We start from the raw sequence: 72089 nt of genomic DNA on the forward strand, positions 1-72089 counted from the left end.
ACAGCATCAGGATAAGGATTACTAGCATTAAATCAGCAAGCAAAGGAAGCATTCAAATCAGCAAGCAAAGGAAGCATTCAAATCAGCATCGATGCTGTAACAAAATTAGTTTCCTGCACTGTATCTTCTCGTTTGCCAAAGAAAAAGTACAAACAAATTGATTTCTCCATCAACTAAATCAAAATGAGGGCAGCATCTCCAAAAAATTATATCAACCCCTTCGTCTTACAAGTTATTAGACTGTTTAGTTGAGGGTCATGTTTTTTAAATTGTATGTTTATATCCATTCCAAAGAAATCTGTAATACTGCATTTGGATGTGCGTTTGCTGATGTGAATCTTGAGAAAAAGCTTTTCAAACATTTAAAGTAATGTGATGATTTTGCATGGTAGCGGACATGTAGGTGTAAAGGTATTGCTAAAGAGATATCACTTAAAATAAATAAATTTGACCGTTTTCAATGAATTACCATTGTCAAAAAGAAAATAATCCTTACTTGTAGAAATTTATTTCAACAAAATAGAAACCAAAATTCTTTAAGATTGGAACACTAGAAAAAATCTTTTTTTCTCACACATATTAAAAAGTGGTTGTGCTTCTCTTCTCATTTTTATTTTCATTCATCAGAATTTGGAGAATATGCATGTCTGTACATGTGAAAGGAATGAGGTGGGGGGGGGGTGAATTGGTTGGCTCTCACTTTCTGAGAAGGGAAATGGAACCTTGGTGGGAAATTCAGACAATTATTACTGAACAATGTGTCGGCGCAGTGGTTAGAGCGTTTGCTCTAGAGGTGCGGAGTAAGGAGCTGACCCCTACATGTACGTCGTGGGTTCCAATCCACTGCGGGGCGTGGAGACGGGTCCCTCGGATGAAACCGTTTAAACCGAGGCCCCGTGTTGCAGTAGATATTGGCACGAAAAAGATCCCTCACTGCTCAATGGCCCTAAGTGCCGATTATAGGTGTATAATTTCCAGCTCTCCACCGGCAAGTGGTGGCGTCTCTATATGAGTAAAAAATTCTCGAGAGGAAACGAATGAACAAAAAAATTGAACAATGTGTTAAATTTCTCTTTATTTAAACCTTTTAACTTGATAAAGTACAATGCTGAAACATGAAAAAAGGTATGGAGCATATACATGTATAATATATACATAACAAAACGCACATAATAAAACTATTTGAAATTAAAAATTACAGGATCAAATAATCATTTAAAATTCTTTAATTCAAGTTACAGGTAGGGTTTGCACAGATTAGAATCGATAAACACAACATATATTACGATGAATTACTCTAAATACTCATCGTAAACTAAACATTCTAAATCACGTTTTTTTCTGCACGTAATCGCAAGTGCGCTTTGGTGAAAAAGATAACGTCATCAAACAGTAATAAATGTAATGCTACTAATTAACGTCTAACAATACAAAGTCTTGATTTCATAAAACCTCGAACATCAAAAAGCCTCCACAGGTATATGAAGGGGTTTGTCAATGAATTTAAAACACATAAACAACTCGATACACCATTGTACGCGTAATTTGCGGACGTACTGTCATCCCATAAAGTTGAAATGAAAGGTCCCGTCAAAAATACGAGGAGTATAATAAGTATACCAACCAGCTTCAAAGTACTGACTACTTTTTTCTGTCTCAGTGAAAGTATTTGGCGATGACTCCGGGACTGTGATTTTTCTTTATGGTTGTCGTAACTAGTCATCCTGTTAGTGGCACCGACGGTGGCAGATAACTGATTCATTTGTACATTAACTGTCTTTACATTTGTGGAATCGGAATTACCCACAGGACTTACTTTCTTGTAAGTTTTCAGAACATGGCAGACGGTTAGGAAGTAGAAGATGAGCGTTAATGAGAACAGTGACAGTGAAAGAATCCTCATGTAAATTGAGTGTGCCAGGTAATGTCCATGATAGACATAAGACAGAAAACGGTCATTATTCAAATCAAAATCCCTGTGAGGTGGTGAAATAAGAGCAAAGTTGGTGAAAACAACAGCAATTGAACTGCCGATACAAACATAATACTTCCGGTTTTGCTTGAAAATGTGCAAGTTCCAGTTTCCTTTACACACAACCAGATATCTCTGCAAACTGATTAAAAATGTCTGTAAAAGAGATAGACATAAGCCATTCGACATCAAAACTATTTGCAAGACAGTTAAGATCTTGTTTCCGTTTAAAGAAGGTTTGAAAAAAATTGTCCCGAAACAAATGATTCCAAGACCGATTGTAAAATCGCTTACTGATAACATGAGAACCAAAAACTTGTAGGGGTTCTCTCGTACATCCTTATCTTTTTTTAAAATAACGAAAACTCCTCCATTAACCGATAGGACCAAGATTCCAACAATAAGCCCCAGAATAAACACCAATGGTATTGAAGAAGAATCTTGTTCAATATGAATGAAACAGTTTAAGCTGTCATTGGATGAACAATTTCTTAGATTTATCTTATTCATACCGCCTTTTGTTTTGGTAGTGGGATCTAAACCAGCGGCTTCGTATTCGATATCTGCTTCCAATATAAGGTCCCCAGAGAAGATCCGATAATCAAGGAGACTGTAGATGTATATGGTTTAAACTGAAATTACAGAAAAAGCATACAATTGAAAAATAATTCTGTTAGTAAATGTAAAAAAAAAAACAATCATATAAGGTACTTAAAGTTACCCATTCCTCACTCTAACTCATATTAGTTAAGTAACTTTTCAACTTGCCGAATGCCAAGCAAGAATAGTACATGTAGTTTGGAACAGGAAAACAAACAAGAGGTCCAAGGGCCTTAATGGTAACAAAAACAAAATAATTAGTCTAATACTCACTGTCAAATCTTAAAATTGATCTAGCTACTTGCCCCCATTTGTCGCTATCACCAAGCAAACTATAGACGTGTGACTTGATAAAATTGTTTGCAAAAGTCTGTTGTTGCACAAGTGAAAAGCAGTGTATGTAGGGTGAAAGCAAGAATTGTAAAGATAGACAGATTGAGTCTCCTAATGATATGGAAGAAAGAGCAAATTCACAGAAAGTTGTTCCAAAATGGTTGAACAAAACAGAAGAGCGGAAAATAGAAAAACCAAATAGATAAGTCCAAGACATCAATGTCCAGGTAACTGTTAAGGAAAAAGAAATACATTGCATCAGTTACTGCAGGAAACTAACAGCCCGTTGAAAGGAAAGTTTTGTAGACATGTATTTAACGTAAGTCATCAATACACAGTAGTCAAAGAAATGAAATCAGTATTATCTGACACGGAATGCATGGTTCAAGTTTGATTTTTCTGAAAATTATGCCTGTAAGTTGACAGAGGAGGTACAAGGCATGCACTTTGGAGCATCAAGACAGCACGTTTGTCTGCATACAGGCATGGTTTATACAAAAATAGAAGCAAAGCCATTCTCTACATTATCAACATGCACACGCCATGACGCTGCAGCGACTTGGGCACATCTAGACCCAGTTCTTCATCACTTGAAACAGAACTATCCAGCAATGGCTACAATTCACTTTTTAAGCGATGGTCCAACAACGCAGTATAGATCCAAGAAGATTTTTTTCCTATTTAACGCTGAACACGACTCGTAAATAGGCATACGCCATTTTCAATATTACTATCTTAGATATCAGCACCAGGGTATACTCTTCGCATTCGTTACACCTGACTGCTTTATTGTCACGGGTATAGGCGTGGAATGGCGACCCGTGTTCGTGCTGGTTATCTTGCATTCCCTTTGCTTACATTTTATTGCAGTTACGTATATTTGTGTTTGTTTGTATACTGCACTGACCGGTGCAACTGTTGTAAGTGTCTTTGGTATCTTACTCTCCAGCATTAGAAGAAGCACACAGTTATTTTTGTCGCTACCAAGTGCTGTATAGCACGTCTACCCCGGTGACGATTGATTACACTGAAAATTGACCAAGTGAGCGGCTCTATATATAGGGGCCCTCAGATACAGCTCGAGTCCAATTGAATATGGCGGACACATTTTTTTTACGAAGCGTGTTCAGCTTTAAGAAGTTAATCCATTCAAAATATGGCTTTTAGCATGCTACATGGAATTTTACAGAGGCTGGGCACGGCAAAGGGGCTCCGGATGGTGTTGGGGCTACAGTAAAAAGAACCGCTGATAGAATAGTTAGTTATGGGAGGGACATTTCCACCTACGATGATCTGTATCGAGAAATTGCTCCCAGGGAGCTCAATGTTCTTTCGTATCTTGTAAAACCAAACGCTATTCACGACATGGACTTGATATTACCAGCCCAGATTATAACTGTCCCTAGGACAATGACACTACACCAGGCGTTGTCAAATTGTCAAACGTTAATGAGAATTGGATCAGAACAAGATGTTTTTCATTTTTTTGTCAAGCAAAATGTGTTTGCATTATTCCTTTCAAACACAAATTTCATGAGATAAGAGATGAAGATAATAATCTGAGCAGTCTAACGATGCAAGCATGAAAAGTAATGTTAAGGTAACAGTAGAGCCAGATTCTCAGAACAAGATCATGAAGGTCATAGATGGAGATGCCGAATTGATAGGGAAATGGTGTGTCGTGGAATATGATGGAAACCCATATCCAGGTATAATTCTGGATGTAGATCATGATTCTGTCGAAGTTAAAACAATGCACAGCGTTGGTAAAAATAGGTATTTGTGAAGATGTTATTTGGTACAAGTTCGAGAGTGTTATTTCTTTAACAAGTGAACCAAAAATTGTACCAAACAGCATGTAGAAATTGATTGTGCACTCTGGAAAGAAATTGTTAAATTATTGGATCTTGATTGATTACGAGTGTGTGTGTTTGCTAGCTGATCAAATATGAAACCGTTTGGATGCATAAATTGGAGATATTGTTAGTTTTAATTAATGATTGAATTATTAGCATACGTATTGTTCGTTAAATTGTTCGGTAGAAAATTATGTTTTGTATTTTGATGTTGTATTCAGTGACAGTTCTTTTTATAGTAAATGTATAATAAATTCTCTATTGCCATTCTATAGACCCTTTTCCTATGACACATTTTGCTAAGGAGTTATTCCCCTTAGCCGCTATCTTGTATGGCAAAGCAGTGAATTTACCTCTTTGAGCAACCAATTTTAAACATGCATTCAAGAAAAATATGGGGGAAAATATTTACAATCTTATTATCATGAATTAATAGAGGATATAAGAAATGTGTATTCATAAGAAAAATAGTGTTATCTTTACCTCAGTCACCAGTATAAGAAATTGAACTTGGTTGAATAATGAAGGGATCTGGGAATGTTGCCCTACAATATGGCGGCTAAGGGAAATAACTCCTAGGCAAAATATGTCATAGGAAAAGGGTCTATTATCATTCCGTACCGTACTATGGATGCCTTACCCTCACGACGCATATTTTAACCACCAGTCAGTAAAAAAGAAGGATATTGTTTGTTGAAATGCATCTATACTTATAAATTAATAAATTTTGCAAATAAACTCCGAAACGGATGCAGCAGAGCTTTTACTTACTCCTCTAAGAATATACTAGATACAATATGATGTCCGTAAACTATATTTAGATTTCACTCGCATTGTAAGTATCGTACATTAAAATAAAAGTCTACTTTTATTTTCTATAAACAGCCATGAAATAGCAAAAACGTGAGTACGGTGGCGTTTCCGGTTGGCGGATCTAAGTTTCTGGCAATTTTCAATGAAACTGACAACAAGCAATCGTTTATTTATTTCATAAAACGTCATCACTGAATTATTCAATCAAAACTTGATTTAAATGACATAAAAGAAATAAGTTGTGATAACCGATTAAAAAGGGAAATGTGCAAATTATTTTTGTCATCCACCGATCTTAATATTGACGGAAGCTTCTAGAACATCATATAGCATCGAGCCCGATGTTAAAAAGAATAACGAGACGATTATAGCTGCAGGAACATAAAAAAAGCTTTTGTGTGAATGGTCATTGAAATAACGGTAAATCATTGATAACACTATAAGTTGTGAACATATTTATACATCGAAAGACTATTACATGTATGTGGTAGGTTTTCCTAATAAATTTATCGGTAAAATGTGTATATATTTCTCACTGAGAGCATCGTGGCAACGAACCCGAAGTACAATTTCTACTTCGTAATAAACTTGCTTACTTGAAAAGAAAGAATTAATGAATAAGATATTGTTCAAATACAATTAAAGCTGTAAAATTTTGTGCTTTGATCAATACATTTCAGTTTCAATTTCTAAATACAGTCTTTTGTATCAAATACTCGGCCTATTCATAGGGCGTTAAAAGCTAATTTTTACACAGATACTTGCGTCTTGGTTTATATATATGTATATACCTTACTGATATGTAAAAAAAGGTAAAGTACATTTTGTACGTATCAATAAGATACATACATATTTATAACCCAAGATCCAAGCACCTGTGAATTTTTAACCCCCCCCCCCCCAAACAATCAATTTAATTATCAGTAAAATGTGCATATTCGTTGCTTTTATCCTTGACGGAAATGAAATAAGAGCATCTGAAGTACAATATCCATAACATAGTATAAAAGGTTTCACAATAAACATAAATTACTGAAATTGCTAATTTTTCAAGTTTTTACAAAAGGGGTGGGGATATGGGGGGGGGGGGTGGAGACACACATGCGGGATATTGAACAAAGTATTTCTTCCTGCTATAACCCTGTAGGCTGTCAGTAGAAACTACAATATATTTTCTCTCGGTAGTGGTATAAATTCAATTCCCCGCGCTTGCGCGGGATTTCACCTAGTGTTAAGAAATATTCATCACTTGGATTTTTTTGTATAATATACACATTTTTACTGTCTTGAGTAACTTGAACTTTATTTCATATTTTGAAGTTATCAAACGCGGAAACTATTGATTTTCCATACCGTCACTAGAGTTTTTGATAAAAATATTTAGCTGATTGCTTTTTTTCATTCAAGAATTAATATTGTTATGTATTTCAACCATCTGGATGAATTTAAGTACACAAATTCTAGTAAATGAAAACAAAATCAATTCAACATTGAATGTTACGGTATGGAGTAAAATTTTTCCACGTCACGTTGAAAATGACGTCATTACGTGAAAACCATTACTCCCACTGTGTAGCTAAGGAACATTTTACATCTTTAAATTTAAATTAATAGATTTTTAATTTTGTTTTGAAGAAAGAATAACCTGAATTTGAGATCAAAATCCATTTTTAAATGTTAATGTTAACGAGAGAATCGCCCATAATTGAACATTTTTTATTAGAGGTTGGGGTCTATGTAAAATATAGAAAAACAGCTAAAATTTTTGGCCATTCTGAAGAATTTTTCAGGATTTGAGAATAATGACGGAATTCATGACTTCATTATACATGGGCAAACGAGAAAATTACTCCATATTTAATAGGTATGAAGTCACTGAGGATCCAAATGAAATTTAATGTATTTTCAACTAAAACTGAGCAGTTTTGATTTTTCAGAAATTCACAGAGCCAAAAAAAGAGCAGTAAATGAAAGTTGTTCTTTATTGATGTTTTCACTATACACTTGACAGCTAAACAGATTTAATATTTATTAGTGTAAAACGTTCAATCGTAAAATCATCTGAAGAAATAATACATCTTAACTTTACGAATTAATTTATATTTCTTTGAATACCCAGGGAGAAATTTACGTATTTCTGTGCTCGTCAATAAATGGGCTTAATCTTGAAAACTCTGGTTTTATAATATAGACATAAATCCCAGCAAAGGACAGACATAAGAAAATATATATGATTGCGCCCATGAGAAAAGGATGCTTATGGCAATTTTCACACATTTTGAGTTTTTCATGGATTTAGATAGAGCAAGATCAGGAGTTGTCAAATCGGAATTTTTATGCTCCTACTCCAACCCTAAGTGTGTTTTTTTCTTCTTTTATATCAATGCTACTTCAACGGTGAAATCATGATGTCATGTTACTTTTGCACCAACGTCAAACGTAAAACATTTTCGGAGTGAACTTGACTATGATTTTTTTATTGTAACTTTACTAATATATGTATGTATAGAATCATATTTTTTTTAAATTCATTGTCCTGTTAAGGACATACGCAACGTAGTTTGAACTTTATTGTCTTTTTCCCTGGAGTTGAAGAGTTCCAATACTTAAAGGAACGGTGTGCTACATTTTTATGTCCATATATGTTGTTGTACACTTCTTCCAAAACAAGTTTGGATAAACAAAACATCTATAGAGTGTTTGTTTAGTAATTTTTGTATATTTTTCTTTGAATTATACAAGAATTTTCATCAATTGATATTTTTTCAAAACCCCTGGTAATGCATGCTGATTTTTTGTCTATGAACATCTGATGATACTATAATCTTAAATTAAGAATATCTTGAAAAATTATCAGTAGGTAAGGTACCTTGCGTATGTCCTTAATTTACAAATAGTTGTTATTAGTAGTTCCTCAACGGTGTATAATTATAAGTGTTTGAGATGTTCGTTGTACACTTCGCTTATGTTGGGACAACATGAAATTTAGACCTCAGAAGCATGCGACTTCCGAGCAAGAATTTTTTGGAAATATATATAAAATATATAGGATTAACTCGAAAGTCATTTCATTTTAAATATGGCTCTCGATGGACCAAGATGTCAATTTTTGTTGTTTGAAATAAGTATTTCTCAAATGTGAAAATAAAAAAAAAACTTGTCCCTGTGAACAATAGTAATTTTAGCTACTGGGTTGTGTAAAATATATTTGTTTTTTTTTTGTTTTTTGTTTTCCTACATATAAACATGATAAAGAAATAAAGTGTGAAATGTAATTATTGACTAATATTCAACATTTTAAGAACATTAAGTTGATACACTGTAGATACTTGCATGTTAAAGGAATATTCTACAAAATCTTTCAAACAAAAACTCGGAAGGACTTTTTGTTTTGTATATGGTAATAAAATAACAATTATTTTAATTGACACAATGCACCTTTTTTCAATCCCAGGATCGAACATTTTTTATTATTTACTTACAAAACAGGCTGATTAAATGAGTTATAGTTCACACGCATGAATTCTAACTTAAGGTCTGTTCCAAGATTCCCGGTGGTGATTATTTGGGGATGGGTTGGGTTGGGTGGGGTTGGAGTTAAAAAGCTAAATGACATACGTATGGTTAATATGAGCTTAATAGCATATTTTAAAAGCTTTCTTAAGGTGCGCAAGCCTAATGCTCCCCCCCTCCGAACACAACGATACACACCACTTAGTTACTTTAAAATAATAAAGGGAAATTATTCTTCAATCTACTTATGCACCTTGATCTCTTTTCATATAATTAAATGCCATTTTCATAAACAATCAACGATCCTTGGATCATTGACCGGGCTCCACATGCCCGAAAGTAGGAACTTAACTGCTATCAATGAGTGTTTGTTTGTTTATTGTTTAACATCCCTCTCGAGAATTTTTCACTCATATGGAGACGCCACCACATCCCGGTGGAGAGCTGCAAATTTTGAACCTATACTCGGCACTGAAGGCCATTGAGCAGTGAGGGATCTTTTTTGTGCCAGCACCAACTGCGACACGGGACCTCGGTTTATACGGTGTCATCCGAAAGACCGGTGTCCACGACCCACAGTGGGATTCGAACCCGCGACGTAAGGATCAACTCCTTACTCCGCGACTCTAGAACGAATGCTCTAACCACTGCGCCACGCGGGCGACCTCAATGAGTGAAATGGCACCGACGAATAACAACAATTGAATTTCTTTTTAGAAAATGAAAATTGATTTAGAAGTAGACATGTAATAGATTCCGGGCATTTTCTTTGTCATTTAAAATGAAGTAATCCGTATTTCATTAAATTGTGATACCGATTTGTCGATCTATTCATTTACTTAAATCAAATAAATTTTCAAATAGATAAATCAGATATAATTATATATATATGTTGTTTTAATGAATCACGCTGTTTAATTTTTGGTAAAGGTTTACGTTTATTCATTTGGAAATCAGACAGTTAAGTGTGTCTGTTACATGTACGTAATATTTCCTGACTGGCCGAGGTTTGAAATGACGTATTTTTGCAAAGTGGTACATGGAGGTATATTGTTACTAATTAATGGTTTCAAAAAGAATTTCAAAATTTCAGCACTCCCTCCCGCTTCAGTTTCTTTCTCATATGAAATTCTAATGTAAGTTATGTCGAAGTGTTGTAAAGTTTACATCTGTCAGAGTTAGGTCCCGGTAATACAAAAATGCCCTCATCCCCCATGTCTGCCCACGGGCACTTGATTCAGTAAAAAAAAAATAAACCCATAGTTTAATAACGTTATTATACTATGGGCTTAAAAAAATATTGCCGAAACAAGTGCCTGCATGTGTGTCTACAGCCAAAATAAAAACCTTGCAACCATAATGTTCATGTGTTGTGCAATGTATTTGTACGTAATTTTATTACGTACATGCACAAATAAAACCTGATTAAAACTACATGTAATTCTAAAGCATTATTTTACAAATAAGGACTAAAAAAATACATTTACATAATTCAAAGGCAAGTTAAGCAATATTATTCCAAATCGATAACTAAGCTTATATACACTTATCATTAATAAAAATATGACTGTAAAGACTTATACTGCGTAGATATTATGAATGACAAAGATCAAATTGACTACAGTGAAAACTGCAGATGATACATGTATTTAAACCTTTGACCTTCATATAAACGCATTAAACGAGTACCATAGAATTTAAAATTTTGAGTTCCAGAAAATTTATAGGCATAATTTAGAAAAGAAGGATTTTATTTAATTTTTTAATAATTAAATTGTTTTGAAAATTCATCTTCATACTTAAGTTTCACATTTCTTTATACACATATTACAAGTAATAAATTGAATTCAATGTAACCCCTTCTCTCTCTCTCGTATCAATTTTAAAACAATAACTTGTTCATTCTGTTTTTTAAGTAATATTTTATTTCATATGGTAGTTTCTGTTAATCATTTAAATGTTTAAAAAAATATCGAGAGTGTATGTGAGAAACAAAAGTACTTGGCAAAACAAAATAAAAAGGAAAAAAGACCAAACTAACAAACAAACAAATAAAGTAAAAATTTTAAATGCGCTGAAATTAATGATTATAATTTTTTTTTTGAATTCAAGCCATTTTTTTTCCTTACTTTTTTGGTCAAATTAAATATGTTATTCAAGATAATGGAGAAGATGAGTTCAATTTTGTTTTTTCTTTCTAGAGGCTTGCTCATGAACAGTACAAAAATATTTATTCTAAAAAATCTAATAATAACTAAAATGTGATTTTAGCTGTTGTTAAATAATTTTTTTTTATAATCCGGGATCAAACCCATTCGAGTTGAGAAATGTGTAAACTTGCAACGAAATTCCCTCTCTGGTACCTCTGTAGTACCTCAGGTTATCTCTCTTGTTTTTATTTATAGAAAATAATATCTCGTCTACTATCGTCATTCCTGTGTATTTTTCTAGATTTGTGAAGCATTCATCAGAACTATGCTTTTGTAAGAAGAAGTTAGTCGAGGTTCAATTTTTGACCAATTACATCGCATAAAAACACAAATTACAACAAAAGTTTATGCAGCATGCACCGATGGTTAAATGTTTACGTGTTGTGAATGGTGGAGCGGATCAATATCCTTTGCAATGTTATAATTATGTCCGTGTTTAACACTTATCCTCAAACTTGTCCTCATATATAAAATTCATTCATTCGTCCATATATTCAACACGCCAGTCAATCACCTTGTTTGAAACTTCTGACAGAAATTAATTATAGGCCTCGATCAGAGACTAATTAAGTTACATAGCTCGATCTTCACTAGTAAAGAAACCGATCTCGAACAAAATATTCTGTCATATCTTTATAAAATCCAGTGGACATAGAGATTCAGACGCAAATTAAACATACGAATGAAAATAAATTTTATTATCAATATTCACATATAATTTTACGGCAAAAGTAAGTTTCAAAACGTAATTAACACGTGGTAAAAAAAAAAAAATCTGCGTTGACGTTCATCGTCACTCTGCAACGTCACATCTTTATGACGCTATTTCTCTGTTTTAGTGAAAATGCCATAAGCACCCTTTTCTCATCTCATGGGCGCAATCATATGTCAACGTTTATTTTTCTGTTGTTGCCTCTCAGCAGTATATACTTCGAAGTGCAAAATACTGAAGTTTATGAAAATGTACCTGTACACGAATATGTCTATAAATAAGAAATCTAAAGAGTCAACTTTAATACACAAAATAAAATTGAAACCTGTTAATAAACCATATATAATCATTGTTTTGCGTGAATTATTATGAATATGTGTGCTTTTTAAGGCTAACTATCAAAATGTAGCACGAAAAAATATGCTTCATTGGTCTATCTGGGACATTTTAAAATATTTTTATGGACTCAGTCTTCCAAAACTATCTACTGTTCATTAAATTTATCTTGTTTTATGTTTCAAAATTCCACTTGTAAGTAAAATTAGAGACAATGAATCGGATTGTGATTGATTAGTTCATCTGGTTACAGAGAGTAAGTGTGCTGCCAGTGAATCCACAATTTTCATCTTCTAGTATTCTGAAAATAGCTTTGCAGTTTGCGGGGCCGTGGGAGGGGGGGGGGTATTATGAGTCATATAATTATTCAGACTAAATATTTTTATGTTTATGATTATAAAGGACGAGGTACGGTAAAGGCCGAATCTGGCCCCTTATTTGATATAAAAACCAGAACACAGTTAAAATTGTGATAGTTTGTAGTTAAGAACTTAAAATGATGCTTGTTTTAAAACCAGCACCAATTTTGATTCAGAACTTACACGGTGCAGAGGGTGCAGAAGTAGAACATTTTCACGAATGTCCTTTCATCAAATTTGAGATACTTTTCACTTCGGGAAACATAGAGCACAAGCTTGCCTATCTGAGATTTTTATACATAACATGCATCTGATATTCGTGTATGAAATATATAAATTTGGTAGATAGGCAAGCTATATTTTAAATGGTAGAGCCGCGCTATAATATCGATATTCTGATACATTGCGATTCGTTAACAAAAAATATCGTATTGCGGTACGTTTTTCCAGTACCGGTATATCGGTAAAATGCTTGGGCTTGGGATTTCTAGAATAAAATGTGAAATTTAGGATATCAGAAATGCTTTCAATCGCCAAACAAGAAGGTTGCTGTTGTATGGTTGTATTTTGTTGCAAAACATAAGTGAAATCGACAAGATCTTTTTTTTTTTTTTTGCTTCAACGTATTTATAAAACACATGTAGTTTTATTCACTCTGATTATAAATGGGGGTTAATAAAATAAGAAAGAGCATTTTAACTTATTAAAAATATTGCAATGCATATCGCAATACAGTTTTAAATATCGCAATATATCGCAATACGAAATTCCCAGCCGATGCCCAGCCCTTATAAATAGGGTTCAACCTAACACAAGAACCCCTAATCCAGGGGCCAAGAAATTCACAATATCATAAGATATCACTAGTTCTAAAGCACTGAGATCAAGGTATAATATTTTTCTGGTTTATATACCATATGTCCAATGCATGGAGAATATTGTCCGATCCATGGTAAATTCTGACTTATTTCGAAAAAAATCGGTTTTTTGATATATTTTCTCAATAAATAGCACTCGATTGTGTCAAAAATTTATATTTCAACCACATACCACATATTAAGTTCCATTTTGATAATATTCAGTCGGTAACGATATCGCAAGAACTTGTTGAAGTGCGAGGGTGTCCGATGCATGGTGAATTCACCCCTATGCATTATTTTCATTTATTTGTCTAATTTATGTAGCCTATAATTTTTACGCATATTTCAAAAAACAAATTTAAAAAGTCGATCATGAATGCTTTACTTCCGTAGCGCTATAAAAACTAACACCAACAATGTGCCTAATGTTCAAAACGATCTTATTACTACTACTTTGACTAACAAGTATTGAAGTATTAACTCGTTGATGAAACTTCTCATATCAAGGTTAAAGTTAAGAAGGTCGAAAACAAGACAAAGAATGAGTGATTTGTAAAATTAATATTACTCAATTTATCATATACACTTATTTTTCACCCTAACATTAATTATGTTGATTTGGTGTAAAGATCTTGGTTATTTTTTTTTTAAGTTAAGACATGTATTTCAATCTGCATGTTTTTTATCACCTTTCCTCAGTTTAATATTTTTGGTATTGGTAAAGATTTATACTACAAAAAAGAAATATATATTTGGTTAATGTTAAAAGATGTTTTCTAATCTTACCTCTATGCTTTTATCAACATCAGGTCTTTTATTTCTTTTATGTTCTAAGGATAGTGGCCAGAGGAAAAGACTGCGTCGAAGTGGGAACATGGAACTCAATGGTCAATAATTATACAATGTATGTATATAACAAAATCGATATATTCTCTACATGTCAGAAACAAATAGCATCTAACTATGTTACATTTTATTTCTATTTTCTACAAAAAGTCAATATCAAGGAGACCACACCAATATCCTTATTTGTGTTAGTAGTATTCCCCTGTTACATGCACATGGTGTTTATATCTCCCAACTTTTCCTTCTTTGATTAAAATCACAGAATAACATAGTGTCAATGTTAACATCATATCAGTATTAATTAGCAATCTACAAAAATGTAATCAATATCATTCTAATGTTTTTACAGAAAATCACCTAAATCATGGGAAATATTACTTCTAATCTGAGCAATCTTCTTGAAAACATCATATTGAATATAAAGCATAGATTTCAGTCTATGTAAGAGATTTCTCCCAGACAATTTCTCATTTTGTAATCTACTATTCATCTTATATTTATACATAGTGAAGCTAATAAAGGCCAAAAAAATATTAAAAGGTAAAGTTTTTTCACTGTTTTCGTTATAAAATCCAATTACAATTAATTTCCAAGTAATACCAAATAGGAAAAGGACAACTTTTTCCCATATGGGTTTAATACTTTTACAATCAAACAAGAAATGATTTGTATCATCTTCAATTTCAAAATTTTCACACAAAGGAGAAATATCTTTGTTCCACTTGCTGACAGAGACGTTGTTTAAAATACCATGTAATAATTCATAATTAAATTCTGATATTCTCTTCTCGTACATATTAATAATCTTGTTTTTATAAATATTTTTCCATATACATCCAGAACTTTTAATATGTTTTTAAACAAAGTTGTTTTGTTTTTTTCGAAATTCCATATCAATAAAAATTGAGTAATGAAAATTGCTTCTTATATCTCGTAATACATACATTTTTCAACATTATTTTTTAATAAAAAAATGTACATTTGGATTTACCTCCACGTACTTAGCATATGAACAGTCAAATTTTTGTATACAGTCCCTGAAACGTTCTACTTTCCCACCTGAACGTGAGCGAACGCTGAATGAACGCAGAGCGAAGGTGAGTGAACGCTGAACGCAACTTGGTGAACGATGTGTGAACGGCGAACGGAGCGCAAACGCGAACGCAAAGTGAACGCTGAACGAACGGTTAACGCAAGATGAACGATTTATTCGGAATGCTTCTGATCTTTTCCTTGCATTGAAACCATTCTATTGCATTCTAACGTCAGGTGCCAATAAATAAATAAATAATAAATAAATAAACAAATCAACGATTAAATAAATAAATGTTATAAAATATTCTTAAGAAAGACGATACATGCACATTAAGTATCTTTCTTGTATGATGTTTAAATTCATTTTTTTTTATCACACGATTTTTATCGCTGTAAAACATTGTAATTGTTAGCGATCGCTGTAGTATAAAAGATAAAACTGTTTTAATTGAAAAATAAATATGTCTATTCAGTTGTTGTTTAGAGACTCCAATTTTTGTGCTACAAAACACAATAACTTCTTTTTAAATGTTAATTGAATCTACTGGAAATACTGTCTAAGTAACCGATTTAGGGGAAAAAAGGGGGGGGGGGTCTTAATCATATCGAATGGCAAACATATAAAGTTACGATGAATTTATATTCTCTATAACTATAGACTTTATATATTATAGTAGAGAAGATCCTGTAGTGTATTACATTTTAAATAAATGTTTATCAATTCAATTCGCTCCAAAGATATTTAAATAACAGGATATCCACAGTACTATGTATAATTCTCATAACTAGTTCTATCATGTATTTCTGTAGTAATTGAAAAATAAAACGTGTTAGAAATAAATATTTTCGTAATTTTGCTGCAGTTTGTACATTAATTGACTTGGATAATTATCTGTTCATTAACGATTTGTCGTCTTTAACAAACATGTAACAACAAAATGTTGCAGTGCTTGAAGTATCTAAATATTGCCCGTATTTCAATTGAATTTTTCAGCATCGTTCTACATAAGTACATACTAATAACAACATTTATTTTCCAGCGTAAATTACCTCACAGCTAAGTTAGAATAATAAAATAATAATAAGTTAGAATATTGTTTTTTTTCCATGACATAATGATTCTTTACACACGATATGTTTATTACTAAATAAAAAAAAAAAAGCTGTAAATCCTCACTAACAAAAAGATAAGTCTTTTCACTTCGGAGTTCCGAATGACACTGAAGACTGAACGATAAGTGAACGCTGAACGCAAGGTGAACGCAAAGTGAACGAACGGAGAGCAAACGCTGAACGCTTTGTGAACGGTGAACTCGAGCGCACGGTGAACAGTGAACGCAAAACTATGAACGGAGAGCGAACGGTGAACGCACGGTGAACGAACGGGAAAATTGGAAAGTAGAACGTTTCAGGGACTGTATAAGCTTAACATATACTGTAAACCAACTATTATTCGCGTCATCTTTTATTCCGCGATTCTTCAGTCTAAAATCAATCCGCAACGATTAATTTCCGCGACTGAGGACATATTCTCTACAAATATAAAGGAAAATAAATGGCTCGCGGCGATTAATATTCGCGAGTTAAAGTGGGTTGCGAAACTCGCGTATATTTCTCGCACGCGAACAAAGGTTGGTTTACAGTAGTATTCAAATAATATATTATTCTTTTATATAATTTATATAATTGATATGAGATATTTCCCCTGATTCGTCAAATATATCTTTAATGTATACAAGTGAAATATCACTTTGTATCCAATTTTTAAAACACAGAGGTTTTGAATGAAATTGTAAAAGTTTATTTTTCGATTGAAATTGACATAAAATTTGTCTCTCTTTAAAATATTGGTATTTCTTTGAATTTTACATCTGTTAAATGCTGTTAACACATTGTCGTAAAACTTCGGCAGATTTAACATTTTGAAAAAATCGGATTCGATAAAGTTTAACTCACTGGTTTTTATCCCAATTCATGCCCATAATTGTTCCCATATATTTTTATCAGAGTACTGTGTAACTAATATTTATTGCCCAGTATGTTCATTTGTAAGTTAGATTCAAAGTAGTATTAACTCATGTAATGTATATATATATATATATATATATATATATATATATATATATATATATATATATATATATATATATATATATATATATAAGTAAAAGTTTATGTATAATGTAGATATGGTTTATGTACAAAGGAAGACGTATAGTATTCGTCCCGAAGTAAAGTTAATGTCTACAAGTAGTACACTTAGTCTATGTGTGAACGTAATATTCTTAAAAGTAAAATGAAGTATACGTACAGTGCAGTAAAATGCAACTTAGTATACGAGTATGTATAGTGCAGTAAAATGCATCTAAGTGAATGTGCAGGAAAATGTACAAGTATGAGCAAAGTATATTATACATGTAGAAAACGCGTTTGTTTGTAAATATTGTAAATAAAAACTATTTTATTAAAATTGTATTGTGATTTTGGGAAGCCGCCAGCCACTCTGTGACAGTTTTGATAATATAAATAATGAAATAATGTATCGTTGCAAAATATTACTGAGAACTCGATGTGTAACACTTCCTACATCAACTATTTTGCTAATCCACGATGCCATAAGTTTGCAGCATGGAATTTGCTTTCAACATCGACTATTCCAATCCCACTGTGCTCAACATTACCAATAAGAGTATTTCTTTTAATCCTATCTCTTTTTTCCATATAAAATTAAAATTGAGCTTCGAAACATATTTGAAAAAATCGACATTTGGATTTTGTAATATAAAGGCATTATACAATATCTTAGAAATACATGTAGCTAATATATATGTTTATGATGGTACATTTTCCGAATATTGTTAGATTTAGTCTTCTCCAGACGTATTTTTTTCAAGTTTACTTGCCCATTTTTTTTTTATAACATTCAATTTCATCATGCCTGTTTCACTTAGTGGGTAAATGATGCAATGTCCATATAAAATCCCCAGGCACGTTGACAAGATCTACAGCCATGAACGATTATCAAAACTACAATTTAATTAGACAAAACGAATACATAATTACATAATCGAACAAATACGATCCATACAACAAAACGAATAAACATAACATGTTACAATGCCCTCAATAAATACCAAAAGATTTTAAATAAGTTTTCTCGACTTTAACTCGGTCAACATATGTCTCATCGGCGTACTCATTTATCAATGTATTAGCTGCAAAACTGTAGCTCTCTGGTTCAGAAAACCAGAGAGCTACAAATCCAAGCGTTGTAAAAACCTTCGATTTATATTACGCCGCCGCTTTTTTGTCGCTCGCTTTGGGTATCATTTCTTGTATTTTGTGCTTTAACCCGATTTCAGAAAAGTATCCAATAATTATTATTTATTTTACTCCTATTCATGATAGTCTATTTACCTTTCAACGGTCCGAAAGAGTCCTTAATGGTTGTGGAATGTCAGATTTAAAAACTTCCATTCCGACCTCCATGTTGGGGTCGTGCGAAAAAAAAGGACTTTCAAAGAACATACACTTGCCGACAAAATGTAAATAAAAAATATTAATAATTCAGGAGGTTCAAATAGCATGTATATTGTCTACAAAGACAATATGTATGTAAGAAAGAAATGAAATTGATAAAACTCGGGTGTGTTATTTCAGGACGACACCGTAATGCATTTTTTTTTATTTTTTAAAACTGATACGCCAAAACCACACACGGTTGTTTGGAACCCTTGACAGGTACATAAAGTATCAGGAATAGGAGTAAAATATACGCTTAATTATCGAATATCATTCTCAAAGCGGGGGAAAGCACATCGTCTCAAACCACGGTCCGGAGTCCGCATATAGCTCTCGGGGAGGATCGTACATTTTTACCGTGGTTTGCAACGATCGGGAAAGCATAAAATAAGAAATAAAACCCGAAATGAGCGACAAAAAATTAAAGCAGAGGCGTAAATCGAAGGTTTTTACAACGCTTGGATCTGTAGCTCTCTGGTTTATCTGTCCGAATTTTCTCAACCAGAGAGCTGCAGTTCTGCAGCTATCAATGTACCAGTTAATAGACATTTCGTTTTTACTAAATTAAAAAAGTCATGCATGTTGCTGTAATGAAAACTCATACTGGCTCAGTTATAACTAAAATTTGAATTAAGAAGATATATAAAACAAGAGTAGAATAACAGGGAAATGTCATTCTTATCAATTTCATGAGGAAAATTGTGAAAAGATCTTTCAATTGATTATTGTTCAATTACGGAAATCTTGAAGCGAGATTAGTTATAAATCTGACGTCGTAGTTCTATACTACATTCATGTACTTACATATAAATTTGTGTGTGTAAATGTATAATTCTAGTTGTTTACAGAGATTTTTAAATTCACCCACGCGTAATTACATTAAAGGGAGATAATTCTGTTATGCTGAATTTCCTTCAAAGATTAAATACACTTTTATGTCATATAAAAATGACTCAATATTTCTCTCAGTATTACTCAACTGCCTGAACTCTACATTAATATCATTTTCTACTATTGGCCAAGTATCTGTCGATCGTGGATAGCTTTGTTCAAATATTTGACCAGAACACCTAGAGGAAAATTGGGATGATTACCTGAAACCGATAAACCCGATTCTAAAAAAGCTAAAGAAGTAGTTTATGACGAAATTATCGTGAGCGGTGGAAAAAAGAGAAAACGGAGAAACTACAATAATTACAGTCCCGAGATTCGAGCAAAAATGGCCAAGTTTGCTGTAGCAATGCCGTCCGGAAATCCTCTTAACAAGAGCACCATTCGAAGCATAAATGTTTATTTTCTAAAGAAGTACTGATGGGGGATGGGTTACCTAAAGATGACAGAGGACGTCCCCTTTTATTGGGAAAATATGACGAGAATTTAACAGACTATATAAAGCAATTACGATTCGAAGATGACGTTGTTTCGAAACAAGTTGTAATTTTTCCAGCAACTGCAATTCTCAAACACCAGTATAAACCGAGGTCCCGTGTCGCAGTAGGTGCTGGCACGAAAATTTCCCCCCACTGCTCAATGGCCCTGAGTGCCGAGTATAGTAAAAATTTGTAGCTCTGCACCGGCAAGTGGTGGCACCTCCATATGAGTGAAAAATTCTCGAGAGGGACGTTAAACAATAACAAACAAACACCATGACAAAAGCCTTTTGCAGCGTATTGACAACAAAAACTTGGACTGAATCAGTTCTCAACCGCATGGCTTTTGTTTGGCGTAAGGGCACAGAAAATGCTGGAACAATTCCAGCTGAATTTCCAAAATTGAAAAATGATTTCCTTGAACGTATTCAAAGGACGATTACCGAACATGACATCCCAGACGAAATTATTTCTAACTTGGATCAGACAGGAGTTACTATTCTTCGCGGGGGTCAGTGGAAAATGGACGAACCAGGTTCGAAGCAAATCAACATTCCTTTATTGGATTAAATGACAAGCGTCAAATCACTGCACTGCTAACAGTAACACGAACTGGCTTATTGCTCCCACCTAAGGTAATCAATATATCGTTTTAAGATGGTATGTTAACTTTATTTCATTGCTAAACAACCAACATTTTCTTATTGACTAGAGAATCATATTCTAATGGAACAATATACAATTAGAGTTAATTTGAGTGAAGCGATGCGGTATTGCTTTTGAAAGTTATTTTTTATGTTTTTGCTTTGTTTTTAAAATATCCAGGACATATTATTATTATTATTAAGAGATTAAATTTCGTATTTTAGTTATAAACAAAACTATCGCAAAAATAAGAAGTCAGTTTTATTGGCCAGGCCTAAACAAAGATGTTCGTAGATACATTAATGGTTGTGACATCTGTGCTAGAAGAAAGCCATCTTTTACTAGCCAGAGAGCGCCAATGCAAATTGTCCAGAATGGATTTCCCATGGATAGATTGGCAACAGATATTATGGGGAAACTGCCTTTGACAGAATCTGGAAACAAATACATACTGGTAGTTTCAGATTATTTCACTCGCTGAACTGAATGCTTTCCGATGCCAAATATGGAATGGAAAACTGTGGCCAAGATTTTGGTTGAACAGGTCATCACTAGATTCGGGGTGCCGTATACAATACACTCAGATCAAGGACGTCAATACGAGAGTGATTTGTTCAATAGACTCACACCACACCCTACCATCCACAGTCAGATGGTATGGTGGAAAGGTTTAATCGGACCCTTGAGGCCATGCTGAGTTCCTGTGTTAACCAAAATTAGACTGGGACGAACAATTGCCATATGTCATGATGGCTTACAGATCTGTTGAACACGACACAACTGGTTATTCTCGAACTACCTTATGCTCGGAAGGGTAGCAACAACTCTCAACCTCGTGTACGAAATGGATGTACAAAGAACGCCCATACCACAGAATAGATCGGCCTGGTTGCTCCAAGAGAGACTGGAAGAAGCACACCGTCTTGTGAGAGAAAAAACTAAAGGGGAAATGATGCGCCAAAAGCGGTACCATGACAAGAAATTACGCTGGCAGAGATTCTCCCTAAAAGATCATGTTTATGTTTTCTTTCCTCGCAGGCGTATGGGTACTTCGCCAAAGCTAACAAACTTTTGGCAAGGGCTTTTCGAGGTACTAGAAAAATGTTAAGAGTTTACATACAAGGTGTCTTGTGGTGCCAAAGGGTCGCCACAGGTAATACATGTAGATAGAATGAGGTTGGTTAAACCACAGATTCTGTCTGGTGAGGTAGAATTAAGTGATTCTGGTAAGGTCGATAAGAATGACGATCATACTTTACGGGAAGATGAAATTGAAGAGTTGGACGTTGATATGGAGGATTTTGATGATCCAGTAGTCGATCAGAAGCCCCAAAGATCAGTTAGAAGCAGGCGGACTCCTGCTTATCTATCAGATTACGTAGTTGATCTGTACTAGACATGTTTTTCTCTTGTTTTGTCTTCTGGAATCAAAGATAACATTCAAATAAGAACTTTGACATGAATGAGACAATTTTTAGACTCAGAGATTTTAAAGTGCTTCCGAGAAGACCCTCAGTTCGTAAATCCCCGAGATCCCAGGTATGCCGAATGGGCTGATCATGTGATATACCCAGATTATATATATAGAGAGAGACTCAATTAAGTCAGTTACGGATAGAGTGCCAGTGTTGTAGTGCTGATAAGCAGAAGAAGACGGCAAACGAAATATTGGTAAGTCTGTTCATAAGTCAACATTGCTATGCGATATGTGGAACAGTATTTTACCTGTGCAACTGTCTAAGTGAGCGTTGCATGCAGTCTTTTCTTAAATAGAAGTAACCGGTCGCTTCTGATAAAGGTGACATGCCGGCGCTTTGGTTGCTTCTGTGGGCGCTTTGGGAAGTCGCTCCAGAGTTAGAAGCTCCATTGATTAGGAGGCAGTTGTTTAAATTACTTTGTTTATTTGCGTGCTAGGGAAGCACCCGATATATGTATATATTGTACATGTAAATAAGTTCTTATGAAACAATCAAATTCCTCAGCAAGTTATCTGAGGAAAATCATATACGTGTTAGGCAAACACGTTACAGTACTCACCAACATCATTTTATGGTTCGATTACAAAATATACAATCCGATGAAAGCATTTTATCTGACTGTCGAGATTTGTTTTCATTTCGTGCATTTTAAAATCTTGCAAGTCCTGTATCGAAATGTAGAGTGATGTTTTCTTTTCATCGATATTGGTGAGTACAAGAAGCACTGTGCTATTGATAAATTGTGATTTCGGGATTTTATTCGATTCGCAAGGAACGAAAATTAACTCCGGTTGGAGACGGCGAAATTTCCAGTTTTCTTAATGGCGCCGGTTCTGACGTTTTCTTGGCACGTAAAATATCAAAATCGTAAAAAAGCCAGGAAAACGTCAGATATTTCGGACTATTTCTGAATCAGTATAGGTATTTTTCTGTCTCTATTGTATATCGTCCTTTTCTGCTTCTGTTATGGTTTGCTTTTATGCCTCTGTATCCTTTTTTCTTTGGCTGTTTGCCTCTGCAGAAACCTGGTCTTCGCTTTCTCCCTGATGGGTTCAGCTATTTATTAACAAACACAACACTATTATTCAGTTAAAATTAAGTTAACACCAAGGTAATTGATGTATAAACTTAGCATGTGAAATTCAAATATCTCATTAAAGCTGGATTACACACCATCCATGCAAAGATTAACAGCCTCAGTAGGGCCAAACATAATTGCAGGAGACTCGGGTTTTTATAGTTATTTTAATTCTGTCGATGTTTTTAAGCACCTTCGACCTTTTATAATTCATAAAAACAATTTGGTGGTTTGATAAATTTGACAAAAACGTTGTTTTAATTCATGAATTGCTTTAACGTCCCTTTGAGAATTTTTCACTCACTTTGAGGCACCACCACTTGCCGGTGTGAACTGCAAATTTAATTTAGACCTCACTTGGCAATTACGGTCGTTGAGCAGTGACGCATCTTTTTCATGCCAGAACTAGCTGAGACACGGGACTTTGGTTTATACAGGCTCATCCAAAGGACTAGTACACACGTATCCTATTAGTGTGTCATTATACAAAGATGACTTAGAGGCTTTTCTTTAATGAAAGCTATTTTATTGTTTCCAGTTCCAAAGAGTGGGGATGACCCCATGGACTTGCCTCATTGTATAATTTGTATAACTGTGGCATTCCAATGATCTTTGACCCTTTTCCAACTGCAGGCCCCTAAACATTTTCATTTCTGATTATTTTACCCCATTCTAGTCGCCCTCGTGGCGCAGTGGTTAGAGCGTCTGCTCTAGAGTCGCGGAGTAGGAGTTGATCCTTAGTCCGGGTTTCAATCCAGTGCGGGACGTGGATACCAGTCCTTTGGATGAGACTATATAAACCGAGGTCCCCAATCGAAACTCGGGCCTTTCCGAAAAGCGGAAAACAACCTTGAATGTGTTACATAGGCGTCCATGACAACCCCCCTTTTCATAAACTTTGAATCAAATGTAGGGAGACCTTTTATCTGTAGAGTTTGGAGCTCAACTTAATTGAATGTAAAGATATTACCTAAAATATACTTCAGGAGTGACTTTTAACTCTGTCTTTCCAATGCTTTAATAAATACATAGGAACCGACTCCATCTTGTATAGTCGCCCGCGTGGCGCAGTGGTTAGAGCGTCTGCTCTAGGGTCGCGGAGTAAGGAATTGATCCTTGCGTCGCGGGTTCGAATCCCACTGCGGGACGGGAAGACAAGTCCTTCGGATGAGACCGTATAAACCGAGGTGCCGTGTCGCAGTAGGTGCTGGCACGAAAAAGATTCCTCACTTCTCAATGGCCTTAAGTGCCGAGTATAGGTCAAAATTTGTAGCCCTCCACCGGCAAGTGGTGGCGTCTCCATATATGGTAGTGTTTCCATATGAGTGAAAAATTCTCCAAAGGGACGATAAACAACATACAAACAAGCAAACAAACCCCGTTCTATACTAAACTTTTAAAATAATATATTTATAATGTACTTACCGCCTGTTATAGGTACTGTTAACTTTATAGAATAAAAAATCCATTAAAACACACACTTAATATTAATATTCCCCCTGGTATTAATGATGTACATACACCATGTGCAATCCAATAATGATAACGGTAGAAGTAGTGCTTGCAGTGTGACGTAATTCCATGCACGGGTCTAGAAATTTTTGCAAACAGATGTACATTGCAGAATTTATAATATAATTACATACAATGTTTATATGTGTTATCTATTCCAAATATGACAGGAAAACATATGAATCGTGGGTAGAGGTTGATTTTTGACAAAGTTGATCTGGTCAATGTTAGGATTTCTTCAAGTCCTACCCAAGTAATGATAAAAATTTGCACTAGTTGTCATTTTGGCATCTTTTTTTTTTAAGTTCATCAAAAAAGGTATGCACTAAAATTATAATATCTGTAGTTTTGACAATAAGTTCGAATTATTGGCCAAAAATTAACTTCTCCCTTTTTCTTACACAAATCTTTCAAAAATTCTGCTTAGCAGAATTTACCTGATTAAATTATGTAATATCAGACTGGTAATGAAATATTTACACAGGAGGCCCATACGGCCGAGTTGCAAGTTCACCTGAGCATTTTATGTTTGATTTAAATGTGTGCTGCTTTAATTGTCCATGGTTATCAGAATTTGGAGGAGAGTACATTTAAAGGCAAACACCTTAGTGCGGGTATTCCTGTCTTATGACAGCATCTAGTTCCTTTTTATGCTTGTCTGCACTATGCGAGTTTTTGTTATCCTTTCTTTTATACAAATTATATTGATTCGCAGCTAGGCATAAATGAAATGCAATATCGATGAAAACTGCATTTGAAAAATACGCTTCGAACGTTTTATATATACTTATGGGATAAAATACATGAACGCTTATCTCTAAAAAGGTTTATTTTCATTGGAAGCCGGAAACATGCAAATCAAAAAACTTTTCAGATTCACTATTACCACAATTAATATTATTTTATGTTGCAATGGAAATTTGGACAGTTATTCTACATTACAATATGGATACAGATTACATCAGAGAATGATAGAATATTACATGAACTATAGTATACTGGACTGTGTAGAAGAATGTTTAAGAACTAAAAGGTGCAAATCGGTGAATTATTACAAAGGAGCAAACTTTTGTGAAAATAACTTTGAAAATAATATAACGGCACCAGCATTGTACAGACAAAGCCCGGGTTGGATATACACCGCCATTGAGAACTGGAATAATGTAAATATATACTTGCAAATAACATTTTTTGTCTTCTCAAAAAAATTATTAAAAAGTGAATTTTTTAAGGGTACTTAAAAAGTTATCATAATTATGCAATTATGTTTGATAAACTGTTTTGGAAAGACAATGTAATAGGGTGGGAGAAAAGAGAGATAGAGCTGGAATTGAATCTACACATGTATAATATAAGCTATATTTACTTCCTCCTTGCATATATAGAGGTCTTTTCTTTTTTTCAGAAATCTGCAAATTAAGACAATCATTTTATAATTGACTGAACTTTTCTAATCATTTCTTACAATTGCTTATTTCCTTTTTTAAAAGTATTTAGTCTTTATATGTTATGGTGTCTTTTCAAAACATTATTATGGCTCAATAAGTCGTCCATAAAAGACATCAAAAATTATTGAATAGTTTGAGCACTTTCTTTATAGTTGAAATTAATATGTTTTGAAATAAATGCTTTAAATGAAATATATGGAGATAACGAACAGTCTTCAAGCTCGAAAGTCCATTATACAATACAAAATAGGAGCAGAGCAAACACGGACCTCCAAACATCAGAGGTGGGATCAGGTGCCATGGAGGAGTGAGCATCCCCTGCCGACCGGTCACACCCGCCGTCTGCTCCTTGTCATGATCGGGAAATAACGGAAAAATCCGTCGACAATTCAGTGTGTAAATAATGGCCTAACAATTAGTATGAAAAACGTCAGTCAGCATTTGACTCAATAAATTGTACTTGCTGACAAGGTCATTGTATCGACCATAGAACTTACGAAATGTTGACTTTAAACGAGACTGCTGATATTCTTGTTTATCAACTTATTTGTCAATAATTTACCTCGTTTTAGAAATTGTACATACGTAGAGCATGCTCTTGCGCATCGAATCAACTGAGAGATATATACCCCGTATGCAAGTGATGAAGGTATATTGCTGCATAAGTAAGGGAAGTTGACGATTGAAAAGTTAAAGTCATCACGTTTATCATAAAGCTTGGTTGTTAGATTACCATTAACGTCTTTTTCAAGTAAAATATCCAAATATGAAACAGATGTGTCAGACTCTGTGGTATCTTTTATCTCAAGTTCACCAGGATATATCGTATCGACATAAGAATGAAAATAGCCATTGTTAATTGACAATACGTCGTCGATATATCTAAATGTCGAGTTGAACGCCAAGCAAGTGTTTTCTTCTTTTCACGTACAAGATTTTGGACAAATTCTGCTTCATATGAATACAAAAAAGGTCTGTTAATAACGGGGCGCAATTGGTACCCAAAGGAATTCCAATAAATTGTTGGAAGACCTGGTCTCCAAAAACCACATAGATATTGTCAATCAGAAACTCAAGCATCTTTTTAATGTCAACTTCAGAGTACTTGTGTGTACAATCAGAGTGTTTTTTAACAAAATAATTTTGCAAATGGCCAATGACAAGGTAAGTATATTTACGAGTTCCTTTTTTATTGAAAAAGCAGTGAGGTAAATATGATATTGCTAATGACGCCATTTATTGTTCAAATATTTATTCACTTATGATTTCTTTTCAAGATGATAACTAGTTTGAACAATGTTATTTATTTATAAATTCAGTTACATTAATCTTGTCTTAGATATCTGTGATTAATCTTAGATGTTAGTCAAACTTCTCGTCAAATAATAATTCATTATTTTCCAGACCTTTATTACAACAGTTCGTCTTTCAAGCTGGTGGTGGGGGTATATACAAAGAATGTTGATGTCTCCTTTAACTCCGCACTCGCAGAATCTGCACCAACCTACAAAAATATCTAAATTATTAAAATCTAATTTATGTTTCCATCTGTTAAAAAAATTCATTCGTTAAAAATTTCAGGGTCACATGGAGACTTGCTCATCAGCATTATCCTGTGCAATCAATGAAAAATGCATACAACAACCATTAGGGAATTACAAGTGCGTCATGTCGGGTAAGACCTCAAGCATATCAATTTTCACTGTTTTTAGAAAAGAAAATCGATAATACATTAATGTACTTTGACAAAAAAAATGTCTTATGTCCCCCGCTTTCACTGAAAGTGTGTGTGTGTGTGTGGGGGGGGGGGTATTAATTTTGGTTTGTCCGTCTTACATCTGCCTGTCATTCTGTCTGTGTGTCACTTTCATTTCCGAACGATATCTCAAAAAACCTTTGAATTTTTGGAATGATTTTTATATCGCAACTCGTCGCCCGCGTGGCGCAGTGGTTAGAGCGTCTTCTCTAGAGTCGCGAAGTACTGAGCTGATCCTTACGTCGCGGGTTCGAATCCACTGCGGGACGTGGAGACCTGTCCTTCAGATGAGACCGTATAAACCGAGGTCCCGTGTCGCAGTAGGTGTTGGCACGAAAAAGATCCCTCACTGCTCAATGGCCCTGAGTGTCGAGTATAGGTATAAATTTGCAGTTCTCCACCGGCAAGTCATGGTGTCTCCATATGAGTGAAAAATTCTCGAAAGGGACGTTAAACAACATTCAAACAAACAAAATATATCACAACTCCCCATGGCCTTAAGAAGACCCCTGTTGATTTTTAGGTCAAAAGGTCAAGATCAGAAACTCATACATTCTATCTGTATGTAACACTGATTTCCAGACATTTCAAAAAGTCTTTCAGCTTTTGCAATAAAATTTTGTATCTTTACTTCTAAGGGCCTAAGAAGGTCCCTATTGATTCTAATTTAAGGACCAGGTAAGATATTCATACATTGCAAAAAATGGTTTCCAAATAAATTTAGTTTAGCTTTATCAATAAAATTTCATATAAGTCTTAGTGACTTAAAAAGACCTTTATTGATTTTTAGGTCAACTTAGGAAATTCCTACATTGCAAAAATGGCTCCCATATGATAACTAGTTTCTTTTGAGCTTTTTTCAACGATTGATTGATTGATTGTATGTTGTTTTACGTCGTATTCGATAATATTTTTCACTCATATAGAGACGTCATAATATACCGGTGAAGGGCTTCAAATCTGGACCTTGGCACTCAGGGCCATTGAGCAGTGAGGGATCTTTATCGTGCCATACATCGGTTTTTAAGGTCTCATCAAAGGACTCACAACTTTCACTTCAAAGTGCCGAGCGCTTGGCGAAGGAGCAGTTACTACCTATTTTTTTTTTATCGACTTCGGTCAGTCGTGGCCGTGATTCGAACACACGACCTTCCGATCACGGAGTGAGCTCTCTACCGACTGAGCTACCGTGACGGTGATTTTTGTTATAAAAGTCTTTTATAATACTTTAAAACTTTAGTAACTTTAGTTTCTGTAAGCTTTTGCAATGAAACGTAAGGTCATGGATTTCTTAAATTTACGAAAAAAAAAACCTATTGATTTTAAGGCCAAAAGCTAAAGGTCAAGGTATACCATCTGCATTTTGTCCAGGTCTCCATTCCCAGAATTATCTCGTTAAGATACTTTTCTCATAAAAAAAATTATAGGGTTCATCTTGAGTAATGTCAAGGACATTTAAAGAAAACAGGAAAAAACACTCATTACAGATAAAAGCTTTCACGTAAGCTAGGGAAATATTTGGATTCAAAACGAGAATCTTGCTATTTATTGGAGAGTATGATTAAAGAAAATATGATTTTACACAAACACGAAAGTAGATATATCGTCACTAATGCTTTCTGAATCTTTATGAACATTTTAATTTTGCGATATATGGAAAAACCACCAAATGAAATACTTTATCGGCAAAGCATTAACAAACTTCATTTCATGCTAGGGTGTTTCCTATTTAATCAGTGCAGGAGGGACATTCTAAGTGAACGTCTAGGTCCTGTAGAACTTTCAGGTAATCGATATAGATTAACATTTTAATGAACTTCAAACCAAGGCAATTTCATTGCATACATAATTTAAAGACTCGCACTTGATCGATAGAATTGTATTTTTCATTATTGAAACTTTTAATACTAATAAATCAGATCTTTTACATGCCTGGGAATTCTATACAGTCATTATGTGTTTAATAATTGATTCACCTTGTAATGAAATCACTCTATATCCGGACACGTAGTATCAGCCTCTCCCCCCATTTTTTTTTTTCCATTTTTTTTTTAATTTTGAAAAATGTTCATTAAAAGGCAGGTTACCCTTTATTTTTTGTTGTTGCAGGATCATATATAGAATGCACATGTATGAATAAAATTTTGTTGTGAGAGAAGTCACTACAATAAAAAGTGACCAAATACGTTCAGATGTTTTGTCTTTAGTAATATTTGAATGAAAATTTAAATTTCAATATGAATGTCGTTCAACAGAGTTATGAACTGTGCATAAATTTTTGCAATCTTTTGTCCAAATTCATTAAACTTGACAAAAATAAACTTCGGTCAAGGTTTTAATTAAGGTCAACCATCAATTCATGAGTTATCTTCATTTGGAATATCGACTTGTAATATTTTTGCTAGCAAAAGGGTTATAAGCTGAACATAAATTCTATTTTTTCCGACCGGTGATCTTGAGATTGCCCAAATGACGTTGACTCTAGCTCATTGAACACCTTCTGGAATTTCTTGATTCTAAAAAGGGGGAGTGCTGGCAATTTTTATTATAAAGTCATTTTTTTTTTCTTATCATGCATTTGCAGTTCAGAATATTTAGTTCCGACACGTCCATGAATCCAATAGTCATCCCTTTCATTATTTATTTGAATTTTTATTTTCAGAGAGAAATTAAAAGTTAATTTTGCTCGCAAAGAAGAGATTGATACCTCAAAAGTTGTTAATAAGAATTAAAAAAAAAACATCAGGGAGGGTCAGCTACAATTTTGTTAAATAGTATTTGCTAAGACTTTTTTTACTCTATTGATAAAACTCACCGACATGCAGGTTGTATTTGCAAAAAAGATCATAATAACGACCGTACAAGTTGTAAAATGCTGACTTTAAATGAGGTAATATTCGAACAGTCTTGTCAATCAAATATGAATACTAAAATATTAAATACTATAACAAAATCTTGAAAACGTGAAGTTTTGCCATAATCAACCTCATCAAAATGTATGACATTTAAACACTATTATACAACCGTTCTTCAAGATTGATTTTGACGTACATGAAAGAGACAACGGCTTCTTCAATATATAAATGAAATTAACAAATTTACATATCTTAATGTTTATCTACAAACTTTCCTTTTAAAAAGCTATTCTGAGTCGGCACACAAGTACTCCGAGATTAATAGGAAAAACATGCTCTAGTTCCTCATTGGAAATATCTATGTAATCACGGGGACCAGGTCTTCCAACAATTTGTTGGAATTCTCACGGGTACTAATTATACCATAATAAGATAATAAGCATAATATATAATTTAATTATTCAAGCAGACCTGTTTTTTTTTCATTCTTATGAAACTGGTTTTATTCAAAAGCTTTTTCATGAAAAGAAGTCTCTCGCTGCGACCTAATACTGGACATTAAGATATGTCGAGTGTGCTTTACGAGTTATCAATATTCATTTTCATTCATGCAATGATTCAGCATATACCACTGAACACGAAATAAAGGACACCAACGAGTCTGACACCTCTTTTTCATACTTGGGCTTTTTGCTAGAGGAAGACATTAATGGCAAGATAACAACACTTTATGAGAAACGTACTAAGAAAGAATTTTTCAACCAGGCAGGCTACTTTCAAATAAGTTGAGAATACAAGGGTATCAGCAATCTCATTTGTAAGTTACAACATTTTGCAAATTTGTTGGTCGATACAATGACCGTATTTGCAAATGCAATCTATTATGTACCGTTAGGTGAAATGTCTACTGACGTTTTCGCATACTAATTGTTAAGCCATTTTTTTTCAAATAATTCTCCCAATTAATTACCCAACAAGACAAGAACCTCATGACAGTTGTGACCGGTTGGAATGGGATACGTACTCCTCCATGACAACTGATCCCACCTCTGATGTTTTCAGATGTACGTGGTTTTGCTACTCTTAATACTGTTTTAATAATTGTTTAATTTGACTTTTGCGCATGATTGCCGTTCATTTTCCTCACATTAATAAGATTTAAAAAAAAAAAAAAAAAAATTGAAATGAAAGCGATTTCTTTTAAGTATATCTCATCCCACGATTAAATTATATCGATATGAAAATACCCAAAAAATAAGTACCCTAACAAATATAAAAAATCAAACTAAAGTTAACTATAGTTAACTATAGTGATAACTTGACACTGTGAAACCTTTTATTTGATATAGTGATAAATTTGACACTTTGATTTACTATAGTGATAACTATGAAAACTTTGATTTACTATGGTGAAAACTTTGATTTACTCTAGTGATAAATTTGAAAACTTTGATTTACTATAGTGATCGCTATGACACTACAGTGATAACTTTGAAAACTTTGATTTACTATAGTGATAACTTTGACACTTTGCTATAGTTAACTATATATAGTAAACTATAGTTAACTATAGTATTTTTTTGTTAGGGTACTTCCGTAATGTTATTTTCACTGCAAAACTATTTTCTTATTATCAGATTATTTGTAAACCAAATGACAACCATGCAAACAAGTCGTTTTGATGATTTAACGATGTTTTTGTAGCCTTTTTCAAATATGTTCAACGAGGGTAGTACATATCGTCACCGGCGACAATATGTATCGTCACAATCGCGCTTCATGAAATGGCCTTCGAGACAAGTCTGTGTGATTTAATCACCAATTACATTCACAAATATAAAAAAAGAAATCCTTAAGCAACCCTAACCGTGGGGTGACATCATGTTCAGGAAGGTGCTCAAATAAAGTCGCCAGAGACAAAATGTACATGCATAATTTTTCAGCCGGCGACAATATGTGTCAATGGAAGACAACGTGTGCAGTGAGGAGAGGCGCATATTGTCGCTGACATTATGTACAAAACGACAAGTACCGTCATAGAGTTTGATGCATGACGTGTCAACAAGGATCACCATGTACACAAATGTAATCAGTATAATTATTTATTTATGTTTATTATCATACCTGAACTGCAACTTCCTCTATCCCAATACACTACGGTCAACGCGGATCCCGTATTTTCCCGCGCCCCCGCGATGGTGTTTTAATCCTTTCCGCGATACACCGTCGCGGTTTTATCATCGCGGTGATCGCGGGGACACGAGATTACCGTGACGGTGTGCTATACCGTATTTTACTCAATGTGAAGTCGATAATCCTTAATGTTAAAGTAAGGCTATTTAATTGTGAATATATAAGATCGTTTTTTTTTTAATTTGGCTCAAACATGTTAAAGTCATATATGGCGTATTTCTGATATCAGGCTTACTAAAATTAAAAAGATCTTTCTATTTGTTTTATTACCGTATATAAAGATAGGACTTTCCTGTAAATTACACAATTTAAATCAATCGCGTTTCATAGATATTAGAAATTTAAAACAAAATCTCGATTTTTTTTTTATTTTTTAGCTCAGATACGCTATATGTAGCTTTAAAATTATCGAAATAATTTATAAAATCTTAATTTTTTAGTCTAAAGGGTGATATTTGAATGATACTTGGCATTTATTTTATCAAAATATTATCATTGCTGTTTTTCTAATAAGTATAACCTGCATTATAATGAAAAGATCTATAACTCAACATAATTTTTTTTTATTGTAGTAAATATCGATCCGATTTATATTACGCCTTTTTTTCATCATAATAGTTTTTTCATACAGTATTACTGCAGTTTTTTTTTTTCCGAATTGAAAATTGCATTGTGTATTTCACTGGGAAAAAAATAATAAAATGAAAATACAAAATATCACGCCAAAATACCTCTTCCAACATGTTCAAATATTATTCATTTACAATAATCCCGAATATTTGAATTAACGATATTGATCACCACCTAATTTGTTAGAATTATGGGCCTGAATGAAAAAAAAAAAACCAGCTCTGTTCATCATGTTCATATATTCTAAAAGAATTAAGTCGACATTAGTCTTTCTATAAAGCTAAAAGAATTAAATGGTTGCGTTCTCAGCTGATAATTAAGCAGAGAAGTCATGAACTAAATAAGTTGAAACTGACCAAACACGTGTACATGTATTACACAATCACAGCGTGTGCAGTGGGGCGTAGCTAATCCTATCGGTCGCCCACAGTTAGACTATGGGTTCTCGGAAAATTTACGAGATGATCAAGCCCTCCTACGATAACCGTGTTTTCAAGCTGTAAAAATTGCATTTATATATACCATATTTCAGTAGCTAGTCTTGATCAAAATCACCCATCATATATATAACTGTAGGTAATAACAACTGATCAAACAGCAATCCTGAAATCACAAAAAGCGTATAAAGAATTAAAAAAAAAAAAACAATAAAAGTCTTCTTTTTTATTGGTCGGCGATCTTCAAAAACTTGGGACTGTCAGAGTAATTATTGAAACCAAAGAGAAAGGTTTCACGAAACTGAAACTTTTAAATCATTTAAGTGAGTGGGTGTTAAATTACACAGTTTAATTTTGGGTAGAGAAACATGAGAATTAGTTTGTAGTGTGTGTGTGTGTGTGGGGGGGGGGGGGGTTAAGAATAAAAATCTAAAATATTTCAGGAAACTTGTCTGTATGTATATGTTTACACTATACTGTATATATTTATTTGATCAACACACTTCATAAATGCCCAAAATGTACATAGCATATCTTTAGAAAATAATCAGTAAATATGAACAGTCTGATTAAAACCAGCCCCCCCCCCCTTCTCCTATCGTTGTCGATATGTAAATATGAGATACTTATTAAATCTATTTTTCTATATCATATTAATGCACAACACTTGCTGTTTGTTCAAACTTTCAAATTCTGGAGGAATTCTGATGTTGTATATGAATGAATGGAAAATTTTGTATAAAATAATTTGCTACTTCTAGAATGGACAAATTATTTTATAGTTTGCGATGTATTTCAAGTTTTACGAAGCAGAGTCCTATTCAATATGAATGCAAAATTTTGCATGTCCAGGTATGCAATACAGGTAAATCACATCTAATCTATTGTTGTGCAGAGGTATGTGTATATGTATTACATAACACTTCCTGTCTGTGTCAGTGCCAAGGTTGTGCGTACTACCAGGGACCTATATACTATATACTTAGTATATAGGTCCCTGGTACTACAAACTCGAATCTAGCCCGGGGGCACATAGAACCTTCTGTTCCAATTGTATTTCATCAGTGTAAATTAAATTTCAAAATCGAATGTTGCATATTTGCACATGCTGTAACATCCTCTGAGCTATTAATAACGTTTTTTGCCTGTAATTTAAGGTAAATAAATTTAAAAAAAAAACCCGTAAATTCAGGGAGGGGTATCACATGCATGAAGATAATGTGTGATGCCCAGAACATGGGAAGGCAGTCACTAGGGTAACCGTCACTAGAAAAGAATCAACTAATGAAAACTTAAACTAACTTTGAATCAGTTTTGATTTTTTGAAGTATCAGGTGATTATAGACCGAAAATTAATTAAATTTTCAAATCAAAATAGGGTGAAGCTTGCTATTTACGTATAAACATGTATCTAAAGTAAATTAAAGTTTGAATGATAATATTTATAGACAGGATAGATATTTTTTAAAAGATATTTTACACCCGAATCATAGTTTGTTTGTAATACCTGTATAAATACCGTACAAAGCGCACTAGATTAGAAGTCATGAAAAAGTCTAGTACATGTTGTACGTTCATACGTACTTTTTCAAGTTTAAAATTTTCAAGGAAACTTGAATTACGAATAAGGAATACAGAAAAAATATCCATTCCTTTGAAGATTTTATTCTGAGCGCCTTTTTTTTAAATATTGCGACTATTTTACGTATTTAAAATGGTTAAATGAAGGAAAAGTTGTTTTCATTTGACAATTAAATCATTGAGTTATCGGATGATCAATAACTGTGATCTACAAAATTAATGCATAGGAATAATTACGGATAAGTTGAGAACAATAAATGAACACGCAATATATAAATGTATATACATGTATATATATATTTAGTTGTCTCCATATCATGCATTCTTCCTTTCCCTTTTTTTTTTTTTTTTTTTTTTTTTTTTTTTTTTGAAAAAGGCGTGAAAGGCGTGAAATAAAAAGATAAATTAATCAAATATAAAAAGGAGACCTAAATATCTGCTAAGACTGGTTTTATCCTTTTAATTTTTTTTACTTCTCTGTTGTGTTTGTTTTTTTGTCGGGGGAGGTAACTCGCGTTTATGAAGAGAATAATTTTTTCACCTGAGACGGATAACGCAAACCGCGATGGTGTGGATTAGTTGAGAACCCGTACCGCGAGAACACGCGGTTTTACCTGAGTTACCTGTGTTAAACCGCGATCAATTTCACACCGCGAGGACTCGCGGTAAATACGGAAACCGCGTTGACTGTAGTGTATGTATCAATCAAAGAGTTAAAAATCACTACTTTTCCTCTTTATTCTGGAAGGTATTGTTTATAGTCCTTTTGCCTGGTCATCTACATAAAGATGTATTTCTTTTCAGACTGTGGGATACCCATTGGTATACAAAATACCGCGTGGGATGTACAAGGTGGGGACGGGATAGGAATATATAAACAAATGCACATGAAATGTTATTCGTTTGTACAGAGAAGATCCGGAAGATTTTTGTGTCTTGGGAATGGAACCTGGAAATCGGACTTGGCTTGTCAAGGTACTGAATTATCTGTTTGAGCACTAGGATTTAAAAAAAAATACTTCATAATTTTTAATTTATGTGGAAAGATAATTAAGAAACCCGATTTTAGTTCGATAGGAAGTCATTTCGAATTTCTGGATTCTTAAGGATCTTAAATATCCCCTAGAAAAGCTTATTACTTGTCGTCAAAATATTCATGTGTTTTGAATACAATTAAAATGCAATCTTCCAAGTAATGTGCAATGACTTGTTAGAAGTAAAACGAAGGTAAGTGATAAAACTTCACTATTATAAAGTTTATGATCTCCATAATATATTATTCTATATGAGTACACTCAGTTTCCTAAGAATACACGATTCTTCCAGGCGCGGATCCAGGAATTTTTTTCCGGGGGAGGGGGGTGGGGGTGGGGGCAAGTCCAAAAAAAAATATTTCTTGACCAAACACACACACCACAAATTCATTTTTAAAACGTGAAAAAAAACCCTATTTGGTAGTGAGGTCCATTATTTGGACATTTTATTCTTTGAATATATGCGCTTAAGTGTTGGTGATGCTTTATATTATTATCATATCTTAATCAGGGCTCCGCTCTGCGGGTGCCCTATAGTGATCAGTCTGTCCGTCCGTCCGTCTGTCCGTCCGAGATCTCTTGTCCGGAGCATATCTTCTCTCTCCTTGGCCCAATCTGGCTCATACTTCACCCACAGAGTGTCTTTATGTAAAGGGTGTGCAGTGACCTTGAACCATGTTTCTAGGTCAAACGTCAAGGTCATAGCAGAATTGTATGAAAAATCCTTGTCCGGAGCATATCTTCTCTCCTCTTGGTCCAATGTGGCTCATACTTCACTCACCCAGTGCCACTGGTCAATGGATGTGCAGTGACCTTAAACGAAGTTTTTAGGTCAAGGGTTAAGGTCAAAAATAGCCTCTCTGTTTAAAGTCTTGTACGGAGCTTATTTTCTCTCTCCTTTGCCCAATCTGGCTCATAGTTCACCCCTAAGAGTGTCTTTGGGTAAAGGGTGTGCAGTGACCTTGAACCATGCTTCTAGGTCGAAGGTCAAGGTCATAGAATTATATGAAAAATCCTTGTTCGGAGCATATCTTCTTTCTTTTTGGTTCAATCTGGCTCAAACTTCACTCAGAGTGCCACTGGTCAATGGATGTGCAGTGACCTTGAACGAAGTTTCAAGGTCAAGGTCAAAAATACCCTCTCTGTTTAAATTTTTGTCCGGAGCATATTTTCTCTCTTCTTGGCCCAATCTGGCTCATACTTCACCCTCAGAGTGCCTTTGGGTAAAGTGTGCAGTGACCTTGAACCATGTTTCTAGGTCTAAGATCAAGGTCATAGCAAAATTATATGAAAAATCGTCGTCCGGAGCATATCTTCTCTACTTTTGGTCCAATGTGGCTCATACTTCACTCACAGATAGCCACTGGTCAATGGATTTGCAGTGACCTTGAACAAAGTTTCTAGGTCAAGAGTCAAGATCAAAAATAGCCTCTCTTTTTGAAAGCTTTGTTCGGTGCATGGTTTCTCTCTCTTCAGCCCAGTCAGCCTCAAACTTTACCAATTGACTTAGGGTACGGAACATTTGTTATTTTCCTTCCATATTTTGATAGAAGATATGCAACAGTTTTCATAGAGGATATCCAACATTCGTGATTTTTGTGCCGCTTTTTGATAGAGGGTATGGAGCACTGGTGATTTTCATGCCATTTTTTATTATAACAAGGATGACATAGAAGCCCTTTAGACTCAAACAACACATCCATTAATAGTACACAAGTATTCCTCTTCAAAATAAACCCTTCTCAGCTACCTTACATTTTCATGTTCGTTGCTGAAAGCGGGACCCTTTGAGATGGCCACCATCTCAATGATATCTAGTCATTTTAGTTATTTATAGTTTATTTATCAATGACAGTTAAATAAATACAATATATTACTTTAGTATGATGTTATTTTTTGGCAATATTTAGTTGTAATTATATGTCATATTGAATTAAAGTGTATTTCCCATGGGCTTCACTTGAAATACTGGTTATAAATTATGCCTTCATGCTTATAAATTTTATATGGATTATAGTGTTAATATCATCACAAGTTTTATCTGCTAAAATGCATGAAAATACTGTCATAATCATTCAAAGAAAATAATTAGCAAATGAAAATGAATTTAGAAAAGCCATATTTTAGATTAAAATAAGAAAGGATGCAACATAATATTTCGTTCTGGTCAAAATCCCGCCCTAACAATCCTGGTCTGTCTGGCAAAAACCGTGCCATTTTCTTTATACATAATTTATTGCTTTGCTTGCGTCCATATTCTTCAGGATGCAATGTCGGCATTCCGTTTTCTGTTTCAGTTATTTCTATAGATTGTAAGGACCTCCATGATAATGGTCAGACTAATTCAGGTGTGTACGAGATTTATCCCTTTGGTACCAGCTCCCGTCCTGTCAGAGTTTACTGTGATATGGAGACAATGGACGGAGGGTGGACGGTATCTAGTTTATTTACAAAGCTTCAGACTTGGCATAAGAAATGTACATTGGTATCTGTAATTTTGAAGTTTAAATGACTTATAATAGTCAGGAAATTTACCCCAGCTTTGATAATATTTTCATGAAATCCAACATGATAATTGGTTGACCTCTGTGAAGGGAGGGGGTTTAATAATGGGAAATCACACGGTAAATACGTAGTTGTTTCTTTGTAACACATACCAGGTCAACGTCAATTAGAGTTATCTCCTTCTTTTGTAATAAAATAGAAATGGAATGGTTAGACTCAGAATCAGATGAAATTAAAAAACAGCAACAACAAAATTAGATTAATGTAACATGCTATAGACACCGGAATATGTACACCATCGCTGGGGTAAATTCATTTTATAGTCATTTAGTGACCGGATACGAGATTATATCTGGTTAGGTATTTAATAATACACATTCCGAGTCTCTTTTCATTACAAACTTTTCGTACAGATTTTCTTCATGATAATACATGTACAGGAATGAATGTATGTCTTTTGAAGGGAATCCAAAAACGTGTTGATGGATCCCTAAGCTTTGACAGGACATGGACAGAATATAAAAAAGGATTTGGTGACCCGGATCAGGATGTTTGGATCGGTAGATATAAATCATAAATAATATTCACTCCGATCTAATATTTGTACTTGACAAATGATATTTGAAGCAACATATCAAAGATTATATGGACTGTGCAATTTGTTTTTTTGGCAAAATTACATTACTATGCTTTTGAATTTAGAGATAATTGTTTTTGACCAAACAGGAAAAGTATGCACCGTTCTCAGGTTTGACGCGATGTTTAAGTATCGGGTTAATGTGTGGGTTATAAATATATGGTCCTCTTCGTTGTCTACAGACTGACTACGGAGTAGAGTGGCGTTTAGTTGCGTAGCCGCAATAATTTTGTAGCCCTCTCCGATTTTTTTTTTTTGGAGAGGGCTACAACTCCTTAGGATCTCCGTAATGATGCAAGTGCGGGAGTGATTCACTCCCGCACAGATTTCGGCTCAAACTACCAGTAAGTGGGTATTTTATTAACATATCTTACCTGAACTCATAAAATGTAGTTATGCAAGACATGAATTGATCCAAAAATATACAGAACAATCCATCTATCGGTTATTTTTCGTGTATGTCAACATCACAACTTGAATTAATCCGCCATTTTTTCTGACCTTGATCGATTTTATTTTGGGACAACCAATGAGAATTCGGGATCTAGGGGAGCATCCGTTTAGGATTTCCCTATTATAAGCAAAAATATCACTGCTTATGAGAAAAATATCACATAGAATCCTTATGTATCGATGTTCGTTGATATCGTACAACATAAACATTTATTAACCTCGACATTTACTTTATCAAGTGATTCTAAATTTCAAGCGCAAGTCTCAGTACATCACGCGAGAACCGTCATGGCAGCTGAAAACGACTGGAAAACAAGCACATTTAGTTTACTTGATTTTCGCGTATAAAGGGCTTTGATGTTGATAGTGAATAAAAATTCCGTCTTATTGGAAGTAAGTTGAATGCAAAAACAATTTATTTTGCCTGCAGTCGCCCGTATCTAAAAAATATATTTGCACTATTACGGATATGCAGTTGAATTTTAGCCATCTCCTGAAAATAGATTAAAAAAATCGGAGAGGGCTACATTATTGCAACTAACACTTGCGGTATCTAGTCGAATTTCAAGAGAGGTATGGATCGCAGTTGGTCAACGATTGGACGATAGCATTTCATCTTTCTGTACTTTAACATATTAAAAAAACACCTGCCTGACACTTCTTTATTATTTCATAAATTAAAAAAAATGTTAAACCGTCAACAATAAAGACTACTTGCTTTTATTGCCTCAGTAAGGTTCCATCTCGATCGCTTTCATTGCCGTAGTTGATGCACAGAATTAGTTTCTTCATGTGCACAGTGGAGGCAATGGTACATGCTCTAACTCTAATGCAGTAATCTGCTATGACTGAAAAGAACACTGGAAGATGACACGATTGAATAACAGTCGCGTGATCCTCTATCCAACGATGGTGAGCCTTTCGGCTCTTAAGTTTTAGGTGACGTTGCCTATGTACTCAAAACTTGAATAACGGAGCCACTGCCTATTAGAAACATGCAAGTTGGAAGGAAACTTCAAGTACAGAATATTTGAAGCTAGATTATGGTGGAAAATACAATATTTCTCAAGATTTTGGTGTCTTCTTACTAGAATGGCTTCGGAATCTGCAAGAGTACGCACTATCGGTTTATCGTGCGTCCTTTCAAAATTTCTCTGTTTGAGGCAACCTAATGCAGACATGCCGCTAGACCTGCTTAAAACTAAGACAGACATGATGCCTTCTTCATCATGGACAGAGCCGGTCCTTACATCTAAGGAGACGCTGATAAGGATGCTTCATCTTCCGATATCTGTTCGCTACAGACAGCTGAAAAGCTGATCTTTTTGCTTTCCTCTCCTTCGTAGTATTTTGTCTATAATAACAGACCTACAACACCTATTTCTATATAAAATACATCTGTTCGGCAATTGTGAATATGTGATCAATGCAATTTCTTCGAACGACACCGAGACTCCGTTATTTTTTTTTTTTTTAATTTTATTTATTACTTTTTTAGCAAAGTTTTGTTTTACTCACCAAGTTCTATAGAAAGAATACTGATATTGTGTGTAACTACGCGAAGTCGAATTTGGCGTATTGTTGCGATGTCTGCTCAGTGCAATCAAGGCGTTTGCTGTACGATTATGGAGTGTACGGTATCAGAATACGTTTAAATCTTATCGCAGACTACATCGCAGAAAATAATAAATTAACATTTAATTTTTCTTGCGATGCTTTTGTGTCCTGGTCAATTAGATCAAGTTGCAGTCTCATTCTGGCTCGGTACCGTACGAACGCTGCATCAAACCACGATGAACACAGCATATATGAGCACGGGTTAACTAAAAAAAAAAAAGATACAATCTCTAATGACAATATAATCAACCACAAATTATACATTTTTACATTTAAAGTGTGAGTTATAAATGGAACAAATCTGGAATGTTTGATTTTATAGTTGAGAAAAAAAATGAATTGCATTCATTGTCAATTTCCAAATATGTCTTAATGCAGGAAATGACGTAATCCATCTGTTAACGAAGGGAAAGAACTCATCCCTTTACGTTTCCATCACACTAGTGGATGGTAGCAGACTGTATGCGTTGTACGATCAATTCTCTGTTTCCAATGAAGAGGACAAGTATCGACTCTTTCTGGCGGGGTTCTTCGAGGGAAGCTTGGGTAGGTAACAGGTAGAATGAGTACCTTACAGACAAGTGTGGATAGCTGAGAGAAATACGAAGGAAAAATATCAATTATTTTTGCACAAGCTGTGTAAAATACTCATACTTAAGTATTAACAACTGAGCAGATTGATTGATTGATTGAATGTTTTACTTCCGGTTCGAGAATATTTTACTCATATAGAGACGTCACCATATACCGGTGAAGGGCTTCAAATTTAGACCTTTCCTCGGTAATCAGGACCATTCAGCAGTGGGGGTTCTTTTATCTTGCCAACGCCTTCCGTGACACGGGATTTCGGATTTTATGGTCTCATCCGAAGGACCCACAACTTTCACTTCAAAAAGCCGAGCGCTTGGCGAAGGAACAGTTGCTTCCTTTTTTGATCGACGAAGGTCAGTGGCCACCGTGATTCGAACACACGACTTTCCGATCACGGACCGAGCGCTCTACCAACTGAGCTACCGTGACGGTACCAACCGAGCAGAAGTAAATGTATCTTACATTTGTGTTGTTTTCTGTAGGTGACAGTATGTTGAACACTGGGGATCCATCACATGATCTCTCTGGGATGTACTTCTCTACCCCAGAGAGAGATAATGACAGGTTCACTAGGGGAAGCTGTGCTAGTATCTGTAAAGGAGGCTGGTGGTTTAACAACTGTTACGCCGCCTTCCTAAATGGTGTCATGTCAGGATTCTGGACCAGTCCTTGGACTCCTACAGTTAGGGTTGGGTCATCTGTAAAGGAGACGATCATGATGACTAAACGTCACTAGGTACACTCTCCATAAATTGATTATTATTTATATTTTAATATTTTAATGAAGATTTTTTTTGTTTTAATACTTTCGGGGTTAGGGGGATAATCGTTAGGTATTTGTGAAATAATTCTACCTAAGCTTTCAGTGAAATAAAACAAATGATGATTATAAAAAAAAAATACACAGAAGCTTAACAGACAAAAAAATGCTATTTAAGCTATTCCTTTGGAAGGGATATTTTTCACCCGTAGTAAAACAGACAAGACTTCTTTCTTTTTATGTATTCTAGGTTAAAATTTTTAATTACATGTATATATACTGAAGGACCCATCCCTTGTTGTCAGTACTGTAAATAGTTAAAATTAATTAAAATTCCTTTTGTTTCCATAACCATAAACGTCATAGGATACCAAAAATCTGGGAAAGGTAGTTTTTTATCATAGGTTTTTTTTTTCATAAAGATTTATAGTTAAATTCAAGTAAATTACATGTAATATTAATTTTGGTGGAATTTTGAATTTTGATTTGATTGCAATGAATTTTAGTAAAGGTATAAAAGTAAAGATTTGGGTAGTATGACAAAATAAGGATTGTTTTTTAGGGAAAGGACTATATTCGCTAATGACCAATATTTGCCCCTAAATTAAAGTTTGACGGATCTATCGTTGTTTTCAACCGGGGAAATCCACAGCCTTCAAAGCATTAAAAAATTTCATCAACCATGACGCAATACCTTAGATATGACATCAGGAAAGAGACGTAAATTCAAAATTTCTATGATTTATAGAGAAATTATGGAGCAAGTTTGCTTGTTTTTTGTTTGTATGTTGTTTAACGTCCCTCTCGAGAATTTTTCAAAAGGCTGTATGATATGTTTTATACTTGATCATGTGATCGAGTTCGGGACAATCCAGGAACGATAGAGAAAATAATATGTAATTTTTTCTTACTTTACTGAAGTAAAAGCATATGATTACATGTTTTTAAAGCGAGATAAAGAAAAGTTCACTTGTATCATTGTTTGCCACTTTTTCCTTTGATTTCAGCCATTCATTATTTCCTGATACACAACAGTTTTCTGTGATGTATCTGTGATAGATCACACCTTCTTTATGAAGAGTTCCAAGAAATAAAAAAACGTATTTATTATTTAATTACAATTTCATGTGCTTACATGACATTAAATGAACACAACAGTTATTGTAAAATTGAAAAACAATTATGAAATTTAATGCAGGAAAATTGAATCATTTTTCACTGCTCACACAGCCACTCAAGGCTTGAAATGAAACACACAATTGTTAAACACAGATCCTGGCTTGAAGATATTTGGAATCTCAGCATTTTCACTTCCGGATCCAATTTCAGGAACGCCTCTTGTTACCACACTGTCGGACACCGCCGCCGGTTTCGAATTTTCATCTCTGAGATTTTCAGACTCATTCATTTTAAGCACGGTTATTTCACCTTTCATTTTTTTCGTGTTTGGCGGATTCAAAACTTCAGAAACACGCTCTTGCAGTACTGAATTAGATCGTTTGTATTTCCTGACTGCAGTTTCTGACCTGTGACCTGTCCGAGACATTATTTCCTGCTCGTCGATCCCAGCATGATATAATTGAGTAGCACACGTCCTCTTGCCCGAGTGGTTGGTAAAGTTTCCCTCTAGTCCAGCTTTACCTGTGATTTCCTTCATTAGCCCCTTTAATTTGTTAACTCCCAGTACTTTTTCACCATATCGCACACAGACAATACCTGAGACAGCTAAAGGCCGGCGGTAAAAAGGTCCCTCATTACTAAGAGCGTCAAGATAGGTACGATATAAATCGGCAAGACATCGTTCACCTAGAAAAAAAATAAAAACGTTGAATGTTTTCTTTGTATTTAATTATTCTTTAGTTAGAATAATCTAACTGTGTCTCGGGACAAGCCCAGTTAGAATACGTCCAATATACTTGCAATGTAGCCAATCGGAGTGGATCCACTCCGAAATGATTTTGAAGAATACAAAAGGGGTTGCACTGAAAATAACTACCAAATTAATCATAACAAACCTTTTTGAGATTGTATATGCCTTTTAACCTAAAAAATAATCCATATAAATACGAAAATTCAACTTATTTTCTCAATGTTTTTTCCTCGCTTCAAATTTAACGCCATGTTGACATTCCGAACTTTCTGGATTGTTCATAGAAAATGCACAGAGTTCGAGTTATCGCCCGTGTTTATTTTGCTATTCTTTCTTTCTTTTAAACCGGGTCCCTAGGACAATATCATTTTAACGATAGAACGTTCTATCTAATTTTTCTTATCTTCATCAATTATAGAGAAGAAATATGCAACGAAAACCTGTGTAGAGTACAATTATAAAATATACTAATAGATGAACAATTTACCTTCTTGGCAGTAATGTTTCAAGTCTTTATTGGTTAGCTGCAGATGTTTCAGTCCCCCTTTGTATGTTTTAGATGATCTGCCCGTAAATCGAATAAATTTTCCTTGCTCATCTTGTCCGATTTCAAACTGGGAACACTCTAAATTTCTGTGTTCGTCAAAGGCCCTCAAACCGAATATCTTACAGTTATAGAAGAAAACTGTGTACTGTAGAGCTTGAGAAGAGTGTGACCCAAATACTCCACTAGTCCAGATTTTTTCTTCATCTTCCGGCAATATTGGATCAGCTTGTCTCACTTTGGTGCCTAGGCCCTTTGATAACAATTCCTTCATGCGCGCGTCTAAAACTTTACGGAAAACGGCAAAGCTATGGTCATGTTCATCAAGAAAATTCATATTATGAATGTTTTCCTCTCGCAAGTGACGCAGTAATCCACAAACAATGAAGTAAAGAGTACGCCGGGGATATTCACTGCCGTCCTATTTACGTACCTCCAATAAAAAGCGTTGTAACCAGTAATTCAGCATTTCTGCGTTCATTTCCTTCATCCAAGGTACATTCTCTCGAGATGCGCGCCATTTATTGAACATTTCAACACACCATTTCGTATTTTTCCGAGTATTAGGATTTGTCTGAGAGTCAATCAGCTGCCGCAAATCATCATATGATACAGCGTCAGCAAACCTTCCATTCTGTGACTCGTTAACACATTCAAGAGTTTCCATTTTCATGTCACCATCAATTTCTTCTAATGAATTCTCCCGCGAGAAAATCCCCAAGTCAAAATTTATAGTCCGATAGTCCATGTGTGTAGAATCTTCATCCCCGAGATAGGCATCAATAGAGTGTGAAATGTTTAGGTTTCCTAACTGACCTAAAGAATTTTCAATTTTTATTTCCGTTTCTACCGTATCTAAAAATTGGGATAACAAAGTATCGCAGCCGTCGTCCATGGTGTTCAAGGCAGGAAATATTCAAGAAATACAGCGCCCTATACTTTTCGAATCACGTGCTCTTTTTTCATTGGTCAAGGAAATCGTATGATGAAATTTGATAGATCAGAGCTAACTCAGTGCGTGGGAATATAGATGAATCCTGTGCTATTAACGTGATGTTGACAGATCATGGGTATAACTTAGTGCGTGAGAACAATGATACAAAACATATAGAGTACCTTTTAACTCGTGCATCTTCAGATATCAGACTCGGGGGACAAGCCCCCTCGTCTGATATCCGAAGATACACTCGTTAAAAGGTACTCTATATATTACCTACATTCATTTAATGTATATGTATAATGTATACTTTTATAACGGCATTTTTTTAATGAACAGTCATTACTGTATGCATTAATTTTTAAATTTGAATAGAATTTAGATTAACAGGTCATTTTTAGCGGTCATTATTTATAAATGACCGGGTCATTATACCTCACGTGCAATGATTCCTAGGTCATTATTGCTGTAAATGGTACTTTTTGGAGTCATTATTGAGTTTAAAAGCCTTGTAACAAGCCAATCAAATTTGAGTATTCTTAATAGAGGTATAATAAAGGAGGTTATAACGTTATTACGTTCATACAATGTTATAAAATTATCACGTACATACAAGGCTATAACATTATCACGTGCGTACAATATGACAACATGTCAATAAGATATTGTACAAATGTAATATCTTGTTTAGCAATTTTTGCATCGAATTTAAATGCTCGCATGCCGTTCACCTTATTACAGATGTGTATTTTCCTTACCTGATACATTATTTTGACAATGTAATTTTTTTTTTCTGAATGAAAACCTTCATTCTCTCTGCATCTGACTGCACAGCCATATTTTACTTACAATGCATGTATTTATCGAGTTTAAAAATTAATGAAATGTGAACAGTTTGAAGAAGGTCACACCCAACAGCGATGTCATTAGTTAGCTCAAACTTTACGTCATATTTAATTTCAATTGGTAGATCGGTAAAGGTCAATATTTTCCTTATCATTAAGAATAAAATTTTGTTGTAGCCAAACACATGATAAATACAGATAATCCTCGATACCTCCGCAGAACCAAGGAAAAACTTCTCGAGATCAAGAGTTCCGAGTTTTCGAGAGTCGGAACTGGGAACATAGTTCTTGATCGACAAAATAAAATACTTTTTAAAATCGAAAATTACCTACATTGAAGGCGTTTGTAATAAATATGAAATGACATCGCTGTAGGGTATTATCTTCTTCAAACTGTTCACGTTTGCCTTTTTAGCTCGCCTGTTCCAAAGCGCCAAGAAAGCTTACGCCATCAATTGGCGTCCGTCATCGTCATCATTCGTCGTTGTGAACGTTTCCAAAAATCTTTTTCTCTTGAATGTACTTGACATATTTTTACAGCCCACTTTCGTGAAAGGCTGGAAAATTTAATCTAATTCGTCTGTTCTTTAGACACAAAAGAGTTTAAACTTCTCATGTTCTCATATTTAAAGCTTTGCATGTATTACAAGCAGTTGTGAAGAATAAAATATTGCATATTTTGTCAAGTTTATTTATTGAAAGTTTTAATTCTAAGGTTTTATTACGTTTTGACGATAAATATTTGAAACGTGGAAAATTTTCAAAATCATATACTCCTTTTCGGAAACAATGAATGGTGTAATATCAGAAGGAGAATTGTTTATTTAACTGCCTTTTGGACTGAAAATTTACTTTCGAATAAGAACATTAATGTAAATACTTAACAATAAAATCAATATATTATCTAAAGATGTTAAATACAGTTACAATTTCCAGTTAACTATACCTAACTCAATTGTATAAAGTCATAGAATATAACTGTTCGCCACCTCGTATGCAGATCACGCCATATCTTCTCTTCAAAAAGGATCCTCGCTTTTACGCAAGTATGTAAGGCAGTACCCAGATCATTATTCGGCGAATTTACACTTTTTTGGTAAAATGTTACATTGATAAATCGGAAAAGCCATAGATAAAACATTAACTATAATTATCCTTTGTATAGACGTCAATGAGTCTTAAGCTTGAAGAAAAGCACTCCACTACGACGTCATCACGTGACGTCTATAAATAGAAAAATTACCTTAATGAAAAAACTCTACCTCGGGGATAAATCATTTCTCTTTGTAAAAATAATTATGTTAAAAAATTACTGGGCCATGAAAAGTGCTGCTAGAATCCTACTCTCCCTTCACAGAATAAAATATTCTAAAGCTTCATATGAAACCTCACCAAATTTTTAAAATTTGTACATACTATCAAGGAATTTTTATTAATTCATGGCCATAGGAACCGGGGGGGGGGGGAACGCCCCCCGAATAATTTTGCCGACATATAGATTACTATAGAAAACATAGATACTATATGCTTGTGCCCCCTCAATAAAAACGTCTGATGAGCTTTTTTTTTTTTGTTTTTTTTGCTTGTCAAGAAATTTTGGTAGTTGATAGTGCCTCCTCAACTGAAAATATATGGCTATCCCCCCCCCCCCCCCTCCAAACTGAAATTGCTTCCTACGGGCCTGTTAATTCATGTTTACCACGCGATTCTAGAAGCAGTTTTCAAGCACTGTTGAATATAAGCTTTCGATATAAACAAAAATTATGTTTCAAAGTATGCAGCGTAGTGTTGAACTTTAGCACTTTTGTTGTTAAGAATGACAGAAGAAAGGCTGATCGGGATTTCAAAACACTTCCTGTCCTCATTATAAGAAAAAAATGGGGTAGACTTGACTTTACGCTTTTAAATAACTGATTTTTTAATCGATTTTTCAAGTGATGGGTAGATAGACGTCGTAATGGTGTGTTTTTGACGTTATGAATAATCGGAGTTCTTAAAGAGGGGTCATAAATTATGCCATAAAATAAAAATTATAAAATAGATGCTCTTGAAATTTTAAACATAGGAAATTGAGAATCTCACAATCACTTTCATTATTTTTCATATAAATCTGTGGTATTTGTCATGTTTTGTAGTGCTCCATAAAAACAGGAAAATATCATGAATTTTGATATTTTGAGATGCCCCCTCTGGAAACCAGACGGTAGAATTTAGTGTTTCTTGCATAAAATGTACAATATAGTATTACTCATCAAATATTATAATTTGAGCAAAAAGTCTATAGTAGCATTTGTATAATTTGCTCCAAAGTGCCAAAAAATAGTATTTTCCTATATAATCCTATAGTAAATGTGACTGTATTTTGAGATGGTCCCTTAAAAGTAACCAGACGGTAGATTTTCACTAAACTTGGCATGTATACTGAAGTCAATGTAAGGTACATATAGTATAAAATTAAAGAGTTTCTCTATAGTAGTTTTCACACACTAAAACCCCAGTCGGCTCCCTTAAATACAGATATTAAAAATTCATTATCTCTAAAGTTCACGTCATACAGCTTACTAATGACATGATGTATAGGCAAGTAGAATATCTGGGTGTAACCTTAACATACCCGTGAAGTGAACAAATTATTTCCCTTCGTGGTTTGTTAAGGTGTAAAGCTACTAAATTGATGACGTGTTCACACAGATTTTTTGGTCGACTCTCAAAATATCAAAAAACAAAACAAACCAAAACAAAAAAAAAAACAAAAAAAAAAACAAAAAAAAAAAAAAAACAACAACCAAAAAACAACAACAACAAACAACAAAAACCATTGTATTGAAATGGGTCGGAAAGGACAGGGGCTAAGAAAAGTCATGAATTCTTACAAAGTGAACACAAATGTTTCATATTTATCAAGAACTTTAGAATACCTACATCTACGGTGAGAAGTGTAATTACGAAATTTGAATATGTTGAAAATCATCTAGAAAGAAACTAGATGTCTTTATTCACGGTCAGGGAAGACCATTTTATTCTGAAAGGGGGGGAGGCTGGTAAATTTTTTCGTGTCAGATTTTTTGTTTTCATTCCAATCAAGGACAGATAATTAATTTCCAAAATGATCAAGGACAGCTTATTTATTTCTTCCTTAAAAAGCCTGTCAAGCAAAAAAGAGGGGTATAACGTCCAAACTTCAGAACTCTTTCGTGTGTTGGGGGGAGGGGGTATAACATCCAAACTTCAGAACTCTTTCGTGTGTGTTGGGGGAGGGGGTATAACATCCAAACTTCAGAACTCTTTCGTGTGTGTTGGGGGAGGGGGTAGCACCAGTCAAGGATTATTCATTTTCTTGCCATTGTTCATTTTCGAGGATAGAATATTTATTTCTGAAATCTGCCCCCTTTAAGAAATAAGTGAACGTCCCGTAAGAACTTCCTTGGATTATTAAAGAAAACCGAAGGGGAACTTAAGAAGATATAACCGGCTAATAAATGAAAATAGGGGTATTTAATTTTGTTCATAAAACATCGACAAAAAAGAGAAAAATGCGAAAAAGGGGATATGTAGTCCAAAAGTTTAGAAGTGTTAGGGGAGCAAAGAGTGGACAGTTCTGGAATTAAGACTGGTATAAATGGATATTCAGCAATGAGAGCCAGGTTATTATTGGGGATAGCAACAAAAAAAAAAAAAGGATAAAAACTTCCATGCTCTACGACGAAAGTCACGTTCTATATTCAGGGGTTGAATATGTTTTTAAGGTCAGACAACACATTCCTCGATAATGTATAATTGTTATTGAAGTTTTGCTACTTTAACATGTTTCCTCACAGAAAATTGAGCTATTTTACCAGGGCATTTGTGCAAGATACTAGAAGGCAATGTTTCCTATATAACAGTATTTGAAATTATCTGAATTGTCAATATCACAATTTTTGTTGTACATGTATTTATTTTCTAAGACATTTCGAAAACAGTTTAGAAATCACAAGATAATGTAAATATTATGAATATTTTTATACATTACGAAGAGAAAGAAAACAGATATTTGAGGAACGTGTCGTCAGACCTTTAGTGTAAGCACACTAACTGATGTTCAAGGTAAGGTCAATGCTCAAAAATACATACAAATAATTGAAAATAATATCTGGCCAGTTATCGCAAGGCATTTCTCACACAACAATTCATTTCACTTAGAACAATACTCTTGTTTATCAAGCAAAAATTGTTAAAGATTACATGAAAAATAACAATATTAATGCAACAAAATCCACAATCTCCGGATTAAGACATAATATAAACCATTTAGTTGCATTTTAAAAGAGACTAAGAACCACTTGTCAGCCACACCGTTTCCATGTCTGTAACTCGCAACAAGTTCTTACGGCGGAATTTCGAACTGTGTGAGAAAACATTCCATTTACAGAAAGATCCTGTATATTTAAAACTCGTGCCAGAAAAAAAGAAAGAATCAGAATGAAAGGAAATTTGAGGTAAGGTTTAAGTTTTATCAACAACAAACATCTCTCTAACATTGATGAGTCTACATGCTTTTTTCGGCGGCCAAAACTTATAGTATATTTGTCAAGTTTATTTTCATTTTCTCATAAGATAATTACTATTTTATCACTTTTTATAAAGGTTTTACAATAGGTAACCACCCCCAACCACACACACATGGAAATGTGCAAGATAGTAGTGCTAATCGTTAGATTTTCCAGATACTTATATTAAAGTGGCAAAAATGATGAATACAAATTGAGAAGTTGGTAAAACTAGTAAATATCATTTTAAATATGCTACTGCTGCGAATGACACAACGATTACATATTTTTTCTTAACTTTCCATTTACTGTATTGTCAATCACCGCCCCGTGCAATATGAACAGCATCACGCAGTACAGTTAAGGCAACATTTTCCTTACAAAGCCACCAAAAACGAGACACTTAAAGTTCAACCGTCTTATTTTTTAGCATGTAACTCCATTTGAAATATCTTAAGGTATTTTGAAGAGTATGCCCATCGCTTTTCACATCAGTATTTTTTTGTCATCTTGTGACCCTTTACATGACATCACGTGGGATCCGATTTTGGGTCAAAATATGAAATGTCAAATTTAACCAAAAAGTGCAAGGGCAAGGCAAACAAAAATTAAACTGCACAATGTTTCAGTGTGTCCCTTGATATCTATCCTATCTCAAAACTGATGCTCATTCAGTTAGATTTTTGAGATATTTAAGTTATTCATTGAAAACAAACACCAGTATTTAAAAAAAAGGGTATTTTCATAATTTCAACGGAAATTAAAAATTACCTAATGAATTACAAAGAAATGAGCATCACTTTAAAAAAAAATATACATTAAAATAAAGAATTTAAAATAAAAACCTACCTCTTGGGTTGTCGCCTTGCCCTTGCACTTTTTGATTGAAAATTGAAATCTTAACACATTCATTCTAAATATAGTTTTCAAACGCATCATTGACCCAGCATGGGAGATAACTCTCTAGTACTTAAAAGAGTTTGTGTACCTCGCAAAATTTAAACAAATAACAGCTACGGACTGGGCTTTATTTCATTAAATCAAAACGGTATGCATAAAAAAAATCCTTGACGTATTTTACTTGGTTTTGTATGCCTTCGTTCTTTTATACGCTACACAAGACGTTTTTGACACCTTCCGCATTTCCTTCATGATATTATAACGGCCTAAAATTTGACGCAACATCCATCATGTAAATCATGAAAATGCCCATGGTTAAAAATATTGAAAGATTCAATCATTTCTAATAAACAACAGATAGCCCCTATCAATTAATTAAATATTTATACCCCATCCCCAGTACACACACAAATAAAAACAAATCTCCAACAGAGTTGTTTTTCACACACTCTATGCGATTCTCTTAGCCATTGATTGGAAATATATATTGTCTTAGTAGGCTTAGCTATCAAATCCTTCTACTGTTCAAGGATTATAGATTAAACGTTTTAAGAACCAGGAGGAAGTAAGGGATTGGAATGCTTCTGTAATTCATAACCAGGCGCGGATCCAGGATTTGAAATTGGGGGGGGGGGCGTAAAAAGTAGGCAGGGGTCTGTGGGCCGCCTTGAGGCCCCCAGTGGGTTTGGGGCGAAGCCCCCGAAAGTTTCTGGATTCTAGAGATTTTCTAGGGTAAAGATGAGGTCTATTGAGTAGACATTCTTACGACATTCTCGACGAAACTATGATATACGCTAACTTTGACAATTTCAAGGGGGGGGGGGGCACGCCGGGTGCGCCCCCTTAAATCTGCCACTGATAACCTGTTTTCCTTTCTACAGATCTAACCCCCCCCCCCCGTTAGCCTCTGGCTCCTTTGATATCATATACCCTACTTCAATGTTAAAAATAAATTATTATACCGTGTTAACACTAGGTTTTACTTATTTGGGTACTTTAGCACAAATAACAGGGGGTGGGGGGGTGGGGGGTAGTCTCCTTTTTTGAGTTACAATCAATCCATGCACAAACAAGATAATCACAGTAAAAACTCTTTGTAATCAAGAAACAGATACTCCGTTAAAAAACAAGTGAACACATATACATGATGAAATTTAGATCTTTTTGGTACCACAAACAAAAAAAATACATGCAAGTTAAGATTTTCAAATATTAACAGCTTTCAAACTTTCACATCACTGTTTAAAATCAAAATATTATATTTTTAGAAAAATTATTTATTAAACACAGCTCTTCAAATTCAAAAGCAGGCTGTGAAGGGAATTCTGAGCAGGTGCAAAATATTTCCAACAGTTCATGTTCCTTTGGATGAAATCAATTCTGAAAACAAAAATGAAATACCATTATGGAAAGTTCATTGGTGTTGAGTGACATACCGGTAGATATAGAAAGCATTTTAATTCTACTGCTTTTATTGTCAAAACATTTCAATAATCTTGCTAGGAATATCATATGTATAAATTTTTATAGCTAATATTATACGTTTTACCTTTTTACTTGATTGGTGAATACACGTGCTGCCTGAATGAATGAATTGTTCAAATTGTTTGGGAATATCTACAACACAACATTGAAACCTATCACATTGGCAAGGGCAATGATTGGTAGCTATAGTTAAAGTAAAAAAAAAAAAAAAAAAAAAAAAAAAAAAAAGACAGCAGGTAACATTTAATTCTTTCACCTATACAAAATTGGAAGAAAAAATATTACACTTGCACACTATAAAATTGACGTGAAATGCTTTTGTAGTGACCATACCTTGTGGAGAAATTGATGCATCTATTTTGATAATTCTGGGTGATGTAAATGCCAGTAACGAGTTCTATTTATTCTTTAAGCCTACACCTGACAGCTACAATGATAAAAAAAAAAACTGTACAAATAAACAGTTTATAAGTACATGTATATATACATGTAAGACTGACTTGATTTACATGTAGACAGACAACTGAAAATTTAAATATTTAATGTTCATTAAAATAGAAATTCTACAAATTCACAGCCTAGTGATACAGATAGATAAAAGTTGTAAAAATAAATTTAAAATAGCACTGGTAAAAAAACTGAAATCTTAAATTTCATATATTTTTGAGCCATATTTTTTATTGCCAGAGGTATACATTAAAATTTATAGGGTCTTGTACTCTTGTATTTACAGTGCACATATACTGTACAATGTGCAGTTTGACTTCACATATACACTACAAGTGTGACTGCATCTAAATTATTATTTGATATCATATCATGCTGTGCATTTTCTATTATGTAACATGTTTGTATGCCGAAAGACATCATTGAATGTTAAATGAATCAATGATTAAAATTGTACATGTAAGAAATGAATTAGGTACCTATAGTAATCTAATATAAAGAATTAAATTGATAATGAATTAAATTAACTATTGTATTATTGTAGTTTTCCATTGCTACACATGCATATTTTTTTTTTAAAAATAAGCTGAATGACAAGAATTCTGTATATTCAATGCAAATTAAATTGTTAGGCTAAAAGTGTGCACCTTTTTATAATGTGTGGAGGCGGGCACTGCATTATAGTATGTGACGGACTGTAATAATACATCTTATTGTACATGTACACGGTTATTTTACATCGATGTAAGCAATATTATGTCTACATGTTGATACCTATGCGCATAAACATGCATCTAAATGAACAGAAAGATACCTGGCCTAGTAAGGTGGTGCAGATTGCCTCAGTTTTCCATGAATTCCCGAAATAACGCCATCATCTTCTTATTAAAGAAACCGTTCACGGTAGCTCAGTCGGTAGAGCGCTCGCTCCGTGATCGGGAGGTCGTGAGTTTGAATCTCGGCCGCGACTGACCTAAGTCGATAAAAAATTGGTAGCAACTGTTCCTTCGCCATGCACTCGGCACTTTGAAGTGAAAGTTGCGGGTCCTTCGGATGAGACCTTGAAAACCGAGGCCCCGTGTCACGGTAGGCGTTGGCTCGATAAAGATCCCTCACTGCTCAATGGCCCTGCCGAGTAAAGGTCAAAATTTGAAGCCCTTCAGCGGTATATGGTGACGTCTCTATATGAGTGAAAAATTCTCGAATGGGACGTAAAACAACATACAATCAATCAATCTTATTAAAGAGATAAACAAGGCTTAGAACTCTTATTATATCCATATTCTCTTTAAATATTGCCTGCTTGTTGCATTTATCCAGTGACTTATCCATGCATATCTCAGCTGCTGTCGCCACGTTTTCAGATGTAAACAACATTCTGTGTCACTGAGTGCAAGCGCTTAGCTGAAGCCGAATGCATCCAAACGACATGTCACAGCCGTAATTTATTTGTTACTCCTTTTTAATAATAACAATGAAAACAGCTGTTGGGTTCGATTCATATATTTTTCAGTTTCATGGTAAGACTAAAAAGGTGACCTGTAACAATAACAATAGTGAAAATAAATGAATACACTTTCATACCTATACACTGACACATTAAATTACTTTAATATATTTTAACTTTTCCAATATAATTATCTTTAAGTAGATAATTATTTGATAAGATATTTAATTGATTCAAAGCAACGGTGGTAAAAGTTCTTACCCAATAGGCAGTTAAATTGTCCACATTATAAAATGACAGACTTTGTGGAGTAGGAGAGGAATTCTTCCTTACTCCAGGCTGCCCTAGGGTGGAGTGAATTAGTTAGGGTATTGGGCGCCAAGCATGCGCACCTAATACCAAACTAGTAAAACCACTCACACACTTCTCACTCTAAAATATCAACCAATCATACAACTCCAAGTCTCACCCATTCTGACACAAACACCTTTGACCTTTCACACTCCTAAATCCACCAATGAGCATTCAACCCCATGAATATGAATGAGATATTTTATGAATGAACACATAGTAAATTCCAGAGGAGTGTAATTTACTATGCTGTATAGATGAAAAATGATGATGAAGATAATGAAATGATGATTTGTGATTAGGTCATTAAATATTCAATCATACATACAATATTTATCAGAATGATAATTTATTCACCGTGTGACATTCTCCCCCTCTTAGAGAAAAATGTCTCCTGACATTTCAAATATGAAAATTCACATCTGAAATAAAAATATTCAGTTAATTTAAAATAATAACTCATACTACTTGACACTTGATCATTGTAGATGTCTTCTCCTGTAAACAAGAAGATTTGTATTGCATCCGTAATATGAGTTGTAATGCTTATGATCAATCAAAAGAACAAGTAGAGTCCAAGTAAAAATCGTAATATACACTATTTTCAAAAACAGTACATGTACATGATAAGTTTCATAATATACTATTCTGAAAAACAATACATTAGTATCATAAAATAACTTAAGTAAATACCCTTAGCTACTCACTAAATTCAGTCATAAAACTATACTATACACCTACTGACCTGCATATCAAATCTCAGATCATCTAATATAAAATTAATTTAGTAACTCTTCTTAGCAAATTACTAAATTTAAGATCATAAAACTATAATACATATTTCATATCCCTGTGGCATTCTCCCCCTACACAAACCAAACCTGAGCACACTGTTCCCCAACTACCCATTCACCATATCTATCTGGTACATTTCGCACTCGTGTTGTGCAGTAGACGGACTCGTTTTACGTTCTTGTGGCTGAGTTTGATTAACATTTGTATAATCTTAGCCCGAAATTGTGTTCGAGTTCTTATCTTGAATATATGATTCAGAATCAACAGAGCAAAATGAATCTAACTGCTGAATAGGTCTACTGACACTATTACTGATATTGAAAGTATTTTGATTTGGTCTACTGATGTTATTGCTAACATTGAAAGTATGTTGATTTGGTCTACTAATATTATTACTAACATTGAAAGCTGTCATTGCCCTTGAACCACCTGATCCCATATGTTCACTTGAACTATTGAGGTCAGTATTGTGATCTACACCTGAAGTGTGTAAGACATTGTACTTTCTTTTAGAGTTGTAGGGTCTTGTTACATATATTTCTTGTTCTGAATCTGACTTGCACGATTCAGACTCTTCTTCACTTTTCCTCATCTTGTTTTGTCTGGTATTTTTCTTTGTTGTTGTTGGGGGTGTCTCTTCAATCTCTTCCTCAACTGCAAGAAACATAAAAGGTAAAAATAAATTTCTGTGCAGTAACCCTGTAGTTCCCTTTCCTTATGCCCTTTGCACCCTGTACACAGGAATGTCATCATTTGGTATGTCTAGTACTACATAGGGGTCTTTCTCCCACTTATCTGAAAGTTTATATTTTCCTGTTTTAGCTAATAACCGAACCAACACTCTGTCTCCAATCTCTAATCTTGAGAAGCGTACTTTATTATCATAATTTTTTTTGTGTCGCGAACTATTTTTATCAATATTTGACCTTACAACTTTTGTAGGCAAACTGTAATCTTTTCTTCAACTTTTCAGCATAGTTAAGATGAATTGTAGGTTTTACTGAAGACTCTGAGTCATCTAAATCTAAAAATGCATCAATAGCTAATCTTGGATGCCACCCAAACATTAAATAATGAGGGCTAAATCCTGTAGTATCTTGTTTGGTTGCATTATAAGCATGTACTAAAGGAAGTATATAAGATTTCCAATCTTCCTTTTTATAATTTTCCAAAGTGCCTAGCATTTTGATTAAAAGTTTGATTAAACCTTTCTACAAGACCATTTCCCATTGGATGGTAGGGTGTTGTTCTACTTTTACTTATCCCACTAATTGCACAAAGTTCTTTCATTACCTTACTCTCAAAATTTCGACCATGATCGGAATGAAGTCTTTCTGGGAAACTATAATGACAAATAAAATTCTCAAACAGAGCTTTAGCTGTTGGTTTTGCTAGTTGATTCTTTGTTGGCACTGCCATTGTATATTTTGTAAAATGGTCAGTTATTACTAATATATTTTCAAATCCACCTTTAGACTTTTCTAATGTTAAAAAATCAATACACAGTATTTCTAAAGGTTTAGTACTTTGTATATTTACAAGATTAGCTCTAGGACTTTCTGCTGTTTTTCTTCGAACACATCTACCACAGGTTTCAACTCTTTCTTTGATTTCTTTTTCCATACCATTCCAGTCAAATCTATGTTTTGCCAACCATAAAGTTTTGTCTCGACCCTGGTGGCCAACATCATTATGAATACCCTTAAAAGCAACATTTCTGTAATTTGATGGTAAAACTATTTGTTTGATGTTTTTTCCATCTACCATTGTATGACGATAAAGAACATTTTTAGATATTTCATAATTTCTCCGCTCTCTCAGGTATTCTCTAACCTCTAAGTTTTCATGTTTTAACTCTTTACTGCCGGGTTTCAAACCTGTTTCTAACAACTCAATAAGTCTGTTAATAGATGAATCTTTTCTTTGTTCTACAGCCCAGTTAATATTACTAAATTTTTGAATTCCTTATCCTCACTGCTCTTTTGTAGTGTAACATTTTCTGACAACACTAGACTTTCAGCCAAAGGAAGTTCCTCCTTTTCTACTAACACTGCTGAAGTCAAAGCCTTAATAACATTAGGACAAATTTCTGTAGGTCTACGAGATAATCCATCGGCATCTCTGTTTGATTTGCCTCTTTTATAATGCAATTTAAAATTGTAATTGGAAAGAGATGCCAACCACCTGTGTGACATTGCATCTAACTTAGCTGTGGTTGTTACATATGTTAATGGATTATTATCTGTAAATACATCAAACGTATTGCCATATAAATAGTCATGAAATTTGTCACATAAGGCCCATTTTAAACATTAAAATTCTAATTTGTGGGCAGGGTAATTTTGCTCACTTGACCGTAGTCATCTACTGGCATACGCAATAACTCTATCCAAACCTCCCTGATTTTGATATAGTACTGCCCCCAGACCTTCCTTTGAAGCATCAATATTAACACTAAATGGTTTTGAAAAGTCTGCAAAGAATAATATTGGAGGTGATGTAAGTTTCTGTATTAATGTTTCAAATGACTGTTGTTCTTTCTTACCCCATACCCATGGAGTCATCTTTTTCTTACATGCCTTGGACTTCTTATTAGTAGGGTGTCCACCTAATAAGTCATTGAGAGGCCTTACCAATTTGGCATAATCTTTGACAAATCTCCGGTAGTAGCCGGTAAATCCTAGAAAAGAACATAGAGATTTTATATCTTTAGGAACTGGCCATGCTTTTAATGCTGAAATTTTTTCGGGATCTGTTTGTATTCCTTTTTCGGACACAACATGTCCTAAGTATTTCACTTCGGACATAAAAAACTCACATTTTGATGGTTTCAACTTTAAATTGTGCTTTTCAAGTCTCTTAAACACACTTTCTAATCTATCTAAATCCTCTTCAAATGTAGAAGAAAAAACAAGGATGTCATCTAAAAATATCAAACACTGTTTTAAATTCATTTCCCCCATGCAATTTTCCATTAACCGCTGAAATGTGGCTGGAGCATTTGTTAAACCAAAAGCCATGCGGTTACACTCATAAAACCCAAGGGGACCTAAAGAAAATGCTGTTTTGTGTTTATCTTCTTCTTTGATATCCACCTGCCAGTATCCTGATCTAAGATCTAACTTTGTAAAATACTTACTACCGATAAGAGTATCAATTGTTTCCTCAACTCATGGGAGATTATATGCATTCTTGGTGGTTTTGTTATTTAATTTTCTTAAATCAATACAAAATTTTAAAGAACCATCTGACTTTTTAGCAAGTACAACATTGGAACAATATGGACTTTTTGATTCCCTTATAGCATTTCTTTCAGATGTTGTCTTACCTCTTCGTACATCCCCGGAGGTATTCTTCTGTAAGGTTCCTTGAATGGAGTGTTATCTGACAAGTTTATTTCGTGTTCTACTAGGTCAGTTCTACCTATATCTTTTAAAGATGTAGAGAAAAAATGTTTCCATTTGTTCAAAAATTCATGGCAAGTCTCTACTTGTTCAGGGGATAAATTATTTTCATTAATCTTCACTCCTAATTCTGATAAGTCAAATTCTGATGTATTTTTAGAATCATTTGTTGTTGACGGCTCCCAAGCATCTACTACTTTTACAGAACTTAATTTACAAATAATAGACTTTGGTGAGATCTTGCTGACATGTTACATACCCTTACTGGAATTCGTGAGGTTTTACCATTCTTCACTGATACAACTCTTGGACACACTAAAAGACTGTTGTTATTTGGTAGATTTTCAATTTGTTCTGTAATAGCAGCACTTAACTGCATGTTGTTACAAGACTTAACTATTCCTGATAGAGTTTTTACTTCATAAGGACCTACTGTAATGGAATATTTGTTAGTGGTCTTTACAGGAATATCAATATTAATACTAAGATTTGTAAATGCTGTTTTCCATTCCTCTGGAACATTTATATTTTCTGAGTTTGCATAATCTCTACACAACCTTATAACATTTGTACCCACAATGACAGGAACTTTACTGCTGTATTCAGTTCCTTTTGTAACTAGAACTGGTACATAAAATGGTCTCATGGACAAAAATGGAATATGTAATTCAACCTCAACATATCCTGAAAATGGCAAGGAATTACCTTCTGCACTATAAACTTTGAGTTCAAAGTCATCTATATAATAAAGCTCTGGTTTATGCTGTAGAGACTGATAAAAATTCTCAGATATACATGTAACCATTGATCCAGTATCAATCAAAGCTTTTGTTTCTAGACCATTTACAAATATAGTACTTTCATTTTGGTGTCCAACCATTCTAGACAACAAGTCTTGAGATTCTGTTTTCGTATTTTGAATAGGGCTTCCCTTAACTATATTTTCCTCCTCCATTTGCCCTTCAATAGAAGAGGTTAGTATTTTTTTTGAATTTTGAACAACTTGGGATGGTTTGTATTGATTTTGACATCGACCTTGACCTCGACCAATACCTCTGATTGAATTGTTGTTGAATCTACCTCTTGCAAATGAACCTCTATTTGAATAAAAACTTTGTTGTCTCTGTGTATGGTTTTCTAATTCATAAACTCTTTTGTTCAATTGTTGAAAAATTTTTGAATTGCTATCAATTTTCTGCTCTAACCTTTCCATTGTCTTTATCATTGTTTGTAGTTCTTTCTGCAGATCTGTGGATGATGTATTAGACTCTGCTCTTTCTGCCTGTTGGAATGCCTGCTTTGATGACCTCGTTGCTCCAGTACTCCGTTGTGATGTTATCTCCTGAACCTTCCTAATTTCCCTAAGTAAAGATTCAAAATTTTTGAGTCAAACGGATGTCCTGTGCTTTGTTTCAATTGTTGACTAGATAATCCTGTCCAAAATTTACTTCGAAACATTCCATCTTTTGCTTCAGTACCTATATGCCCAAATTTTATGGCTTTTGACAAAGTGTCTTCTAATCTTGAAGCATATACAACTATAGATTCTCCCTCTTTTTGACAATCATTGCAGAATGACTGCATTAGTGTTTCGCCTGAGGCTACATTGCCAAAAAATCCATCTAATTTTCTCAAAATGTCTAGGATAGAAGCTTTATCCCCCACTGACACTAACATGCTTCTTGCTAAACCTTTTAAAGAATTTCTTACAGCTTGAAGAAGGATATGTTCTGGGTACTGACTTGAATTTAATAAACACCTTACTTCAAAATTCCAAACTTCATGCTTAACTTCCCCTTTTTGTGGTTCATCTGTTCCACTAAATGTTGGCAGTTTAGGGGTGGGATATTGACTTCCGGGTATCATAGAAACATTACCTGGGGTTTCATCCATTGCTTTGACAAGCTTTGCCATGGGAGAAGGAAATGGGAACAAATTTGGTTTTCTGAAAGGAGTACTCTTGTTTAAGACTTGCATTTAATAACACTTCATATTCCTCTTTTGTCAGAACCTTATAGTTTGGGTCTTTACTTACTTCATTTATATGATGTTCAATAGAACTTTCTTTCTCGTCTGCATTTGCCATATTTAAAGATCTTATAATAATGACAACTTACTTCATACAGTATACAAGTAACAACTGCACAGGTATGTTAATATGATTGGGTCAGTCCCTTCCAATATTGACCTAGCAGTGAGACATGTATATGTATATCAGACAATAAAATCCATGGTACAATTTATATGAAGCAGGGATAATCCCTGTGATTGGGTCTGTCCCTACCAACAGAGACCTGCCTTAAGATAATGTACCAATAAAATAAATAACAATGTCTAACTAAACATTAAATTGTATGACACTTCTCCTTTTTTTCCTAGATCTCATAAAATATACAAATAAATCATACACTATACATGATATTTTGTACAGACAACGTAAAAATAACCTACCTTAATCAATGTATCCTCCAGAATTCTGGGTTGTATCACATATCCCCAGACCAATATGGAGCGTAATTCGGTCATGTTGCTGTACAAGACTCGACAGGTTATTTTTTTTTTCAGCCACGGATAGAAATATGTGAAACGAGCTCCTGGTCTACATTCAATTGCACAAACACTATACTACTTTTCTATAAATCTAAATGCTTCTTTTAAAAATAAAAATCCTTAATTACTGTCACTAATTAATATTGGTCTACTAACTACAGATTTAGAGATATTGGTCTTTCTAAATACTTCAATAGTTTACTGTTGCTCATATATACCTAAATAAACAAAGGAAAAGTTATAAATAGATGAATGAAAATATACAATAAATACAAAAATAAACACTGCTTTCACTTCTCTCTTTCCTAGAGAAAAATTATGTACCTGAAAGAAATAATTCTTAAATGAATATTTACATTTTAAAGTAGTTCAGTGAAATCAGTTGTAATTCATTATACAGCTGTTAGTTATAATACAAGTGGGTTAATTAGACTGGTTAATGTTTCTGAATTCATGACAAGTTTGTTTGAAATGATTTGTTGATGATATGAGGTGAAATGAACTAACTATGAAACTTTAGTTTACTCCCAGATGATTTTGACAACAGATATATTCTATTTCTAACCTCGCACCTGCTAACTCGAATTTCCTCTGTCTTTCAAACACTATCGTGACTACTTACCTGTTGTTAGTTGTGCATTGTGTTAAGAGACATGCGGGGTTGTTACGAATGTCAGTCAACTGTTTTACGAGAAAATTACTGGTTGGTTTTCTTAGAATTTTGATGTAGACAGCTGATATATATTTTACACACTCATGCAACTTTCATACCGCATGCACAGGATAATAAACAATACAAAGATACACGTTTCTAGAAACACAATATAAATAAAGAAATAGAATTAAATAGAGTCACAGAGTCCCTGTAAAATTTTCATGGATCCAGCGTCGACAAAAACGGGTTCCAGCTGCGAGGATGTCCAGCGAAAATGAAAGTTAACTGTGTGTGACGTCACAAATATGTAAATGACTTGCATCGGGTATAACGGTAAATTTTTGTAGAAGAGTGGTCCTATGAGTAGAGCTCACGCACAATTCAAAACAAAACACAATGGTGAAATCACATGATGGGCAACAATAATATAAGAGTGAATGGATAGATGAATGATTCCTCCACCGTTGAAATTTCGAATCACCTAATATTTATTCTTTTATAATTGAAAACACAACGTTGGGCGCCATCGTCACAGCCGTACTTTGGTTTGCTTATATATATGTCACCGTGCGTGAAAGTCAGTCAATATATCGGGTCTCAATAGCTCAGTGGTTAGAGCGCTGGCACGGTACGCCAGAGGCCTTGGGTTCGAGTCCAGATTGAGACTTGATTTTTCACCACCTGTGACATTTGGCGCCCAACGTACAAATACCCTCTATTCCCTAGAAATATGCCTTACAGCATTTCCTTAACTCCTAGAATTCGAGGACGAATTTCTATAAAGAGGGGGAATATGTCACCGGGTTCACAGGTGCGTGAGAGTCAGTCAATATATCGGGTCTCAATAGCTCAGTGGTTAGAGCGCTGGCACGGTACTCCAGAGGCCTTGGGTTCGAGTCCCGGTTGAGACTTGATTTTTCACCACCTGTGAAAGAAAATTATTTCGAAGACGTTTTGTTTTTATATAAAAGAAAATCACTAATATTTGTTTATTTAAACATGAAAATACAGACATTCTTTACAAATTTGCGCAATCATCGTTAAATGACTTTTTGGAGCTCTATTTCCTTATATAGATCTATCAGGGCGGAGCAACTGTCATGACGTCAAACCTCATTATGACTTCATTACCATATTATCTTCAAGTGTAGCCTTAACTGTACTGCGCATCAGGTGATTCAGATCAAGGGTATCAGCACGATATAGATTCTAATTATTTATCACTGATTTTCATATCCAATCAAATTGATTACCAAATGCACTGCAAGCACGTGCCATTTCTATTTATCTTGCTATTGTGCTTTTTTTGCTTTGAAATATGAAGACAGTGAAATGTCTTGCGCTTTTCTTGGACGCTTACTTTTAAATGTTTAATTTTGTTTGCGGCCGATTTGATGCTTAGCATCAATTTTATTTGTTCTCTTTGAAACGTATGGAATTGCGCATATTTTGTATCATAAGAATGCCTCTTATTTTTTTCTGATGTCTGAAATTGCATATGATTTTCTTACGCGCTTTTCTTCAAAATGTTCAGTTAATATAAGCAGAAATAATATACATTGCAATGTGAACGTTAAAATTATGAAGTTGTGAAGAATGTGTATTTCATGCTCATCTGTGCATGTTGAAATGCTGTATGCTTTTTTCTGGACATTCAACAGAAGTTGGGAAAGGCATTTACTAAAGAATACTATGACTGCATATCTACATTATTTGTTTTCCCTTTAATATACATGTATTGCAACACGACGGAAGTTGGAGAAAAAAAAATACTTGAAAAAAAGACTTTGACTGCATATTTTGCCATACAATACTACTGTAACATATTTTCCTACTAATATATTGTTAGCCCTTCAGAATTTGTTTCATGTGTAACTACTCTTTCTAAACTCTTCAAATTCCAATGTTTTACTTAGCAGTCCAAAGAAATTCGTTGTTGGACTGCTCATTGAGATGTTGAACCGTTCGATGTGTTCTACAGTTACGGAACTATTGTAAAGTGCAGTGCAAGTATTCAAAATTAACATCCCGTTTTGTCAGCTTTATTGAAAATATGGGTGCCGTGCAGCGCAAGATATTTCATTATAAAAAAGGAAAAGGTAGAATAAAACATTGACTGGCTTTTCGGGCAGAGTGCAATTTGTCTAACCCTCGAACCAAAAAAAAAAATGCCTTTGGCCAAACAAGCAACCCTTTGGTTCTTGGGACCAATAAATGGCATGTTGCCCTCAAGCCCAGTTAATAAATGTGTAATGTTTAATCTTCTCGCAGATTCGCTGCACCTGGCCTGGAGTTCATAAAACTTTTTGATGAAGTACTCCATGCTCAAACTCATACTACGTACTCCAAAACCATACTCGTGCTCCAAAATTCCACTCTAAGTTGTATATAAATTTTGAGTATGTTTATGGTATCGGAGAACGGAGTATGAGTTTGAGCACAGAGTATGTACTCAAAAATTTTTATAACATCTAGGCCTGGTTTGTACGAAACGCTTGGAGGCTTGCAGGAAAGACTTCACTGCACAAAACACTACAAGGTTTACACGAATCGTTCAGGTTACAACAAAACTAGTTTGCACACGCGCACTAATAAAGTAGTAGCATGATTCAAGGTCTCTATTATTGAATACTTAAAACAATCTATATTTTATTTCATTAACTTGGTTGAAATTCAGCGAATTGCTTACGATAGATAGATACGAAGATAGATTTTGATATATTTTTTTTTTCATGTATGTGCTAAGAGGTTAGAAGTTACATATGTGTGCATTAAAGAGATTGACGAAGCTTAAGATGATCACAGTTTTCACAAAAGTTGTTTTTCAGCACATGCGTGTTTGGGCATGTATACTTATTATTTTACCCAGTCCATTTAGAAATTTACATGCACTACACAGGATTCTTAATTTTTGTGTGGAAAAAAAATAAACATTAAAGGTTTTATATTAATTTTATTTCATTTAGGACAATGTTTCAAATGTCTCAAGCTCTCTCTCTAAGTCTCAGGTTCTGTCATTTCCTTGCCACTTTCTGCACTTTCACTTTCTGTATCTTTCTCTTCATGTAGATCTATCTCTGTATTTCCCTCTTCTTAATCCTCATCTTCTCGCAATCTGTTACATGTAATATCTAAAATCATAGCGCTTGCTCCGTGATCGGGAAGTCATGAGTTCGAATCTCGGCCGCGACTGACCTAAGTCGATAAAAAATGGGTAGCAACTGTTCCTTCGCCATGCTCTCGGCACCTTGAAGTGAAAGTTGCGGGTCCTTCGGATGAAACCTTAAAAACTTAGGCCCCGTGTCACGGCAGGCGTTGGCACGGCAGGCACGATAAAGATCCCTCACTGCTCAATGGCCCTGAGTGCCGAATAAAGGTCAAAATTTGAAGCCCTTCACCGGTATATGGTGACGTCTCTATATGAGTGAAAAATTCTCGAATGGGACGTTAAACTACATACATGTACAATCAATCAATCAATCTAAAATCATATCGTCACAAGATAAAAAACAAAACTGAGATGAAGATTTTTAATATTAATGTTTCGCTTCAATTTTTTTTCATTGCTTATACTTTACTGTATACAGGGGAAATTTTTTGTTTTCGCCCCTTTCGCCCTCGTCGCAATTGGGCGAATTAAAAACGGAGCGAATTTAAAGAAAACGGCATTATCTCAAACAGAACTGTGTCTGAGCGAACTCAAAACGGAGAAAAATTGTTTGCTAATGTGAAAGAGCGAAAATAAGATGGGGCGAAAATAACCCTGTATTCAGTACTTGCCATTCAATGAATTTTCAAATATCTCATTCAAAGCAAAATCAGATTCAGGGTTTGTATTTGTCTTTCTGACAGTCATTGACTGCATTGACTCTCCATCCACAACTTGCATAATATCAACCTATTTAGTAACTTTATCTCAAACCTTTTGTGTGATCGGGAAGTCGTGAGTTCGAATCTCGGCCGCGACTGACCTAAGTCGATAAAAAATGGGTAGCAACTGTTCCTTCGCCATGCTCTCGGCACTTTGAAGTGAAAGTTGCGGGTCCTTCGGATGAGACCTTAAAAACCTAGGCCCCGTGTCACGGCAGGTGTTGGCACGATAAAGATCCCTCACTGCTCAATGGCCCTGAGTGCCGAGTAAAGGTCAAAATTTGAAGCCCTTCACCGGTATATGGTGACTTCCCTACATTTATATGAGTAAAATATTCTCGAATGGGACGTTAAACAACTTACAATCAATCAATCAATCAAACCTTTTGTCCAATTTATTAAGAACTGATTGATTATACTGCAGAGAAATGTTGTATGAGTGTTTAACTTCATTTTCAGCTGTTAAAGGTTGTGGCACTTGTAGAAATCTGTGCAGAAATTGAAGTTTTCTTTAAGTTATTAATAAGGAGGGGTTTTCTAAAAGAAAAGGTCTTTGACGAATCTTCAACACAAATCACGAATTATTAACAATGTACAATAAAACGGGAAGATTACTCACCACGCAGTGTTATATTGCTCGGTAGGATGAAAGACTGAATCTAAATGGTGAGGAGGTCATTCAGAGTACTAACTTCCATCCTTCCCCTCGGTTTGCCTTTGCAAAGCTTCATGTCTAAAGAGGTGCATTAGTGGTGGAAGACAAAGTATGACGTCGATAAGTGTGAAGATGTTTTCCGAGCCTTGTTTGCAGAACTGTTTTATAACTTCTTTTCATGAGAGCGGAGAAATCTCACTGTCATACCTTGAGAAATTTTTTTAAACTAAGCTCTAGTACTGTTTCTGTAATTTTACAGTAACCTTCACCTTATATCAATAGAAAGCATACTTTTATATATATATATATATATATATATATATATATATATATATATAGAAAACAGCCTTTTGAAGTGTCCATTTTTCAAGCATGTCTTCCTCACTAAATTTGAAATAATCATGGAATTTGTCAGCCAGGAATTTTACTTCCTTTTTTCCAAATTTTATGAAGAAAACGATAAACATTTTAATCTTATTATTTATAAATATAACGATTTCATTTGTTTTCAGCCATGTATTGGAATCAATTCCATTTATGTAATTGTATGAATATATCATGTATTTATCAAAGGTTTGAATAACACGTGTTCGTGTTTATTTATATCTGTAATCTATTGGCTGTAATACTGGTCACCTTGTCAGGTGACAATTAAATATTCATTGCACGGGTTTTAACTGACCGCTGTTAGCGCTGAAAGTTCTATAGTCATTCGAAGGCTCTTTTCAGTGCAGATAACCGAATCCCCACCCCACCCGCCCTTCGCAGGGGTAATAAGGAAGCATACAAAATATTCCACATTGACTTAATCAGTGCTACATTATGACGTCATAGTAGGCGAGATGACGTCAATTTTAGAATACAAGTTTTCTTAATATTCGTATTTAGAGATGTAATTTAACTCTAGAAAATGAATAGAAACGTGTAAACATTAACAAAAATAAATGCTGTTATGTTATGCTGTAGCTGTCATTTTGATTAAAATCTACCACCGATGACGTCATATGTGTACTTCAAGTAACTTGGGAATTGGTCATGTCGTGTAAAGAGAATTTGGCTAAGACGACATGTACAAAGATACGTAAAATGGAGTTTAAAAGCAAATATTCTGAATATTTTGTGAAATTCATATGGAGTTCAGTTACTAAAACAGGTATGCTAATTTATTTTCATCGATTGTATTCTCTTCGAAGACAGTCAGCTATATACGTATCCCGGTCGGCCTTTCCTCTGTCATTTGTGACAAAAATAATGCAGCAGAACAACAATAAGCTGTATATTTCAAAACATAAAATTTGTACAGATGGAAAGTTTCCCTCCTAAAATACTTGGAAAGTGCTGCTAGAATCCCGAGTTAAGCATGGTTTTACGAAAAATCTCGGTTTATATGTATAAAATTCAAAACATCGGGTAAGGTTTCGTGCGAATGTGTGGAATTATTATTTGACTGACGGGACAGTGGGATTCTAGCAGCACTTTTTAGGCAAAATAGATGTTTTCCAACTATATTATTTACTCAAAGAAATTATTACACTTCGGGGTATTGTTGTTCTGTTGGCATTTTTACTAAGGAAAACTTTGCTATTAATAGAAGTCACGTGATGCCGTGGTGGTGGTGCACGTCTTTGCGTTAGACACTCTTTTATCTTTATGCAATAGATAATAATAGTTTACATTTATCAGCGGATTTGGTAAATTATCAAACTTAATTTTCTTTAAAAAGTCTAAATTTCCAGAGAATTGACTTATATGCTTCCTTAACATACCCGCGTTGCTTTACATGTTTAATAAGATTTTATATTAAAAATACTGTTTTGTTTTGTAGAAAGGAAGACGAAGAAGAAATGTATATGACATTTGTACATATGTGTAAAAAGTAAACTGCACTATCAGAGCGCTTCATATCCCAAGATACGTGTTTGTGTTTATTTTTATAAATTATTTATGTTCGTTTGAGTGGCACGAATGGACTTTTGCGAGAAGCACTGACTTTTACAATCGACGGTTTACTTTGACATTTAAACCTGCCTTATGTACGGAGGTACGGAATTGATAATAGACAAGAAAACCTTAATAGTGGTTATAGGTATGGTGGTAGGGGCACTAACATGATTTACCGGTATGCAATCAACACAAGAGATGATGGGAGGCAGAATAACATAACTTAAATTACCTTACTCGTGAGGGTAGTATCTCCTCTCAATCTTATTTTCCTGATGGAATGATATAAGGAAAAAAAAACATTTCGGAAGGATAACAAAGCAAGAATTGTTCAATGTGGGAAAGGAGGGGGTTGAGGGTAGGGTGGGTGCCGATCCTTTCCTAGACGACGTAATATTTGCTTTGGAATGGTCCATTATTATCGTTTAATTAGCTATTGAGCTTAATATTTATATCGCGATAGAGCTTCCGTATATTGTTCTAGTGTAAAAGTAAGTCGTCGTTTTTAAAAGTCAGCGCTTCTCGCAAAAGTCCAATTAAGTTACAATATGATGAGTAAGAAATTAAAGGGGCCTAGTCACAGATTTGAAGTTAATATTTTCTCATATTTTCTGTATAATGTGATGACTTACATGTTGCTATAGCATTTCACACAGAAATATAATAAAAAAAACTTATTTTATCTGGAAATAATTGAAAGTACGAATTTCGGGATGCGTTTGATTGACACATCCTTGCACTTTCCCAAAGTAAATTTTATCCTTGATACTTACGAAAAATAGAAATTTTGTGTATAAATGAAAAAATATTAAAACTCTAATCCAGAGTAGAAATGTGAGAAAGCAAAACCAACTCATCAGTATTATCGGTCTCTACTCAGTAATATGTGCAGAAATTAACAAATTGAACACAGCCGGTGAAAAGTAAACATTAACAACAAGAAGTCTGTGAGCGAATGCTCACTAGTAATACCCCCGCTTTGATGTGAATATACAATGCGAATGTACACAAGTTCAGTTACGGACAGACACAGGGATACACAGGAAGTTGACATCAGATTGACATTGGATTCAAACAAAAATAAATCCCACCATATGGCATGATTAAACAAACAGAGTGCTAAAATTTCATACGTCTGCAATGAGTAATTGCTGAGAAAAGTGCGACATAAATTTGTTATGTATGGTACGGACGGACACACGGATAAACAGGATGTTGAACTCGAATTCATATAAAAATGAATCCAATCATATGGCATGCCTAAATAAAGAGTGTGCTAAAATTTCAAGCCTCTGCATTGAGTAGTTTCTGAGAAAA

General features: G+C 34.3%; 3 protein-coding genes across 3 annotated transcripts; 1 reads left to right on the forward strand and 2 right to left on the reverse strand.

The window, feature by feature from the left end:
* Positions 1-28166: 28166 nt before the first annotated feature.
* On the forward strand, positions 28167-43523 carry LOC133180301 (fibroleukin-like). The gene is made up of 6 exons (XM_061314848.1): positions 28167-28173; positions 36755-36925; positions 39282-39418; positions 39953-40049; positions 42575-42742; positions 43270-43523. Exons 1-6 carry the CDS (start codon positions 28167-28169, stop codon positions 43521-43523), a joined length of 834 nt encoding a protein of 277 aa, XP_061170832.1.
* A 1258-nt stretch (positions 43524-44781) lies between these two features.
* LOC133180302 (uncharacterized) lies at positions 44782-46235 on the reverse strand. The gene is made up of 2 exons (XM_061314849.1): positions 45905-46235; positions 44782-45353 (listed from the first exon to the last, which is right to left on the reverse strand). Exons 1-2 carry the CDS (start codon positions 46233-46235, stop codon positions 44782-44784), a joined length of 903 nt encoding a protein of 300 aa, XP_061170833.1.
* Positions 46236-46382: 147 nt separating this feature from the next.
* On the reverse strand, positions 46383-46856 carry LOC133180304 (uncharacterized). The gene has a single exon (XM_061314850.1). It carries the CDS (start codon positions 46854-46856, stop codon positions 46383-46385), a length of 474 nt encoding a protein of 157 aa, XP_061170834.1.
* Positions 46857-72089: the final 25233 nt, after the last annotated feature.

This window comes from Saccostrea echinata, unplaced genomic scaffold (genome assembly GCF_033153115.1).
Source record: "Saccostrea echinata isolate AGI-Se365-2 ecotype Australia unplaced genomic scaffold, CSIRO_AGI_Sech_v1 ptg000006l, whole genome shotgun sequence".
NCBI lineage: Eukaryota > Metazoa > Mollusca > Bivalvia > Ostreida > Ostreidae > Saccostrea > Saccostrea echinata.

Bases quoted from the DNA above. Each gene is read 5' to 3' on its own strand.
- LOC133180304 (XM_061314850.1), bottom strand. From the start codon at position 46,856: ATGGACGACGGCTGCGATACTTTGTTATCCCAATTTTTAGATACGGTA.
- LOC133180302 (XM_061314849.1), bottom strand. From the start codon at position 46,235: ATGAAGGAATTGTTATCAAAGGGCCTAGGCACCAAAGTGAGACAAGCT. The intron at 45,354-45,904 runs GTAAATTGTTCA...TTTTTTTTCTAG, and splicing joins GAAACATTACTGCCAAGAAG to GTGAACGATGTCTTGCCGAT.
- LOC133180301 (XM_061314848.1), top strand. The intron at 36,926-39,281 runs GTACTGAATTAT...TTTCTGTTTCAG, and splicing joins ATCGGACTTGGCTTGTCAAG to TTATTTCTATAGATTGTAAG. The intron at 40,050-42,574 runs GTAGATATAAAT...GTCTTAATGCAG, and splicing joins GGATCAGGATGTTTGGATCG to GAAATGACGTAATCCATCTG.